General features: G+C 38.4%; 1 pseudogene; it reads right to left on the bottom strand.

Moving 5' to 3' along the window:
- Positions 1 to 30,543: 30,543 nt before the first annotated feature.
- LOC143628108 (small nucleolar RNA R71) lies at positions 30,544 to 30,644 on the bottom strand (annotated as a pseudogene).
- Positions 30,645 to 72,089: the final 41,445 nt, after the last annotated feature.

Below are 72,089 nucleotides of genomic sequence, written 5' to 3'. Positions count from 1 at the left end.
CCCGGAATGGAACAAATTCCGTCTTAAACCTTTTCATTCATCATAACTATGTCACCCGAGTTGATAGGGTTGACGGTTCCCTTTTACAACACTTACTTTAACATTTAAACGAAAATTCGCGCACCGCCGACTCGATTGACGAAGAACTAACCCCGACAGCCCCGAGCACCAAAAAAATTAATTTTTCTACAGCCCTTGGACTCCCTTAGGGCCATGCAAACTGATTCGGTTGGTCATCCAACCGATTAACGCATCAAACTCAACAATTCTAGACAACCGCACATAACAATCAAACTACAACTAGTTGATCAACTTAACGAACACCTAAGAACATGATCTTTGAGTATGATATACGGGACATACCTAGGAAGATTGTGGTGCAAAAAATCACTTCAAAAAGCCCCGACAAGAACACAATTGAACATCCCCCCGTTAAGCCTAAAACAAACTTATCGATCAATAACGAGTAAAATGTGTAGATTTTAGCATGCGAAGATGCATTTAATTACTTAGGATAACCTTTGAAATAAATTATGAAATTTTTACCAGACTTTAATAAATGTCTTAGGTTTATAAAAATATTTTTATTATATTTTTCTATTGGACACAAAAATTATAAAAATTCCTCCAACACAGCAAGGTACGTGCAGCTGTTTCAGTGCGCAACAAAATGGTTTTATTTTTATAAAATTCATTACCAAACCAAATTAAACGATTCCAAATGGGGTTTGGTTCCTAACTCAAAATACTAACTTCCAGAAGTGGAACCAACCAATTTGGACCTGTAGAAAAAAGGTTATGACGTCGGGAATACAGACCAGAATCCGTCATCCGGCATCAGCTTTGACACTCGATTTTATAAATTCATAAAAACCATTCAAATCTCGTCCAAAAATTACGTATTATACTTTTCTGGAAACTAGACTCGAAGTAGAACATCGTGAAATCAAGAATCGATCAAAAACAATGGGTTATCATCGCGTTACAGACCCTATAATAAACGTATACGAATCTGTCAGCAAACTGTTATCATCAAAACTCAACCTTAACGACCAATAAGCGCGTTAATATGATCAATTAAGGTGTAAAAGACATGGGGAATCATAAAACCGACCTTGAATTGAAGTTTACATGGCTTAGAATTGGCTGTCAAAAGGAAAATCGGTGGTCTTGGGGCTGCTCCTACCTGCCGATCGCAGAAAGAGATGGGGGCTAGGGTTAGGTTGTGTTATAACATAATATTTTACACTCTAGCCCCTCCAGATTGAAGTGTAAGGCAAAATGGAAGGAAAAGTTAGGTTCTTTAACGTACCGGGATGACGTAAAGGCTTTTGAGAAACGTCGGTTAAGTCCCGAGAGTTATACATACTCTACAATCCTTAATTCTTGAAACCGGAATTAACGGGCGTTACAACCTGACGAAAACCATGAACCACAAGCCTTGCCTTGTTTCTAACAATAACCCTAGTATCATCCTGCTTGTTGCGAAAATCCCATCTTGTATCCAGCGACTTCTTCCCAGCGGGTAACTCGACCAACCTCAAAACCTTGAGATTTTCAAACTGATTGAGTTCCTAATGCATGGCGTCAACCCAGCTTGGTTCTTGCAGAGCCATGTCAACCGTCTTGGGCTCAATTTGTGAAATGAAGCAAGAATACAAGTAGTTGTTGATTGTTCCAGTCTGACTTCTGGTTGAGACTCTAGCTTCATGGGGACCAATAATACTGTCAATGGGGTGATCCCGTTGAATTCTTGATGGAATAGAGTGATCGGGAACAGAGCAGTTTGCAGACAAATTGGTTGGACCTTTGAGGGCTTTAGTGAGAGGATTCCTCCATCCCGATGCTACTGTACTGTGCGAGTACGAGGTACTGGCAACATACTCATTTGGAATGACATCAGGGAATAGAGTGTTACCGAAAATCTAACGAATGACACTCTCCCCCTCAACTAGTAAAGTCTCTGCTGTGGAGGGCTCTTGTGGGGATACAGTCTCAGTACGGTCTCTTCCAGATTATCTAATGACGGCTGAGATGTGTCCGAGGATTCAGACTGGTCCACACTCAGCATAGGAGACTCTTGAGTGTCAATAGAAATATCTTCTTCATCATCAACAACAGTAGAAATTCCTCCCCCCTGAGTTATCTGAATCGACCACAGGAAACAAATTGAATGGCTTGAATAATTTTTCATAGTCAAATAACTAGTTAGGCCCCACACGAGCATCTGTCTCATTTTATTCCAACCAGCCCATATTATATGATTCGACGATTTGTTTAGATGCCTTGTTGTAGACTTTGTAGGCAGTTCGACCAGCATAACCAAGAAAATAGCAATCATCTGCCTTAGCTTCAAACTTCGGAGTCTGCTCAAGATTTAACAGAGTGCATGGGCAACCGAAAGCTTGAAAATGTGCGACTGTGGGCTTGTGACCATAAACAATTTCATAGGGAGTCTTCATCTGAGATTTGTTGATCAACACCCGATTTTGAACGTGAGAGGCAGTGTTGACCGCTTCAGCCCAGAAAAATAACGGTAACTTTGAATCACATAAAATCGTTCTTGCAACTTCGATAAAAGTACGGTTTCGTCTTTCAGCAACACCATTTTGCTGCGGAGTATGAGCTGAGCTGTATTGACGAAGAATTCCCTTTTCGGCACAAAAATGATTCAGTGTAGTGTTCTTGAACTCCGTGCCATTGTCACAACAAATTCCGCTGAGCTTCAAGTTCAATTTATTTTCCATAAGCACCACAAACTTCTTGATCAATTCAGCCATCTCATCTTTATTTGACAAGAAAAATACCAAGTGAAACAAGAGTACTCATCGGTGAGAACAAGACAATGATTACTATGAGATAGACTCAAGACATGAACTGGACCGAACAGGTCTGGGTGAAGCAACTGAATGCCGCTAGAAATTGTATTAATCAGCTTCGACTTGTATGCTTTTTGATGATGCTTGCCTAACGCACAAGCCACACACTTCTCGATAGTCACAAAATCTTTAATTGGCAGGCCACGAACAATATTGTTTTATTAAAAGACGGTTCAGAGTTTTGATGTTTGCATGACCAAGACGACGATGCTAGAGCATGGCGTTATGTTCTAACACTTTAGAAAACAGGCATGTAATATCGTCAGGAATGTTCTTGTTCAGGTTGATCAGGTAGGCATTATCTTTTCTCTGAGATCTGACCAAAACCCACTCCTCTAGTATGATGATGCCAGGTTTTAGAATTAAACATTCCTTGTTGGTAAAGTGAGCAGAAAAACCCTTATCACAAATCTGTGACACGCAAAACAGACTGTGCTTTAATTCCGGAACATAGTTAACATTTTCGAACTTTAAAACCTCATTACTCACAGTACCCTTTTGAGTAATCTTCCTTTTCTCTCTTCCCGCAAAGGAAACATATCCACCACTAAAGATTTGAATACCACTCAGCTGAGAAATGTCCCCCGTCATGTGCCTGGAACAGCCACTATCAACAAACCAAGGTTTGATAATATTTTTCCTTAGCTGTTCCTGCACGATGTGCGAGATGAGTTACTTTTGGGTACCCAGTCCATTGTAGTTTTGGGTAAGCTTGACTTGGTCAACCGTGTTATGGGATTCCATGACATATCATCATGATTATCAAAAATCGAGTCAGAAGACGTTAAGGACATTTTTGCCAGAGACTTAGGAAATCATTTGTATTTTGGTTTGAAAGCTTTGTGATTTACACAAGTGGTTGAATTAGCCTCCAGTTTGCGGATAGAAAATTCGGTCAGCTTTGACCTTTTTAACGTTTTCGATTTTGAGGCCCTCTTCGGTCTTGGAAATGAAAACTGTTGGACTCGGTATGCCCAAGACACATATTATAATTGATGTGGCTAGTATGTTATGATCCAAGTCGGGTCATACCCAATAACAAGCTAGACAAACACCAATAATATTTGTTTATATATGATATGATCATAACAAATAAATATTAACACTTGAGATATTTGGAAAGAGGTTTCTAAATACAATGTACTTGTGAAATTAATAAATCATATGGATGATTTATGTTTTGAGAGAGTGCATTCCATAATGTTATTTAAGATGGTTAAATAACAATATGTGAATAATGTTACCTATATTGTGTTATACTTATAACAAAATGTAATAAGTTTTATAACACAATACTTTAATGGAAAGTTATAAAAAATAAAATGATAATAACAACAAAGAAGGAAGGGGCCGCCCCCCCCTCTTTCTTTCTCTCTTATTATTTTATTATTATATTTCTCTTAGTGGGTACATGCAAAGAAGGTGATTGGTTCCATGGGTGGTGCCAATTTTTGAAAGACTTATTTTTGTTTCTTTCTTTCTTTTCTCTCATTAACACAAATAACAAAACAATACCTCACAAGTATAACATAAGACACATAGAGGAAAAATCCTCTCCCTCTCTTTTCTCTCTTGGACGGCCAAGAACAAGGACCAAGGAGGAGTTGTCAAGTGTTACTAAATCCTAGCTAGAAGTGGTGTTTGTTGGAAAGCTTGGGGTATGCTAGCTTGAGGAGCTTCATATTCAAGTTCTTGCCTTCCTTATCATCATCTCCTTCCTATTCCTTGGATTTGAATGTTAGCTTTAACAAGCATTGACTTATAGTGACATGCATGTGTTTGATAGTATGCATTTCGTATATGGATCCAAGATTGGGTTTTGCATGTATAAAATTGGTTTTATACACTATAAACTAACATGATTTAAAATATTTCCACTGCGTTTTTCATAAAATTGGGATTTTATGACTTTGATAATCTTGTTAAAACCTGACAATGGCATCAAGAGCCGCTTATACGGATGCATGCATCATTAGACCCAAAAATTTTCGGGTTTATGGTGGGGTTTTACCATATGGCCGAAAATTTTAGGGGTTTTGGTTACCCCATGGTTTTTCAAGGTTATACTTTACATGCATGTGGTAATCTTGAAAAACTAAGTCATTTGGATGATTAACTGTGTTGTTTGGACAAAACCCAGAACTTTCGGTTTTGGTTTGTTTGGCCTAAAGTTTCAAGGGTCAAAGGGGAACCATTTGGGTCTTGTGTTATTGCATATTTGGATATGTAATAGATATTCATAACCTAGCCATGGCCTTGTGTTTGGTTGAATGATTGTGTTGATATGTTCGTTCATTCAAATGGTTGTTTGTTCATTCAATATGGTTGTAATATTTATTTGAGTTTGTAATCTATTTATTTATTCAATTCGTTTGTAATAATAAGTAGATTAGATGCATTTCTTTTACTAGAAAAAATGTATTAGGATATATTTTTGAAAAAGAAGATGCAAGGAAGGAAGCCCAAATAAGATGATGGAGACCAGAACACGGGGGTGAACACTTGGAGCATTTGGATGCGGGATCAAGTGGGAGTTCACCGACACAAGCACATCTCCTTTCGGGTCCCTTAGGAGAGACCTTTTGGCACACTTGTCTTCGGTCAACAAGTGTAGTCAATATTAGGAGGCTATGGTTATAAACTTGTGGTTGTATGTCTTATGCTTGCATGGTTGATTTACTTTTGTGTATGTTATAGCAATGTGATTTGCTAACAACTTAAAATCAACTAGCATAAAATTGGTTCTTAGAAATCGTTAGGTAATAAAATTGGTTTTATTAAAGGCTAATGATTTCATAATAAAATGGGTTTTGTTAATAGGAACTTTGAAAATGGTTTTCAACTAAGTACCATACATTTGATTGCATGCAAATGGAAGGCACATAAAAGGTTTTCCAATCTAGAATTTTGAAACTAAAATCCCTTTTATAAAATAAGTCGAACACCATCCTTTTATACAACACTTGAATCACTTGGGAACTCGATGTGGGATAAAGGTCACCTAACCGCATTCGAGGAAACTTGTGAGTTTGAGGTGGGTTTGCCACATTTGTGGGATAAAGGTCACCTAACCACTTGTATGTGTAAACTCACATGTGTGTATAAGTAGGACGACTTAAATTGGAAACCATGTGAATAGGGTTACCGAAGCATGGTGTACAATGGTGTTAATGGGATTAAACATGCCGACTAAACGTAAGATGTTTAACCGATCCCCTAAAACTAGAAGTTGCAAAGGGTTGCAATCGTCAAACGTTGACTACCTTGTTAATTTAAATAGTAGGATAAAGGTTACCTAACTACTATTTGAATGTAACGTTGGGTTCTAGATTTTAATCATTAATTGTATTGGAGACATAAAGGGTATTAACGATTAAAATTATTGATATTGAAAATACTAAAATTGAGCTTTGTTATATTTGTAGATGGCCGCAATCAACAATCGACCTAACGTTATTATACCACCCGTTAATAACCTATCACTAAGATCTATTCTTGATAAGGATCGTCTAAACTGTACCAACTTTATGGATTGGTATCGAAACTTAAGAATTGTTTTCAGGCAAGAAAAGAAATACTACGTATTAGAGGATCCTATTCCCGATGAACCTAGTGTCAAAGATATCCAAGACCATAACGATTGGGTTAAGAACAATGAGGATTCGGTGCAAGTTTCTTGCCTCATGTTGCGAACTATGATTCCCGAGATTCTAAAGGATTTTGAACTTCATGGGGCATACGACATGATCACCCAACTTAAGGAAATGTTCCTTACACAAGCTAAGGTGGAACGCTTCGAAACAGTTCGAGCGCTTCATGCATGTCGTATGGAAGAAACCCAATCGGTTTCATCTTATGTACTTAAGATGAAAAACCACATTGATCGTCTCGAGCGCCTTAATTGTCCCATCTCAAAGAAGTTAGCCACGGATTTGATCCTAAATGGGCTAACCAAGAAATTTGAGACTTTTGTAATGAATTAGAATATGAATGGATGGGACAAAAGCATTGGTGAGCTTCACGCAATGCTTAAGACGGCCGAGACGGGAATGGGTAAAAAGGTTTTACCCGTTCTCACGATCAATGAGGTAGGCAGTAGGAAGAGGCATCACCCAGAACCCAAGGCAAAGGTTGCCAAAGGTAAGGGACAAATCAAGGGTAAGTTCAAGGGAAAGGCTAAAGTGGAACCACCTAAACCAAAGAAGCTAAAGGTTAGCTCGAAGGATCCATGCTTTGGACGTGGGGAGATTGGACATTGGATGAGGAATTGTCCAACCCATTTTAAAGAGTTGAAAGCTAAGAGGGATGCGGGGCAAACCTCGGGTACAACTTTCATGATTCATGTTGATCTTAATATTATTTCCTCTAACACATGGGTATTGGATACCGGATGTGGAACTCATATTTGCAATTTATTGCAGGGGTTCAAAGGATATGAAGGATTTAAAAAAGGAGATATAAGTCTCTTCATGGGCAACAGAGCAAAGGTTGTTGTTGAAGCCCGAGGGAATTACATTTTGAAGCTTCCAAATGATTTGGAAGTTGTTTTAAATAATGTTTTATATGCTCCTAGTTTGACTAGGAATATTATCTCCGTTTCTCTATTAAGACAATGTGCTTTTGATTTTATGTTTCTAGACAATGGTATTTGTGTTTTCATGAATAATGTCTTTTATTTTAAAACAATGCCATCTAATGGCATTTATGAATCAGTTCATGATAACACATCCTTTGATAACATGTTGTACCAATCAAGCACCAAGAAACTCAAAATGGATTTGAGTAAGACTTATCTTTGGCATTGTCACCTTGGTCACATAAACAAAGATCGCATACATACACTTCAAAAGAATGGTCTTTTGGAATCAAGTGAAGTTGATTCATTTGATAAGTGTGAGTATTGTTTACTTGGAAAGATGACCGAGGACCCCTTTAGGGGAACAAACGAAGGGGAAAAAGACTTATTGGGTATCATACATTTGGATGTATGTCGACCCTTTAAGGCAATGACAAGGAATGGTGAAAGATACTTCATTACCTTTATCAAAAATTATAGTCGTTATGGGTATGTGTACTTGTCAAGACACAAAGATGAAGCCTTTGAAATGTTCAAAATGTTCCAAAATGAAGTACAAAATCAACTCGATAAAACCATCAAAGTACTTCTTTCGGATAGAGGAGGTAAATACCTAAGGGATGCTTTCTAAGATCATCTTAGGAGTTGTGGGATCATCTCACAACTTACTCCAACCGGAACACCACAATACAATGGTGTGTCCGAAAGGAGGAATCGAACTCTATTGAAATATGGTTCGATCTATGATGGCTAGAAGCACATTGCTTGGGGTTTCGCTTTGGTCTCCGCGGCCCGTATTTTAAATATGGCCCCAACCAAGAAAGTGGACAAAACACCTTTTGAAATATGGAATGGAAGAGCTCCATCATTATCATATTTAAAGGTATGGGGTTGTGAGGCTTATGTCAAGAACAACATCCAAAACAAACTTGAAAGTCGATCCACTAAGTGTATCTTTGTTGGATATCCCAAGGATTCTATGGGATATTATTTCTACAACCCAACCGAGCAAAAGGTGTTCGTTGCTCGAAAGGCCAAGTTCATGGAAACTAAGTTCCTTATGGAAGGTACTAGTAGAACGGTGGAACTCGAGGAGGATCGAGAACCACAAGCCTATACATGTTTGGTTGATACTAGCAAATCAACAAGAGGTTGTTGAGAATGATCAAATGGTTGATCAAGACACACAAAATGTTCTCAAATCCGGTAGGATTAGTCATCCACCTGAAAGATATGGATTTTTCATGGATGGATGCTATGTTGTAGATTCGGATGAACCCACCACATATCATGATGCAATGTCACAGTCCGATTGTGACAAATGGCTTGAAGCCATGAACGTTGAGATGCAATTCATGCATGACAACCAAGTATGGGATTTGGTTGTACTACCTCTTAGTTCCAAACCGGTTGGAAGTAAGTGGGTTTTCAAGAAGAAAACCGATATGCATGGATACTAGGATACTTATAAAGCAAGACTTATAGTAAAAGGTTTCACTCAAAGTCAAAGGGGTTGACTATGATGAAACTTTTTCTCCCGTAGCAATGCTAAAGTCTATTAGGATACGGAAAATGGATGTCAAAACCGGTTTTCTAAATGGGCATCTTGAGGAAGATGTCTATATGGTTCAACCCAAAGATTTTTTCGATCCACAACATCCTAACAAAGTATGCAAGTTAAAGAAATCAATCTATGGATTGAAACAAGCATCTAGAAGTTGGAATCACCAATTTGATGAAGAAGTTAAGAAATTTGGATTCATCAAGAATGGTGATGAAGCTTGTGTGTATAAGAAAGCTAGTGGGAGCAAAATTACCTTCTAAGTATTGTATGTTGATGACATACTACTATTTGGGAATGACATTCCAACCATTGAAGGTGTAAAAGCATGGCTTGGAAGTTGTTTTTTATTAAGGAACTTGGTGAAGCCGCCTATATTTTGGGAATAAAGATCTATAGGATTAGATCAAGGTGGTTGATAGGTTTAAACCAAAGTGCATACATTGACAAAATCTTGAAAAGGTTCAAGATGGAGAACTCTAAAAGAGGTTTGGTACCTATTCGAAGAGGAACAATATTGAGTGCATCTCAATGTCCAAGCTCAAAGGATGAGCAAGAGAAAATGAATGGAATCCCATACGCATCGGCTATTGGACCCATCATGTATGCAATGGTATGCACTAGACCGGATGTGTCATGCGCTTTAAGCATGACAAGTAGATTCCAACATAATCCGGGAAGTAGCCATTGGATGGCGGTCAAGAGTATATTGAAATACCATAGAAGGAATAACGACATGTTTCTAATATACGGCTCGAGTGAGGAGGAACTAGTTGTAAAGGGTTACACGGATGCGAGTTTCCAAACCGATCGAGATGATTCTCGATCACAATCGGGATATGTTTTCGTCATGAATGGTGGGGCAGTCTCCTGGAAGAGCTCGAAAAAAGATGTGGTAGCATTGTCCACCATGGAATCGGAATACATTGCCGCCTCATTGGCAGCTCAAGAAGCTGTGTGGATTAAGAAATTCATTACCGACCTAGGGGTGGTCCGTACCATTCAGGACACTCTAGAGATCTTTTGTGACAACGAGGGTGCGATTGCTCAAATCAAGGAACCTCGTGCAGATCAAAAGACGAGGCACATTGAGCGGAGGTTCAACTACATAAGGGATGAAGTTGAAAAGGGAAATATATGTATTCACAAAGTTCACACCGATCAAAAAATTACGGATCCACTCACGAAGCTCCTTGGAAGGCCAAAGCATGAGGGTCAAACTTGTGCCTTAGGACTTCGATATTCTAGTGATTGGATATGATCGAATGTTGTATTTGGATAACAGAACAATTGTTATTTTGACTCATTCATATGATTATGGTTTATGATTATGACATTTTTAGTTATGTTCCATTTTAGCATGTTTAAATCCATGAATAAGTTACTTATTCTAAATGTCCGTAGTCGCTCATATTTGTGGGAGCGAATATGAAGGTAAGACTATTATGAACTTGGATTGGTGGATATTCATAAGGTATGAATATAGAGCAAGGGTTGCTTCCAAGGTTCATAGATATTTATGGGATATAAATATTGGACTGACTCGATCTCAAATGTTACTACATGGAATCCTTGTGATTAATCATAAGTAAATTTGAGTAAAGGCGAATATCATAGTATCCTCCGACCTGAGATACATATTGGGCCTTGATATTCACCAAATATTATACTTTGACTTAGTTCTTCGCTGCTCTGAAACATGACAGTACATAAGTATAAGATAAGGTATAGTACAAGGTGATTGTGAGAGACGTATGTAGTCAAGAGGGGATTTGTCCCTCTTATTCGTTGAGAGTAAGATGTCTAAGGCCTGCTAAGTTAAATCAACAGAGAATGATTACTCTGTGTCTCTGGATTTAACATGACATCTGAGGCAAAAGGATAAATGATAGATTCACCTAAATCATTTCAAGTAAGGGACTTGAAGGGGATAATGTTATTGAATGGCACTTCGTCATGCGTATTAGGGGTAGTAAACTGTAGTTAGGCGGTATTTGCTACTTGCATCAATCATCTAATTATCTTGTGCAAGTGGGAGATTGTTGGACTCGGTATGCCCAAGACACATATTATAATTGATGTGGCTAGTATGTCATGATCCAAGTCGGGTCATACCCAATAACAAGCTAGACAAACACCAATAATATTTGTTTATATATGATATGATCATAACAAATAAATATTAACACTTGAGTTATTTGGAAAGGGGTTTCTAAATACAATGTACTTATGAAATAAATAAATCATATGGATGATTTATGTTTTGAGAGAGTGCATTCCATAATGTTCTTTAAGATGGTTAAATAACAATATGTGAATAACGTTACCTATATTGTGCTATACTTATAACAAAATGTAATAAGTTTTATAACACAACACTTTAATGGAAAGTTATAAAAAATAAAATGATAATAACAACAAAGAAGGAAGCCCCCCCCCCCCCCCCCCCGCTCTTTCTTTCTCTCTTATTATTTGATTATTATATTTCCCTTAGTGGGTACATGCAAAGAAGGTGATTGGGTCAGTGGGTGGTGCCAATTTTTGAATGTTTTATTTTTGTTTGTTTCTTTCTTTTCTCTCATTAACACAAAATAACAACACAATACTTCACAAGTATAACATAAGACACATAGAGGAAAAATCCTCTCCCTCTCTTTTCTCTCTTGGACGGCCAAAATAAGGAACAAGGAGGAGTTGTCAAGTGTTACTAAATCCTAGCTAGAAGTGGTGTTTGTTGGAAAGCTTGGGGTAATCTAGCTTGAGGAGCTTCATATTCAAGTTATTGCCTTCCTTATCATCATCTCCTTCCTTTTCCTTGGATTTGAAAGGTAGCTTTAACATGCATGAACTTATAGTGACATGCATGTGTTTGATAGTATGTATTTCGTATATGGATCCGGGATTGGGTTTTGCATGTATAAACTTGGTTTTGTACACTATAAACTAACAAGATTTAAAATATTTCCGCTGTGTTTTTCATAAAATTGGGATTTTATGACTTTGATAATCTTGCTAAAACCTGACAAAAACGAGTTTTCATTCTGCGTCTGAGTCACAATGGGCTTGGTCTAATGAGACTTGACCTGTCAGCCTTATCTCTTCTCCAATTGCCGTCAGAGAGCCTTGCTTCATAATGCCTTTTAACGTAAAAATCGTTGTGGCCGATTCCCGGTCTTGCTCTTTTGTATGAACCTGTTTTTCCATCTTTGGACTTAGCATTTAAGCTTCCACATTTATCATTACAAAAACCCGTTTCCCTCACAGACTTATGCAGCAAATGTTTATTATTAATTTTAAGTTCACCAGATTTATTAAGAGACAGATCACTGCCTTTAGAAGTTTAGAAAAAGTAGTCAAACAATTGTCATTGCTCTTAAAAGCAGAGCCCACACACACATCAGTAACACTATTGTTTAAAACAGGCAAAATAGGTAAACTGAAAGAAGCAGTAGAATTAATTGTTGAGTCATCATCCTCATCGGAAAGAAGCAGTAGAATTAATTGTTGAGTCATCATCCTCATTGGTCCAATCCTCAACTATTACTTCATCTACACATGAAGTAGACACATTAGAATCGTTCACCCCGGAAGTTGACTCAGATGCCGTGTCTGAACCAACCGTACCCTTGTCAGTTGCAGGTGACTTACCATATTGCAAACACTTTTCCTTTCCTTTTCTTCTTCTTCCTTGGTAATTATTATTATATGGAGGGGGAACCATGTTATATCCAATTCCCACACCCTTGTTTTCTTTCCATTTTAATTGATTTTTTATCATTGACTCAACAACAGCACTAGAGACATCAAATTTTTTAAAATTGAACTCAACATTTTCGAATTTATTTGTTAGTTTGGCTATCTCCAACTTCGATGCATCTAACTCGGCGGTTAGTTCAACAATTTTCATTTTAGCATCTAGATAGTGACAACACTTAGTGCTAAAATCCGATTGAAGTTTAGAAAAATCTTGTTGCTGTGCCTCTATTTTGTCTCTCAAAGCTTTTTCACGTTTCTTAACTGTGGAATTTTCATATTTAACACCCTCCATTTCTCTAATTAGGTTGTTATTGTGAATTTTATACATATCTACTTTATCAATACATGATTGAGAACATAGTTGTGACATTTGAGCCAAAACCAGGTACACCTCAGTACGCAGTTACCGATTTAACGATTAAATGCTTATTACGTAACGAACAAACGCTTAACCAAACGGGTCTGGTTATGACCCAGATATCTCGGCGGGCCATCTATATGTGATATACGTTTAATATAAGCTAGCATGCTAGTATTATGGCCTTAGTTCGATAGCAAACAATTAAACGAAAACATGCTTGTTTAACTACCCGCTATAGATTTAAACGCGAAAGATAATTACAAACCAAGCATTGTATTATCCGTTAAGCCGAAAAAGACTTACCAAACACTTATTTGAAATGTTTTAAGTTATCAGTGAAAATATTTTCGATTTTTACAAACGTATAGTATGTTTTTATTAATTTACACAAAAATAGCCGAAAAACATTCGTTTTCGCGCTGTTTGACGCACCCGATATATTTTTGGCACCAAAAACCGAACTCGAATTAAATTTAAACTTGGGCTTTTGTGTCTGGGCTTGAAAATCCAGATTTGTGGATCAAAATGGGCCAGGGGGCATACCCATTTCCGGACGCAAGTTAGGAAACCCCCCAAAGGGTTTCTTTTTTTTCATATAATATACAAGATGATTGAGATATGCTAATCAATAAATTCTGGACAATTCTATTCTTGTTCTTCAGCGAGACACAAGAAAAGTTGAGTATTTTAATTAGTTTTATCATTTTTAAAATAGTTTTAATTATGTTTAATAACATATAAACATGGTTTAATTGTCAAAAATCATTTCTAACCATGTAAAAATCTTAAAAATGGTCCATAAACATGTTTTGATCATACACATGGTTAGGAATCTGGTTTGATAGTTTGTTTGGCCATAAACACGAATTACAGGGTTTAAACGGCATTTTTACGGTTAAAAAGTTCGGTTTTATACCCTAACCGAAACCCTAAGTTAAGGGGCTGTTTGGTTGATGAAACTCGCTTGTTTTGTGATATAGGACCTGTATCTAGCTTGCATAGAAGCACAAGAACCCGAAAACTTGATTAAAAAGGCGAAAACGAACCGAAACCATGAAGGTAATATCGAAACACTCGATTATGGGCTGTTTAGGATTCGGTTGTGATGTGAATATTGTTACATTATAAATTTTTTCAGGGACATCAGGGACCATATCATTGAGTCCCTGTTCAAATTTGGTAATTTTTTGACTATCCGAGAATATTTGGAGAATTTATTACCGAATTGGGACGTTTATTTGTGAAAAATAGTTAAAATGCTTGAAAACTTATGAAAATTTTTGGAGAACTCAGATTTGGTATATTTTGATCACATATGAAATTTAGAATCATTTGGAAAAGTCTAAGTATATTTTGTACATATGCGTTCATATGAGTTTTTATAGTTGAATTTGGCCCGAAAAAGATATTGAACAAGGTTTTTACATGCTGGAATTGATATAGATGGTTTTGGGATATAATTTGAGCATCCAGGAATTTTTGTGGAATGTTTGGAAATCGTTTGGGATAAACGGACGATTTTCAGGCTATATATAGCTGATAAAATGAATTTTTATAAATTAATAATTCAGTAATTAATTCCATAAATATTTTTATATAAATCTACATATTTTATTTGATAAGTGACTAAATTTTCATAATTTAATGATTAACAGTTAATTAATTATGCTAATTTGAAGATTAAACAAACTCAATTCTGATAAAAACCGGTAAATTCGTGATTAACGAACCTATGGGAATATCGGAACACCAAGAGTGATCAAAAATTATATTTTTGTATTAATTAAGAAAAACAAACCTTTTTATGAGAAACCTGGATAATCTGGATAGATTGTGCGCGTTTCTCCTCAAATCAAATTGAATAAACAGAAACGGGCCCCGTAGCGAATCCGAAACCCCAATGTGTGATCTTTCTTTATAACGCAATTATTTTATCGACCAACACATTTACCCAAGCTTACTTCCCCATAACTGTTTTCTGAAAGCATAAAGGAACAACTTGGCCCAACTGGGAAAACGGGGAAACCAAGCCAAGTTCGGTTTTGAGTATTAGACGTTGAACAACATCACAATCTAACCTTATTGACACTTTCTGGGCATTCCAGGTTGTTGGTCTCGGTCTGCCCAAGACACATATTATTATTGATTTGGCTAGTATGTTATGATCCAAGTCGGGTCATACCCAATAACAAGCTAGACAAACACCAATAATATTTGTTTATATATGATATGATCATAACAAATAAATATTAACACTTGAGATATTTGGAAAGGGGTTTCTAAATACAATGTACTTGTGAAATTAATAAATCATATGGATGATTTATACTTTTAGAGAGAGCATTCTATAGTGTTATTTAAGATTGTTAAGTAACAATATGTGAATAATGTTACCTAGCATGTTGCCCATATTGTGTTATCTTTATAACACAATTTAACTATTTTTATAACACAAAATATATACATATATAGAAGTTATATATGGAAGGTTTGAAAATAATAATAATAATAATAATAATAATAATAATAATAATAATAATAATAATAATAATAATAATAATAATAATAATAATAATAATAATAAAAGAAAGGAAGGGTTAGTTTATTATTATTTCAAAAGATAGTGGCAACATGCAAGGACTCTCATTGGACCTTTGGGTGGTACTTTGAAAGACCACAAGACTCTCCCTTTCACATGACATAATTTCACAAGTATCACCAAATCTTTCTTCTCTCTTTTCTCTCTACAATTTCGGCCAAAATAGGAGCCAAGGGAAGGAAGAAGATTTTGAACAAAATCCTAGCTAAACCAAGGGTGTTTGACAAGAGCTTGGGGTATACAAGCTTGAGGAACTCCTCTTTGAAGTTCTAGCCAACCATTTGATCATCTCTTTCATACTTCCTTGGATTTGAATGGTAGTCTTGACATGCATGGACTTATAGTGACATGCATGTGTTTGATAGTATATATTTCGTATATGGATCCGGGATTGGGTTTTGCATGTATAAAATTGGTTTTATACACTTGATATTAACAAGATTTAAAACATATATCCGCTGCGTTTTGGTAATAGTAAGGTTTTATCACTTTGATAATCTTGTTAAAACCCAACAATGGTATCAGAGCCGCTTATACGGATGCATGCTTCATTAGACCCAAAAATTTTCGGGTTTATGGTGGGGTTTTACCATATGTCCAAAAATTTTAGGGGTTTTGGTTACCCTATGGTTTTTCAAGGTTATACTTTACATGCATGTGGTAATCTTGAAAAACTAAGTCATTTGGATGATTGATTGTGTTGTTTGGATAAAAACCCGAAACTTTCGGTTTGGTTGTTATTTGGGCCGAATGTTTGAGGGAAAGGGGAACCAATTTTTGGTCTTGGATTATTGCATATATGGATGTGTAATAGATGTTCATAACCTAGTCCTGGCCTTGTGTTTGGTTGAATGATTGTGTTGATCTGTTTGTTCATTCAAGTGGTTGTTTGTTCATTCGATATGGTTGTAATATTTATTTGGGTTTGTAATCTATTTTTTCATTCATTTGGTTTGTAATAATAAGTAGATTAGATGCATTTCTTTTACTAGAAAAATGTATTAGGACATATTTTGTAAAAGAAGATGCAAGGATGGAAGCCCAAATAAAGTGGAGACCACAACACGGGGGTGAACACTTGGAGCATTTGGATGTGGGATCAAGTGGGAGTTCACCGACACGAGATTATATCCTTTCGGGTCCCTTAGGAAAGACCTTTTTGACACACTTGTCTTCGGTCAACAAGTTAGTCAATATTAGGAGGCTATGGTTATGAACTTGTGGTTGTATGTTTTACGCTTGCATGGTTGATTTTCTTTTGTTTGTGTTATTGCAATATGGTTTGCTAACTACTTAAAATCAACAATTAGCATAAAATTGGGTCCTTAGAAATTGTTAGGTAATAAAAATTGGTTTTATTAAATTCTAATGATTTCATGATAAAATGGGTTTTCATAATAGGAATTTTGAAAATGAGTTTGTCAACTAAATACCATACATTTGAATGCATGCAAATGGAAGGTACATAAAAGGTTTTCCAATCTAGAATTTAGAAAACTTAAATCCCTTTTATAAAATAAGTCGAACACCATCCTTTTGTACAACACTCGAATCACTTGGGAACTCGGTATGGGATAAAGGTCACCTAACCATGTTGGAGGAAACTTGTGAGTTTGAGGTGGGTTTACAATACTTGTGGGATAAAGGTTACCTAACCACTTGTTTGTGTACTCTCACACGTGTGTATAAGTAGGATGACTTAAATTGGAAACCATGTGAATAGGGTCACCGAAGCATGGTATACAATGGTGTTGATGGGATTAAACATTCCAACTAAACATAAGATGTTTAACCGATCCCATAAAACTAGAAGTTGCAAAGGGTTGCAATTGTCAAACGTTGACTACCTTGTTAATTTAAATAGTAGGATAAAGGTCACCTAACTACTATTTGAATGTAACGTTGGGTTCTAGAATTTAATCCTTAATTGTCTAGGAGACATAAAGGGTATTAACGATTAAAATTAATTATTGATATCGAAAATACTAAAATTGAGCTTTGTTATATTTGTAGATGGCCGCAATCAACAATCCACCTAATGTTATTATTCCACCCATTAACAACCTATCACTAAGATCTATTCTTAATAAGGATCGTCTAAACTATACCAACTTTATGGATTGGTATCGAAACTTGAGAATCGTTCTCAAGCAAGAAAAGAAATATTACGTGATAGACGAGCCTATTCCCAAAGAACCTAGCATTGACGATGCCGATAACTATAACAATTGGGTAAAGCACAATGAGGATTCCGTGCAAGTTTCTTGCCTCAAGTTGGGAACTATGATTCCCGAAATTCAAAAGGATTTTGAAATTCATGGGGCATACGACATGATCACCCCACTTAAGGAAATATTCCTTACACATGCTAGGGTGGAGCGCTTCGAAACGGTTCGAGCGCTTCATGCATGTCGTATGGAAGAAACCCAATCCGTTTCCTCCTATGTGCTTAAGATGAAAAGCCACATTGATCGTCTCGAGCGCCTTAATTTTCGCGTCTCAAACGAGTTAGGCACAGATTTGATCCTAAATAGGCTAACCAAGAAATTTGAGACTTTTGTTATGAATTATAACATGAATGGGTGGTACAAGAGCATTGGTGAGCTTCATGCAATGCTCAAGACGACCGAGACGGGAATGGGTAAAAAGGTTTTACCCATTCTCATGATCAATGAGGGAGGCAATAGGAAGAGGCATCACCCGGAACCTAAGGCAAAGGTTGCCAAAGGTAAGGGACAAGTTATGGCTAAGTTCAAGGGAAAGGCGAAAGTGGGACCACCCAAACCGAAAGAAAAGAATCCAAAGGTTTGAGCATAGGATCCATGCTTTGGATGTGGGGAGATAGGGCATTGGATGTGGAATGGTCCAACCTATCTAAAAGAGTTGAAAGCTAAGAGGGATGCGGGCGAACCTCGGGTACAACTTTCATGATACATGTTGATCTTAATATTATTTCCTCTAACACATGGGTATTGGATACCGGATGTGGAACTCATATTTGCAATTTGTTGCAGGGGTTCAAAGGAAATGAAGGATTCAAGAAGGGAGATATTATTCTCTTCATGGGCAACGGAGCAAAGGTTGTTATCGAGGCCCGAGGGGACTACATTTTGAAGCTTCCAAATGGTTTGGAAGTTATTTTAAATAATGTTTTGTATGCCCCTAGTTTGACTAAGAATATTATCTCCGTTTCACTTCTAAGACAATATGGTTATGATTTTAAGTTTATGGATGATTGTATTTATGTTTTCATGAGTGATGTATTTTATTTTAAAGCAATGCCATCTAATGGCATTTATGACTTGGTTCATAATAACACATCTTATGATAACATGTTATACCAATCAAGCAACAAAAGGCACACAATGGATTTGAGTAAAACTTATCTTTGGCATTGTCGCCTTGGTCATATAAACAAAGATCACATACATACACTTCAAAAGAATGGTCATTTGGAATCAAGTGAAGGTTATTCGTTTGATAAATGCGAGTCTTGTATGTTAGGAAAGATGACCGAGGACCCCTTTAGTGGAACAATCCAAAGGGCAAAAGACTTATTAGGTATCATACATTCGGATGTATGTGGTCCTTTTAAGGCAATGACAAGGAATGGTGAAAGATACTTCATTACCTTTATTGACGACCATAGTCGTTATGGGTATGTGTACTTGTTAAGACACAAAGATGAAGCTTTTGAAATGTTTAAAATCTTCCAAAATGAAGTACTAAATCAACTCGATAAAACCATCAAAGTACTTCGTTCGGATAAAGGAGGTGAATACCTAAGGGATGCTTTCCAAGATCATCTTAGAAGTTGTGGGATCATCTCACAACTTACTCTACCGGGAACACCACAACATAATGGTGTGTCCGAAAGGTGAAATTGAACTGTATTAGATATGGTTCGATCTATGATGGCTAGAAGCACATTGCCTCTATCATTTTGGAGTTTCGCTTTGCTCTCCGCGGCCCGTATTCTAAATATGGCCCTAACCAAGAAAGTGGACAAGACACCTTTTGAAATATGGAATGGAAGGGCTCCATCATTATCATATTTAAAGGTATGGGGTTGTGAGGCTTTTGTCAAGAACAACACCCAAAACAAACTTGAAAGTCGATCCACTAAGTGTATCTTTTGTAGGATATCCCAAAGATTCTATGGCATATTATTTCTACAACCCAACCGAGCAAAAAGTGTTCATTGCTCGAAAGGCCGAGTTCTTGGAAACTAAGTTCCTTATGGAAGGTACTAGTAGAACGGTGGAACTCGAGGAGGATCGAGAACCACAAGCCGATACACGTTTGTTTGACACTAGCAATCAACAAGAGGTTGTTGAAAATGATCAAATGGTTGATCAAAATACACAAAACGTTCGCAAATCCGGTAGAATTAGTCATCCACCCGAAATATATGGATTTTTCATGGATGGATGCTATGTGGTAGATTCGGATGAACCCACCACATACCGTGATGCAATGTCACAATCCGATTGTGACAAATGGCTAGAATCCATGAACGTAGAGATGCTATCCATGCATGACAACCAAGTATGGGATTTGGTTGTACCACCTCTTAATTCCAAACCGGATAGAAGTAAGTGGGTTTTCAAGAAGAAAACCGATATGCATGGAAACTTGGATACTTATAAAGCAAGACTTGTAGCAAAATGTTTCACTCAAACTCAAGGGATTAACTATGATGAAACTTTTTCTCCCGTAGCAATGCTAAAGTCGATTAGGATATTGTTTGCCATAGCCGCATATTATGACTATGATATCTGGAAAATGGATGTCAAAACCGCTTTTCTGAATGGGCATCTTGAGGAAGATGTCTATATGGTTCAACCCGAAGGTTTTGTCGATCCACAACATCCTAATAAAGTATTCAAGTTAAAGAAATCAATCTATGGATTGAAACAAGCATCTAGAAGTTGGAATTACCGTTTTGATGAAGAAGTTAAGAAATTTGGATTCATCAAGAATGGTGATGAAGCTTGTGTGTATAAGAAAGCTAGTGGGAGCATCATCACTTTCTTAGTATTGTATGTTGATGACATACTACTATTTGGAAATGACATTCCAACCATGGAAGGTGAAAAGGCATGGCTTGGAAGTTGTTTTTTCATCAAAGATCTTGGTGAAGCCGCCTTTATTTTGGGAATAAAGATCTATAGGGATAGATCAAGGCGGTTGATAGATTTAAACCAAAGTGCATACTTTGACAAAATCTTGAAAAGGTTCAAGATGGAGAACTCTAAGAGAGGTTTGGTACCTATTCAAAGAGGAACGATATTGAGTGCATCTCAATGTCCAAGCTCAAAGGAAGAGCAAGATAAAATGAATGGGATCCCATACGCATCGGCTATTGGATCCATTATGTATGCAATGGTATGCACTAGACCGGATGTGTCATGCGCTTTAAGCATGACAAGTAGATTCCAACATAATCCGGGAAGTAGCCATTAGATGGCGGTTAAGAGTATATTGAAATACCTTAGAAGGACTAAGGACATGTTTTTAATATACAGTTCGGGTGAGGAGGAAATCATTGTAAAAGGTTACACGGATGCGAGTTTCCAAACCGATCGAGATGATTCTCAATCATAATCGGGATATGTTTTCATTATGAATGGTGGGGCAGTCTTTTGGAAGAGCTCAAAACAAGATGTGGTAGCTTTGTCCGCCACAGAATCGGAATACATCGCCGCCTCATTGGCAGCTCAAAAAGCTGCGAGGATTAGGACATTCATTGCCGACCTATGGGTGGTCCGTACCATTCAGGACACTCTAGAAATCTTGTGATAACGAGGGTGCGATCGCTCAAATCAAGGAACCTCGTGCTCATCAAAAGACAAGGCACATAGAGCGGAGGTTCAACTACATAAGGGATGAATTTGAGAAAGGAAAGATATATATTCGCAAATTTCACACCGATCAAAACATTGCGGATCCACTCACGAAGATCCTTGAAAGGCCAAAGCATGAAGGTCAAACTTGTGCCTTAGGACTTCGATATTCTAGTGATTGGATATGATCTAATTTTGTATTTGGATATCGGAACAATTGTTATTTTCACTCATTCATATGATTATGGTTTATCATTATGACATTTTGAGTTATGTTCCATTTTAGCATGTTTAAATCCGTGAATAAGTTACTTATTCTAAATGTCCATAGTCGCTCATATTTGTGGGAACAAATATGAAGGTAAGACTATTATGAACTTGGATTGGTAGATATTCATAAGGTATGAATATAGAGCAAAAGGTTGCTGCCAAGGTTTATAGATATTTATGGGATATAAATATTGGACCGACCCATTCTCAAATGTTACTACATGGAATCTTTGTGATTGATCATAAGTAAATTTGAGTAAAAGGCAAATATCATATTATCCTCCGACCTGAGATACATATTGGGTCTTGATATTCACCAACTATCATACTTTGACTTAGTTCTTCGCTGCTCTGAAACATGACAGTACATAAGTCTAAGATCAGGTATAGTACAAGGTGATTGTGAGAGACGTATGTAGTCAAGAGGGGATTTGTCCCTTTTATTCGTTGAGAGTAAAATGTCTAAGGCCTACTAAGTTAAATCAACAGAGAATGATCACTATGTGTCTCTGGATTTGACATGACATCCGTGGCAAAAGGATAAATGATAGTTTCACCAAAATCATTTCAAGTAAGGGACTTGAAGGGGTTGATGTTATTGAATGGCACTTTGTCATGTGTATTAGGGGTAGTAAACCGTAGTTAGGCGGTATTTACTGCTTGCATCAATCTTCTATGTATCTTGTGCAAGTGGGAGATTGTTGGTCTCGGTCTGCCCAGGAAACATATTATTATTGATGTGGCTAGTACGTTATGATCCAAGTTAGGTCATACCCAATAACAAGCTAGACAAACACCAATTATACTTGTTTATTTATTATGTGATCATAGTAAATAAATATTGACACTTATTTTATTTGGAAAGGGTTTCTAAATATAATATACTTGTGAAATGAATAAATCATATGGATGATTTATACTTTTAGAGAGAGCATTCCATAGTGTTATTTAAGATGGTTAAGTAACAATATGTGAATAATGTTACCTAGCATGTTTCCCATATTGTGTTATCTTTATAACACAACGTAACTATTTTTATAACACAAAATATATACATATATATAAGTTATATATGGAAGGTTTGAAAATAATAATAATAATAATAATAATAATAATAATAATAATAATAATAATAATAATAATAATAATAATAAAAGAAAGGAAGGGTTAGTTTATTATTATTTCAAAAGATAGTGGCAACATGCAAGGACTCTCATTGGACCTTTGGGTGGTGCTTTGAAAGACCACAAGACTCTCCCTTTCTCATGACATAATTTCACAAGTATCACAAAATCTTTCTCCTCTCTTTTCTCTCTACATTTTCGGCCAAAATAGGAGCCAAGGGAAGGAAGAATATTTTGAACAAAATCCTAGCTAAACCAAGGGTGTTTGACAAGAGCAATCTTTCTCCTCTCTTTTCTCTCTACATTTTCGGCCAAAATAGGAGCCAAGGGAAGGAAGAATATTTTGAACAAAATCCTAGCTAAACCAAGGGTGTTTGACAAGAGCTTGGAGCATACAAGCTTGAGGAACTCCTCTTTGAAGTTCTAGCCAACCATTTCATTATCTCTTTCATACTTCCTTGGATTTGAAAGGTAGTCTTGACATGCATGGACTTATAGTGACATGCATGTGTTTGATAGTATGTATTTCGTATATTGATCCGGGATTGGGATTTGCATGCATAAAATTGGTTTTATACACTTTATATTAACAAGATTTAAAACATATATCCGCTGCGTTTTGGTAATAGTAAGGTTTTATCACTTTGATAATTTTGTTAAAACCCAACACAGGTATACCCAGATTAGTTATACAGCACATTCTAGTATAATGATTATAATAATATTAACATATTAATATTATTATAATATTGATTATAGGGGTTAGTGATACGAGTCAAACGAACTACAAGCTGATGCTGTACTGAATCCCTATTAAACCGTGAGTATCATGACCCCACTTTTAAACTGTTTTTACGAAATTTTGGGGTGAAAAACATGTTGATACATATCTATATACTCTGAATTGTTTGATTATGGGAATTATCTAAGTGATAACACACAAAATTCCCCACGAACACAGTGATTAACTTCCAGTTGGTGGCTTGTGAATAGTACTATTGGTTTGACAAACCCAAACGGAATCGGCCTGGTTGTCGTGTCACATAGAGCCATTTGCACATGACCATACTTATACAGACATGCCAGTGTTAGACATAGCTACTGGGGCATGTTGTGGGCGGAATGGGAGCCACAGTGGTTGATTGGGCGTGGGAAATGGAAGCACGCAACACAGACAGTCAAGGCTTCACTGTAGCTTAGCATAATTACATCATAAACATACAAACAAATGGACTTGTGAACATACATGCATACATACTTTCGTATTTACAAACTGTGATTGTTGTACCCATTAATGATTTCTTGAAACCCGTGAAACTCACCAACTCTTTGTAGTTGACCCTCTTTAAAATGTTTTTCAAGTACTGGATTGGATTAGAAAGTCAATGTGCTACGTGTTTGACTTGCGATTAATGTTGGGTGAACTGATGCAAGTGTGCTAATAGGAAGTAAAGCCACTTAACGGGCTGGGTTTAGTTTGTATCACCTAGTTGTAAATGAAGTTAGATCAATGTAAAATATTGTAAAGTAGTTTTTATTGTTCTTTATAAACAATGTGGTTGATATCAGAGGTGTCTGTTACATTTCCGGGTTACGCTTCCGCAAATCGCTTAACGAGGTGTGACGGAAGTTGGTATCAGAGCCATTGGTTATAAAGAATTAGGTTATCCCTTAGGGTACCTAAAATATAACCGTAGGCTCGATTAACTCTTGAAAAATAAATAATAATTTAATATTATATACTGATGGATGCCGGGATGAACTCGTAGGGCAAGTGAGATATTATAGTCCGGAACATAATAACAGACTTGCTTATACGGGGGAATTCTGGGAGAAGTCACGGAACGTATGAGTAGGTAAAAATGGAAACATATGTGTATAAAAGATAATGTTTAAGTATATATATATGTGTATATATATATGTGTGTGTGTGTATATATATATGTAATAGGCATACGTGCTTATCTGAAACAAGGTGTATGAATACGTGTACGTACTGTACTATCGATAATGGTAAAATCTTATTATAATGAATATTATATTTGATTATAATCAATGTTAACTCTTATTATAGTTAAAACTGTATTTTATTAAAACTAATATTATATTTTATCATAACTAATGTTATATCTGGTCATAACAAACAAAATATTTTATTTTGCCTTAAGTAAAAATATCGTTTTCTCTGATTCATATTATCGAAAAATATTATTATTATAATTTAGCTGTTACACTGAAAGATATCGAGATCTGGTAGCTCTACGTCGGATAAAGAAACTGATGTTGCCTGTAAATGAGAATACGAGAACGTTCTATCGAGACAAATCGAATCTTATTGTATGATCAAACCACATACGGAGCGTAAATTGTACGAATTCGGTAACAAAAAGATAATTATCCACATGACCTGGGCAAAACTTAAAACCTCTATATTGAAGCATTCTTGCCCAAGGAATGAAATTTAGAACTTAGAAACACGAACCCGAGAAATCCAAAACGAAAGGGACGGGTCAACTGTAATGTATAAACCGTTTTAACAATTTGATTCGACTAATGCTATGGTTATTATTCCAGAAGTAGAGATCTTAGTTAATCCAGTTAGTCACTTAACTTTTGAGAACATCTTGATGCTAGCTGGGGTGGTAGCTTTGAATTCGATCAGGAAAGATGTATTGAGAGTACCGGAGAATCATCTAGTACAAAACAAACTAATCACGAAACAGGGTACAAGAGCTACAACAATCTAAACGTGCGCACCCTGCAACTCAAAATAATACGACAATCAAATTTTGTTCAGAATTAAACATATACAATGAACATTTGCCAAAGGGTATGTCGAATAAAGGCATGTCTTAAAAGCGGGAAACTAGATACTATGCCTGTAGCTGTGAAACCATTATGAACACTGTAAACCAACCATTCTAAACTCACCACTTATAGTTATCCCAATCGTAACCAATTCGCTCACAACCTATGACAAACCCTTTTCCTTGCTATCACCCCTCGTGTCTCATCTTAAAGTATTGCGTTTTCGCCAAGAGTGATGGTATTTCTGGAAAATGTAACCAAGACACCTTATCATCTGACACTCTCCAAAATGTAAGAATTATTTGGCCAACTACGAGAATTATTAGGTAAGGATTTCCTAGGACCTAGATATCATCATTGGGGAGCATTGGTCTTGTTAGTAAGGAAAAAGGATGAAAGTATAGGATAAGTGTTGATTACCGGAGAACTAAACAAAAATTACTATAAAAAAATAACACCCCCTCTCATGATTCGACGATTTGATCAATCAACTCCAGGGAGTAAATTACTTCTCCAAAATCGACCTCCGATTCGGCTATCTTCAAGTTAAGATCCAAGAGGAAGATGTTTCTAAATTGGTGTTTCGAGCTCGGTATGGTCACTATGAACCCTTAGTTATGCCTTTCGAACTGACTAATACATCCGCAGTTTTCATGGATCACTCGAACCGAGTTGTAAATTGTACTGCAAAAATTCATCATAACGTTAATAATGATCTCTTGATGTATTCGAAAAAAAATCGCTAAATTTTGGAATTAGTTGAGAATTATCGGCGCTTCATTGTACACTTTCCAATTTAGCCCAACCTTTAACCCTTTCAACCAAAGAAAACTAAATTTATGATTGGGGAAGCGAACAAAAAATGGCTTTTAATCGTTAAAACAGAAACTTTGTCAAACCCCGATGCTAAATCTCCCAGAAGGGACTGATGATCTTATAATCTATTGTGACACATCCCGAGAAGAATTAGAATGTGTACTAATGCAAAGAAACAAGATTATAACATACACTTTCTAACAATCAAAAACACACGAGGAAATTACACTTTCCTTGACTCGGAGTATGGGATGATTGCTTTTGCACCAAAGACATGGGAATACTACTTATATGACATCAAATGCACCGATGACATAAATCACAAAAGCTTATAACCTGTAAGTGATCTGACAAAACTAAAGATGGGGTAAGGAAGACGAGTTGAGTCATGGGACAATTGTAACTAAGAAAAAACGATGCCTTAAGATGAAGGGATAAAGTTAAACATTGGAAAGTACGGGTACTTGAAACGATTGTTTAGACAAACATTATCGGGCATACTCATATCGCCCAAACGAAAAATCTAAGAGTATAATATTTAGAAAACTAAATCCTGTGCGGGGACAAGAAGAACTTTAAAAAGGAAAACAGAAGAAATTCTATACCTAGAACAAACCGAGTTTAGATTCTAAATCTTGGTAACTTACGAGGCTTGGTCATGGACGTAGTACACAAGTCTAGATATTCCAACTATTCAGGAACTCGTAAGGTGTACAAGGAATTAAGGAATGTTAATGGTGACCGGTATGAAGAAAGTTGTAACTACACATATCGATAAACACCTGAATTGTGCGAGAACTAAAATAAAGTATCTAAAACCCTCAATAATGTTATCACAACCGGAAACTCCCAATAGAAGTGGGAATAGATTATAATAAGCCTCATAACACACTTGTTCATTCTGAGAACATTGTATAGTCCAGGTACAAAATTGGCCGGCTAAATTAAATTGCATACTCTCCCCCGATCCATAACAATTCGCAACTGAAAGGCATGCCTACAATTATGTCAACAAAATCATACCTCGACATGGTATGTCAACTTCGATTACTTCGGACTGAAATAGTCATTTCACCTCTTATATTATGATAAATTTAAGAAACCGAATATGGTTTAACCACGACCTGTCGTTCCCAAACAAACGATCGATTTGGACAAACTATTCAGACACTGAAAGAATTACCGAACCTTAGAGAAATTTAGGACCAACGTTATCACTGGTCTAATCCTCGAATACTAATAGTTATCATAATATTATTCGAACAGCACTATAAGCAGTCAATACGAGCAAGAACATGAATTGATACTTTATTAGTTTGAAAATAGGCAACATTTGAATTACAAAATCTTATTTGATTTCGGAAACTACCAAATTAGGCTCGTAAGATTCAAAAACAAACTTAAAGCCGTATAAGACTAATAAAAGAACTATACCGATGTATGTAATAAATTTTTGACCTTTGAAAAGTGTTATTAGAGTTGACGAAACCGATATGTTGACATCAACATACTGACGGGTGGATTGTAGAGCCACCCTTAAATGTAGTAATTCTAAGCAAAACATGAGTGCTTACGTGTTATTTCAAGGATTTAGGTAACTACCGTATATGGTGCGTGTTTGCAGGTACAGGTGCTAGAAATGGCGATTCAGGTGAACAAGTCAAAGAGGAACAAAGATTTTGGGAGCTGAGGCTACTGTAGCTTACGGTAGCCACCGTAAGCTACGGTGGAATTCTGGCACGGAAGGCTAGCGTAAACAGACTTAAGCTGGCGTAAAATTTCTGAAGCCACCGTAAGCTACGGTGGCCACCGTAGCTTACGGTGGACCCTGACGCAGAATGTGTAACTGCCATTTAAGTTCGTTTCAGAATGACTTTTGGGTATCTTTTTCATAGTTTTCGATTGGAGACAGTTTGGGGAGGAGATTTTAAGGAACTATAACTCAATTTTGGGTTTTTTAAGCATTAGAGACTTGTTTTTGATTCATATACACATTATAATCGAAGGGATGATGAACCAAATCATGCTTGGCTAATATCCTTTATGTTTTCCCTCGGATTGTAAGGTTTCATATTGTTTGTTGATTGAATGTTTATGCAATTGCTGAGATGGTAATTTAATATTATTGATTTCATAATTATGATGTCTATGTATTGATTGACAAGTTGTTAGTTTGTTTAATTCGTGTTCTAAACCGGCAGTTCTCGGTGCTATAGGTAATCGGGATTAATCGGGTGGAATTCGGGGTTGGATAATCTAATTAGTTTTTGAGTGATTGCTTTGCGTTTGTTAATCCAAGTACTTAGTCCTCAATTACCACAATAGTTTGCATATTCATAAGTTATGTTTTTATTGTTCGTCTCAGATTAAACGTTTACATTAACATTCATTGAAACCTGAAACCAAAGGAGAGTATATCCTTTCATCTTTGATTGAACAAACCGTGTTAAGTGTTTTAGTTAATTTTCGTTAATCAAACAAAACAACCAAGACTTTGAGATTTTTTTTTCTTCATTTAGTTTAAATTTAGTTAATCTATAAAACTACTTGGTAACACATATCCCACAAACTCTTCGTGTTCGACACCCATTTACCACTATCTAATTAGTTGTAATTGTTTTTTTTTGTGCGAGTCTTCGATCTCACGTCAAATTTTGGCGCCGTTGCCGGGGAGTAGTGCGCAACGTGTGTTATTTTTGTAGGTTTTATTTAAATTGTTATTGTCAGTTTTACGCGGGTTGTGTTAGTGTGCGGGTACTTACAGGTATATGCATACAAGACGCTCTCGGTCTTCATCACCGTTAGCGTTTGATCCTGAAATCGGGAGAACCTTTCGTCAGAACCAGATTCTGCAAAGGGAAAACAAGGTTATTGGGTCGCCAATCACAAAAAGTCGAACAGCTGACACCACAATCATGGCTTCGGAACAAACCGTACCACCAATGCCACCACCCATTAATTTACCAAACCCACCATCTACTGTACACATTACCACCACCAATTCCACAAGTGAACCTACTTCAGCTGCGTTTAGCTTTCAGCCACCAGTTAACCTCCCACCCTTGACAAATTTCATGCCTATTCAAGGACAATCATCAAACTCACCACAACAATCATCCTTCCAATCTCAACAAAATCTACGTTATCAACAACCATATACATTTACCCAAGACCCACCTACAATTCATACTTCACCGGGTCAAAGATCGGGCCCGCATTTGTTTGGTGGGCCACGGTATGGTGATGGCAATAAAGGATATGAAGATTTCGAAGAAGGATATGCAAGTGGGGTTGATGGGAATCAGTTGAGGATTCAAGGGTTGTTTGGATATGGATCCGAAAGTCAACCGCAACAACAAGTGCAACAATGGGGTGGACCTCCAATTATTCAAGAACAACTGCAGGAACCACAACCATTGCAACAATTTCCACAACAACCGCAATATCAATAACCTCAATTTCAACAACCAATTCTCCAACCGCAAATTCAATAAAATGTGCAACAAAGGCCCGTTTATTGGCAAATGGGCCAATCGAGAGTACCATTGGGTGTACCAAGACGTCATGCAAGAGAAATGGTTAGAGGAATTCAAGCTCACTTTAGACCGGTCATCACCAATAACCCATCTCCGGTGGTTATTCCTCAAAACCAAAATGGAAGAACGTTTGAGGTGAGAACTAATGCACTCCAAAGTTTACCAAAGTACAAGGGTCTCGCAACGGAAGAACCTTATTTTCATTTGGAGGCGTATGATTTGATTTGCAACACGATCGGAGGTCAAGGTTTTACACCGGATGAAGTTAAGTTGGTTATATTTCAATTTTCGTTGGATGATAAGGCGAAGAGATGGTTCTACACATTGCCATCCGCATCGAGTTACACTTGGACCGAGATGCAAAAAAGGTTTTTGGAAGAATTTTATACGGCCCAAAAGACTAATGATGCGAGACGAAGTTTGAGGTCTTTCCAACAACAACCTGGAGAAATGTTTCATGAAGCATTTGAGAGGTTCAACATGATGATCAAGAATTGTCTTCATCATGGTATTGCCTTGTGGGAGTTGTTAAATGCTTTTCATGAGGGGTTGAATTCTGAAGATGAACTGGATTTGATGTCAATTACAAATGGTACTTTTGGTACCAATTATGAACAAGATGATTGGGCATTTTTGGAGCAAATGTCAGTCAGTTCAAAGAGAAAAGCTCAAACTGCAAGAAGAGCAAGACTGGCAATTGGAAGACCGCAAGTTCATGCCGTGGAGGATGTGGGGGTACAAACTACTAATCAAAGAATTGATGTTTGTACCAATTGTAATGAGTTGTGTCATGGGGCTGATGTGTGTACGGTAGGTCAAGCACAAGTTGAAGAGGTAAATGCACTTCAAGGTCAAGGGGGTGGTAATCGGAATTTCAACATGAACTCAAACATTTACCACCCCGGGTTGAGAAATCATCCAAATTTCCGTTATGGAAATCAAGCAACTCAACTCAATCCGAATTTCCAAGGGACTTCTCAAACCACATTTATCCCTCGTCAACAATACTTCAACCAAGGCAGTCAAGGTCAATTTCAAGGAACGGGTGATAATCAAAGTGGATCTTCGGGTCAACGTTCGTCAAGTGGGAACGAAGTAATGGACATGTTAAAGTTGATGCAACAAGACATGCAGAAAAGAAATCAACTTGATGAAGCCCGAATGCAAAAGGATGAAGTCCGTGACAAGGCCATTCAATCGTTGTCCACACAAATGGGTCAAATTGCAACTGAAGTGGCAGAATTGAAGAAAAACAAAGGTCAGTTGCCAAGCAACACCAAGGTAAACCCTTCTAATAACTCATCTCGTAATGTTCCGATTAATCATGTTAGTGTTTTGAGAAGTGGTAAAGAGTATAAAGCTAATTTACCACCCGGTTTAGTTGAAAGTGAAGTGGAGGATATCACGGGTAAGGAAAGTGAGGATGAAGAAATTTAAACTAATAAACCTACTAAACATGTCACTTTTGAGAAACCGTTGCAAACATCGGGTCAAGCCCCAAATTTAAATGATAAAAACAAGGAAGTGGAATCAAATGTAGTTCCATTTCCTTCGACTTTGCTTGACCCGGGCAAGAAAAATGTGATTTTAAAACGGGGTCCTCAAAAGGAGGAAATGTGGGAAGTGTTTAAACAGGTTAAAGTGAATTTACCTTTACTTGAAGCAATAAAACAAGTATCCGCTTATGCAAAATTTTTAAAAGAATTACGCACTCACAAGAGGCAACAAAAAGTGCCTAAGCGGGTAGACTTAACCTAGCGGGTAAGTGCGGTTTTAAAAGGAGACCTCCCTCCTAAGCTTCAAGATCCAGGAACACCCTTAATTAACATTCAAGTGGGTGATTTTCAAATGTCTAGGGCGTTTTGGATCTTGGGGCCGGAGTGAGTATTCTCCCGGGGGGTTTATATGACCAATACGAATTTGGTCCTTTGAAACGTGTGGAGACCACGGTTGTATTGGCTAATTTATCTCATAAACTTCCCCGTGGAATCGTACGGGATGTAATTATAAAGGTAGAGGATTTTTATTATCCTGTGGATTTCTTGGTGTTGGATTATTCATCAGGTGACTCAAGTCAACAACAAAATGTTATCTTGGGTCAACCATTTTTGAACACGGCCCATGCAATCATTGATTGTAGATATGGTACCTTTGACATGGATTTTGGCAACCGGAAAATGTGTTTAAATGTTTTTACTAATGTTATTAATTATTTGAGTGGTGAAGAATGTTTTTTGGCAGATGTGGTGGATCATTTCAATCCTCATGAATATGACAAGGATTGTGTAGAGGCTCGTCTTTGAGATGATTCTGAACAGGTACATGTTTGTGCTTTGCGGATGGAGGAACAAAAACAGAATGCGCTAGCTCTACAAGAGGGAAGACCACCATGGACACAACAATGGGAGAGTTTGCCAAAGGAAATCAATTCGGATACCAAACCATCTTTGGATTGTCCACCAAAGGTGGAGTTGAAGGAGCTTCCGAGTCACTTGAAGTATGTGTTTTAGGAGAGAATGAAACCCTCCCGGCTATCATTTCTTCGAATTTGGAGCAAGAGCAAGAGCGGGCATTAGTAAAGGTGTTGGAAGCACATAAAGCAGCTATTGGATGGACGCTTGTAGATTTAAAAGGTATTAGTCCTTCTATTGTTATGCATAAAATAATTATAGATAAGGAGGCTAAACCAACAAGGGATACTCAAAGGAGATTGAACCCGAATTTGCGGGAAGTGGTGAAAAAAGAGGTAATCAAGTGGTTGGATGCAGGGATTATTTATCCCATTTCAGACAGCTCATGGGTGAGCCCGACATAGGTAGTGCCTAAGAAAGCCGGTATCCAGGTTATAAAAGATGATATTGGTGAACAAATCGCCACTCCACCGGTAACCGGGTGGCGAGTGTGCATTGATTATAGAAAATTAAATACCGCCACCTCAAAAGATCATTTTCCATTACCATTCGTTGATCAAATAATTGAAAAACTTCCGGGTCAAAAATATTATTGTTTTTTGGATGGGTATTCGGGTTATAATCAAATTGCAATTCATCCCGATGACCAATACAAAACCACTTTTACTTGTCCATATGGCACGTTTGCTTTTAGACGGATGCCATTTGGATTGTGTAACGCCCCGGCTACTTTTCAAAGATGCATGATGAGCATATTTTTAGACATGATCGGGGATTCACTTGAGGTTTTTATGGATGACTTTTCTATTTTAGGTTCAACTTTTGAGTCTTGTCTCAATGATTTTGAAAAAGTTTTAAAACGTTGTGTTGAGACAAACTTGGTGTTAATTTGGGAGAAAAGTCATTTCATGGTACAAGAAGGTATTGTGTTGGGTCATGTGGTTTCAAGTAGGGGGATGGAAGTTGATCAAGCAAAAATTAGAGTAATTTCATCTTTGCCACCCCCGAAAATTGTCAAAGGGGTGAGATCATTTATGGGACATGTCGGTTTCTATAGGATATTTATTAAAGGTTTTAGTGCAATTTCAAAACCTTTATGTAATCTTCTATTGAAGGATGTCCCCTTTAAGTTTACTAATGAGTGTTTGCAAGCATTTGACAGTTTGAAGGAGAAGTTAGTGCAAGCACCAATCCTATAATCACCGGATTGGTCAAAGCCGTTTTAGATTATGTGTGATGCTCGAGATAGCACGGTGGGAGCGGTTTTGGGTCAAAGAGTGGACAAAAAGCCGGTGGTGATCTATTATGCGAGGAAACCTTTATCCAAGGCACAATTGAACTACACCACCACCGAAAAGGAGTTGCTTGCGGTGGTGTATGCCTTAGATAAGTTTCGCTCATATATTTTGGAAAGTAAAGTTGTAGTGTACTCGGATCATAGTGCGGTGCGTTATTTGATGGAAAAGAAAGATGCAATGCCTCGTTTGTTTTGTTGGGTATTGTTGCTACAAGAATTTGATCTTGAAATCCGTGACAAGAAGGGTTTTGAGAATGTAGTTGCAGATCATTTGTCGCGAATTACCCTTGAGGGTGTTGATGATCCGAAGGAGATAAACGAGAAATTTCCGGATGAACAGTTGCTTGTTGTTTCAACCGTACTGTGGTATGCTCATTATGTCAATTATTTGGCCACGGGTGCGATTCCGAAATATTGGTCCAAGAAGAGAAGGCAACAATTTGTGGCCCAAGTTAAACAATACATTTGGGATGAACCGGATCTTTTCAAGATCGGAGCAGACCAAGTAATGAGAAGATGTGTACCCGAGAATGAAGTACAAGAGATTTTGAAACATGCCCATTCATTGGCATGTGGTGGCAATTTTAGTGGTTCTAAGACAGGGTACAAGGTACTTATCTGTGGGTTTTACTGGCCAACAATTTTTAAAGATGCCTATGAATATGCTAGGCATTCCTTAAATTGTCAAAGAATGGGGGGTATATCGAAGAGAAATGAAATGCCTCTACAACCTATCTTGGTTGTTGATATTTTTGATGTATGGGGCATAGATTTCATAGGCCCATTTCCCCACTCATGTGGGTACCTCTATATTCTTGTTGCGGTTGATTATGTGTCAAAGTGGGTAGAAGCGGTTGCAACAAGAACTATCATTCCGTGGTGTGCAAGTTTGTTCAATCCAACATCTTCTCAAGGTTTGGGATTCCCTGAGTTATCATAAGTGATGGTGGATCGCATTTCAAGAACTTTGCATTTGGCAAATTGTTGAAACGTTATGGTGTGAATCACCGAATTGCAACGCCTTACCATCCTTAAACAAGTGGCCAAGTTGAAGTTTCGAATCGACAAATCAAAGAAATTTTAATGAAGACGGTGCGGGTTGATAGAAAAGATTGGTCGATTAAGTTAGATGATGCATTATGGGCCTATCGCACGGCCTACAAGACACCGATTGGTACCACTCCTTATTGGTTAGTGTATGGGAAGGGTTGTCATTTGCCAATGGAGTTGGCTCACCTAGCATTGTGGGCAATCAAGAATGTTAATTTGGATTACAAGGAAGCTGGTGAGTTAAGGAAGCTGAAGTTGAACGAGTTGGAGGAAATTCGGGATGAGCCATATGAATGTGCTTCGAATTACAAAGAGAAATTTAAGAGGGTGCATGATGCCAAGATAAGAAAACGAACATTTGTGGTTGGGCAAAAAGTGTGGCTTTATAATTCAAGACTCAAAATGTTCCCCGGGAAGCTTAAAAGCAAATGAATGGGCCTGTATGTGATCACAAGAGTCGGGAGGGTTGGTGATGTGGAGATTGAAGACAAGCAAAGTCAAGTTAAGCAAGTTGTGAACGGACATCGCTTCAAACCTTATTTGGAAGGAAGGATTTGAACATGATTGACAAAGACAAGGTGAGTTTCCTTCTAAGCTCACCGGATGGCTCTATTTCGTAAAGGAAAGGCTCAGGTATGTTGTATAGTGTAAATAGTTTTTGTTAAATATTTATTTTAAAAATTACCTTTCTCGTGCGAGCGTGTTTGAACCAAGTGTGGGGAAGTTCTTAGGAATTTCTTCACCGTGTTGAGGACAACTCAGGTTTTTCATGTGGGGTAGGGTAATTTTTAGTTTTTATTTTGTAAATAATTTTTCATGATTTTGGCTTTATTTAAAAAAAAAAATTTACATCAGGGTCCACCGTAGTCTACGGTGTCCTCTGTAAGCTACAATGGACCCTGAGTCTCTACGCCAGCAGCTGTCTGTTTACGGTGAAGGGTTACGCCAAGGTTGCTACCTTAGCATACGGTAGCCACCGTAAGCTACGGTGGACTGTGAATGGACGACGCTGGATTTTGGCAGTATATAAAAAAATTATATTTTAATAAAATCCGAAAAATCCCTATCCACATCCTTTACTTACCTTCTTCTTCTTCCATTTATTCTCCATCTTCATCCTAACTTTCTTCTCTACAAACCCTAATCCCCAAATTCATAACTTCTTCAAATCTTAACCAAAATCAACGATTTTCGGGTTTAAATTGACTAGATTTTCGCAAGGAATCACATTCTTTGCTTGGTTTTCATCAATCTTAACTTTTTGGGGTTCGATTTTGGACGTTTTTGGTTCGAAAATTTTGAACAACAAGTGGGTTTTGCAAGTGACTAGTGAGTAGTGTGATTAGAGGGTTTAATTTGGCTTAAAGGTATGTTTCTCTTCACTCGTTTGCTACAAAATTCATTGGTTAAGATTACATGTTTGTACATTGCTTACACTTGCTTGTTGAATATGAGAAAGTTTGATGTTAGTTTGAAATTCTGCTATGATTGTGAATATGGTATGGAAAAGTATAGTTTGACAAAAGTTAAAAATGGAATATGTTCTATATTTAAACAAAATGCTGCCAAAATTTTGTGAAAAATGGTTTATGACTTTCATATATTCACAACCATAGAAACAAGCAAGTGTGGGAATGTATATAGAGAGGAATACTAACTTGGTTAATGTTTGTCATTGTTTAGATGGGACGTTCTGCTAAGGATAAAAGAAAAGGGATTGCGGGTTCATCTAGCAACTCTGCCGCCGAACAAGCAAAAAAGCGGAGGCTAGAACAACAACAAGAACGGGAAGAAGATGTGCAGTATGTTAAACCGGATTGGACTCATGGGCCACTAACAAATCATGATTTGAGATGGAAACTAGAGTTGTTTCACGAGAAAATGAATACATTGACAAAGAAGTACGTTGCATTTCTCTGTGAGAAAGTGGTCCCGGAACGTGAGTTTGGTCCGTTCGATGTTTTTGATCGATTCAAGGCATTGGGTTGGGAAGCAGCCCTCAAGTGTTATGATCAAAACGAGAAGTATGTTTTCATCGATGAAATTGAAGAGTGGGTGGCAAATTTGAGGTGTCCTCCGATTAATAAACCCTCGGGGATGAAGCTTATTGGAACCGTTAACAACGTTGAAGTAACCATGTCATTTGAAACATTGAGGCAGATTGCACGATTTGATAGTAAGCCTCAACACAGTTATGTATATCCAGCTCTGAATGATTTGCATTACCAACCAGACAGGCATCCAACTTGGAGAATGATGTTGGATGCTTTGTTTTTACTCGGCACTTATGATGGGAAGTTATTGAGAAAGAATTTGAAGATCGAGCCAAAAATGTTGCTCATCATTTGTTTACACAATGTCATGCCAAGAAGAGGGGATATGACAGAGGTTAGATATCCCGATGTTCCGATCCTATACTCGTTAATGCATGGAGGACCACTTGTTTCATTCAGGTATCTAGTACTTAACAATATTTGGATAAGCTGGAATAATGTGAGCAGAAAAATTATCCCACATTGTCGATTGATTACCGCACTGTTAATGCGGTTTGGTGTGATTGGGGATAATGATATTGGAGTTGGGAAGAGACACACGCCGTTTGATGTGACGAAGCTAGGGGTTGGTTGGGAATACCAAGCGAGTGATAGGTATCATCTGTTGAAAAGTGAGGGACAGAGATGGAGGGCATTGAAAGTGGATGCTAGACCCTTGGAACTGGGGGAAGAAGATGAAAGTGAGAGTGATGATGAAGAGGGAGAGAGTGGAGAGGATGATTATGATGATGAACCGGGTGACCGGGTTGCGATGGAAAGTGATGGAGTATGTGGTAGTTCAAGTGCGCAAGGACGGGGACGGGGAAGTGCCCTACCATTTGACTATTCGAGGCAAACATTTGACTCAAATTGGGCGCACCAAGGCAGCATGCGGGATGTGATACTCAACACCAGGCTAGAACACTTCTATAATTGGGTCGAGACAACCCAGACATTGTTTGATCACTAAACATTCATGGGCGCAAGCATGGAGCGCGCTCAAAAGCAAATGTATGATCGCCAAGAAGTGTGGAACCGGACCCACGCTTATGCTAAAAAAAGATAAATCAACCACCGGTATGAGGATGACCGTCAGAGACAAATGCACGCCGCATGGCATTCGGGGCAACCTGTGGTGGCTGACCCACCGATCATTGACTACACCAAATTGCCACCATACGACGGTACGGTGAATTATCCCATGCCACCATTGCATCATTCCGAATGGTTGGATCCTCGACAAACTCAATGTTTAGGACAAGCTCAAGGAGAAGGTCAAGCTGGTGGAGAAGATCAGGGGGCGTTTGGTTTTGGCGAATTCACGGACGTGATGACGTCCATTTTTGGACCACCGCAACCACCGTCCCCTTGTACATTTTTGTATCTTATTTTCCTATTTATGTTTGGGTTTTGGGAGGTTTGGTGGAGTAATGACAAGTTGGAGTTTAAAGGTCGTGCTCGTGGTGGTGTTTTTGTTATCCTAAATACCCTACATTGAGGACAATGTATCTCAAGTGTGGGAATGAGTGATGAAAATAAAATAAAATAATATATATATATATAAAATAAAAAAAATAAAAAAACTTTGAAAGAAAAACACCGGAAAAGTGGTAAGATAGTCGGGGCAAAGTTTTGGTCCCCTTTCATGGTCATAATTCCCCCAAAAATCAAGTTTTCTTAGCTATGTTAAAAGTGTGGTCGAGTAGTATTCTAGGAAAGGTTAGCATGCTTTCGGTTTATCTAATCACATAACATACCCACAATCACTTAGGTATTTGGAAAATGAAGAGAGGTGACAGAATGGTTATTCTCCGTTAGAACTTATGCCATCAATGCAATTCAAGATCTTAGCTTGGTATAAATGCAAAAGTTATTGAGGCACTTAGGTTAAAGCCTTGTCTCGGATGAGTGTGAATGCGGGTTTTGGGGGTTGGGCCTCATAAATTACATATATGAGCGTGGATAATGAGAGGGGTAGGGGGTTGGTTCCTTTAGAAAACTTTATTGGACCTATTCTTTTTATTTGATCAAACCCCAGTGTAATTGTGAGACGATCCGGCTTAGTAGGTTGTTCTTTGTAATTGTAGTTGTTTTGTTAGTAAAAAATAGAGAGTAGTAGTTAATTTTTTATGTAAGTTATAAAAAAAATAAAAAAAAAATGAAAAAAAAATGAAAAGACAAGGAAAAGTCGAGGCAATGTTCAAAGCCTTGTGGTTCGAGTTCGTGATGAAAGCTATTATGTATATAGTAGTGTGTTTTATTGTTTAATTTAGTTTTGATGTAACAAGCCGGGTCAGATCATTTGAACCACTTTCAATATCCCCATTCCATACCTTTACCCCTAGCCTCATTACAACCTGTTTATGACCTCTTGATTTGCATTTATGTTAAAGTACGATTAGGTGGAGATTTGACCGTGGTACAAGCGTATGCGAGGAGAATCAAGTCTGATTGTGATATTTGGAATGGTCACCGATAAGTGAGTTAATGAGTGACGGTGTGTTATGTGCAAGTAAAGACCGAAAGCATGTTAAGGTTGACTAGAATTCTATGTTTGAATTGAATAATTTAATGTCTTTTGGATTACATCGAAACAGAAGGCAAGCGGGCAACAAGCTGCGCCGCTACCCCCCTTTTGAATCGCAAAACCCAATCTTTTGAAAACTATATTTGCTGATCTTGGAGTCATAACATTACTATGCATGACCCGCTGAACACGGGTAAGTAGCTCCACAGCTTCAGGCGCGAGGAAACCAAAAGTGTCAAAAGCAAAAGGAATAAATACATGTTGGTTGTCAATACATGCCTTTTCATGTTTTGCCAAGTAAGCTAGTGCGAACCTCTAATTATGTGGGAATAGGGTATGATTCGGGACCTTTACCGAACCAGGCTTGTGGTTTGTGTGGAGGTGGTGTTCTAAAAACAGTTGGTTTGAAGAGTTGCTTGGGGGCAAGCAACGGGCAAGTGTGGGAATGTGATGGGTGGATTGTAGAGCCACCCTTAAATGTAGTAATTCTAAGCAAAACATGAGCGTTTACGTGTTATTTCAAGGATTTAGGTCACTACCGTATATGGTGCGTGTTTGCAGGTACAGGTGCTAGAAATTGCGATTCAAGTGAACAAGTCAAAGAGGAACAAAGATTTTGGGAGCTGAGGCTACTTGCTTACGGTAGCCACCGTAAGCTACGGTGGAATTCTGGCATGGAAGGCTAGCGTAAACAGACTTAAGCTGGTGTAAAATTTCTGAAGCCACCGTAAGCTACGATGGCCACCGTAGCTTATGGTGGACCCTGACGTAGAATGTTTAACTGCCATTTAAGTCCGTTTCAGGATGACTTTTGGGTATGTTTTTCATAGTTTTCGATTGGAGACACTTTGGGGAGGCGATTTTAAGGAACTATAACTCAATTTTGGGTTTTTTAAGCATTAGAGACTTGTTTTTGATTCATATGCACATTATAATCGAAGGGACGATGAACCGAATCATGCTTGGCTAATCTCCTTTGTGTTTTCCCTCAGATTGTAAGGTTTCATATTGTTTGTTGATTGAATGTTTATGCAATTGCTAAGGTGGTAATTTAATGTTATTGATTTCATAATTATGATGTCTATGTATTGATTGATAAGTTGTTAGTTTGTTTAATTCGTGTTCTAAACCGTTAGTTCTCGGTGCTATAGGCAATCGGGATTAATCGGGTGGAATTCGGGGTTGGATAATCTAATTGGTTTTTGAGTGATTGCCTTGCGTTTGTTAATCCAAGTACTTAGTCCTCAATTACCACAATCGTTTGCATATTCATAAGTTATGTTTTTATAGTTCGTCTCAGATTAAACGTTTACATTAACATTCATTGAAACCTGAAACCGAAGGAGAGTATATCCTCTCATCTTTGATTGAGCAAACCGTGTTAAGTGTTTTAGTTAATTTTCGTTAATTAAACAAAACTACCAAGACTTTGAGATTTTATTTTCTTCATTTAGTTTAAATTTAGTCAATCTATAAAACTACTTGGTAACACATATTTCACAAACTCTTCGTGTTCGACACCCATTTACCACTATCTAATTAGTTGTAATTGGTTTATTTTTGCGCGAGTCTTCGATCTCACCTCACATACATAGAACTGTACAAGGTTGTCTCAAAAATTAAACCCATAACATAATGAATAAACTATCTTAAGAATCGAGTCCACACTAGATTTTAATTCTATGGATAAATTTCTTATATGCAGAAACAACTAAGTGCCTTATTAACGAGGCGAAGATAGTACCACTTGGAAACTCACACATAACTAAATTTTGTGAAGAACCCATAAAAATAACAGGCGGGAAAGTCAAACAGTTACGACTCAACAGAATTTCAATGGTTAAAGTTCGGTTAAATGCCTTAACGGGAAATTATATATATTTGAAAATGAAAACAAATACTCCTGGTTGTCCCTAAGGAGTGTAAACTAGGCATAATCGAATTTTGGGGACGAAATTTTCTAAGGGGGGGAGAATGTGACATTTGAGCCGAAACCAGGTACACCTTAGTACGTAGTTACCAATATAACGATTAAACGCTTATTACGTAATGAACGAACGCTTAACCGAACGGGTCTGGTTATGACCCAGAGATCACGGGGGGGCCATCTATACGTGATATACGTTTAATATAAGCTAGCATGCTAGTATTGTTGGTACATGTGTGTCAGTAGTTCATAGTCTAACGTTTGTAATCGAGTCTGTAATGTAATTATGTTTTTGATTATGTCTATGTTTTTGTAACAAGCGAAGTTGTCAACAAGTTCGCTCAGGCGAACTTGTTGAACAAGCGAAGTTAAAGACAACTTCGCCTGAGGCAAAGTTGTCGTGTCTATTTAAACTGTTCGCTGTAACAGTTTAGGGAATTGGTTTTAGGTTTTCGTTTCAGTTGTTCAGTGAACGTGTTACGTGTTTACAAGTCAGTCTGTAATAGTGACCTAGTGTCACGTGTTCGAGTTATCAATATAACGTGTTCGTTCATTGCTCGTGTGTTTGATTTATAAGTATTCTGCACTCGTATCTAACTACGCAGGGATTCCGCACCTGCGCAGATAGCGACATCCCGTGTACGATCCGTCCAGGAGCCTACAATTGGTATCAGAGCCATCGGCTCGATTGTGAGGTTCGGGATTTCACGCGGGTGTAGAAAACGTCTCGTTTGACCTATTCGCGGGACGTGTTTTTATTGGGATTGTGTTATATTCGTGTTTGACAGTCATTTTCAAGCCATTACATCGATCGGAAACTGCTAGATTGACGAAATCAGATCTGAACAGTTTCCTTGTTCATCGGGCGAAGTTACAGTTCTTCAGGCGAAGTTGCCGTCACCGGAAGTAGGGTTTCGGCGAAGATATAAGGATTAAGCGAAGTTAACCACAACTTCGCCTACCCTCATAAGTTCGCCTCAGCGAAGTTATCCTCAACTTCGCTTACCTCCCAAGTTCGCTTACCTCCTAAGTTCGCTCATTCTAAACGAAGTTATTTTTAACTTCGCCCAGTCAAGCGAATTTAAGATCCAGCGAAGTTAACTTTTAGCGAAGTTATTCTTAACTTCGCCTACTGTGCTGTTTGGAAGATTTTTTTTTAAAATTTTCGGATTTTCGTGTTTTCGCAAAGATGTCGTCAATTAACATCTCCGATTTGGTCAAGATGGAAGTAGAAGCGGGGTCAGCCACTAAGGCCCCGAGGTTGATGAAAGGAACTGACTTCGTGGCATGGAAGGACAGATTCATCCAATACATTAAATACCAGGATGCAAAAATGTGGGTGTGCATCCAGGATGGATATATCCCTCCAACTATGCAATACGAAGGTCGTGATGTGGTTAAGAAGTATAGCAAAATGGAGGACGAAGAAAAGAAAATGTATGAGGCCGAGAGCAAGGCCCATGCTGCTATAACAATGGCACTTCCTCAAGAGGTTCTCCATACGTTCCGAAAGTACACTTCTGCAAGAGAGCTTTGGGATGCTCTTGAAAATAGATTCGAGGGGAACGTGGGTATCCGTGCATCAAAGATTAAACTTTTGAAGACTCAGTTCTCCGTCTTCAAATTTTTGAAGAACGAATCACTGGATGATATTTTCACCAGATACTATCATCTAATGACAGAGCTTAGCAATTATTCGATTGCTTACCGAGAAGAAGAGATCGTTGAAAAGCTTCTCGATGCTCTCCCACCGAAGTGGGAAATGTACACCGTTCTTATGAGGGAATACAGAGACTTTCCTAATTATGATCTGGAAACGGCAGTAAACAAGCTCAGAACTTATGAGCATAATATGGTTCGAAAAGAAACACCAACAGATCAGATACAAGACCCTAGTATGTATGGTGCAAAGTTTAACTCAGGCTCAAGTTCGAGGCCTGAATCAGCTGCTTATTACTCAAAAGGGGAGTCAGGTTCTGACTCTTCTCATGAAGGAAACGTTTCTGTAAACTCGAACGGTGATGTATGTTTCGTTGCTGGAGGATCAAGTACTTCAAAGCCTCAAGCATCCACAAGTGGTTTCTCTGCAAATGCCTCAAGCAATAATTATTCCAAGATGCCTATGAGTGTAAAATCTGCTGAAGAGCAGTTTGCAGTCTATGCATCATTTATTGCTTCCTACGAAAACTACATCCAGGGGAAGATTGTGGACCCTGCTGCTCTAGATGAGGATTACGACCAGATCGATGCTGATGATCTGGAGGAGATGGATTTGCAATGGCAAATGGCAATGATTGTGAGGCGAGTTAAACGGTTTATGAATAAAACTGGGAGAAAGTTTGTTGGTGGTAGGCCTGGATTCGACAAATCTAAGGTAAGGTGCTATAATTGTCAGCAATACGGGCACTTTGCTAAAGAATGCAGAAATGAAAGAGTTGAACGTGGACAAGGTCGGCCTACACAACACTCTGGATTTAACAGAGAGATTAATGCCATGTTGACCAGAGAAGCAGGTGAGTACAACTGGAACCTGCATTCAAATGAATCTGGTGAGCAAGCGAACATGGCTGAGGCTGAAGTTAAAGAATGTGAGAAGGTTGATGGAAATGAGAAAGCTACTGAAGAAGAAACCGCTTTCATGGCAGATGACAAGGATAATCGCTCCGAGGTACGTAATAAGAATATTTGTACTAATTGTGAGAATTTTTCTGAGCAACTAACAACAATAACGGATCAATACGTTCGTTTAGATGCTGAATTTAAAAATCTTAAAGAAGATCATCATTTTACTAAGGCAAGAGAAAACAGTTTTAAAGTTAGAATAAAAGCATGTGAAAAAGATGTCAAAAGCTTAAAAACTAAACTTGCTGAGAAAATTGAAATAATTGATCTTAGTTATGAAGTTTTAGAAGAAAAAACTAAATTGATTGCTGATCGGGATAAACAGATTGCTGACCACCAGGTGAAGGTGGTGGAACTGAACCGCAAACTTGAGCAGTTCAGGAATTCCTCGGCCATCCTTGATCACCTCGTGAGTGATCAAGGTACCTCTGCAAAGAGGGGAGGAATCGGTTATCACGAAGTTCCACCACCCTTTAACCACAACTATACTTATAATCCGAGTGTTCAGAAATCTGTTGATTTCGAGGTTACTCAGACAACTCCCATCAAGGTTACAAATATAGAACCAAGTGTTAGCTGTGGCGAAACGAGTTCGCCTGTTTCAAATGTGAAAGTTTCTGTCTCGAGTCCAGTCTCATCGGAATCGGATAAGTTGTCTGAATCTGGTCAGACAAAGGAGAAGGTAGGGTTACCCACCGGTGGAGATAAAAATGAAATTTCTAAAAAGAGTTCTCCACTCAATCCGTACGTCCCACCTTATGTGAGACGAACGGATGGTAACACTGCCTCTACATCCAAACCAACATTTGACAAGAAAAAGGAGAGTCGGTGTTGCTTTAGATGTAACAAATTAGGACATCTAGTTGCAGATTGCCCTCTGAAGCCGAGATTCAGAGGTGTGAGGCCAAATAAAACTGAGGATAAGCGTCATTTTGTTACTGCTAAAAATGAAAACTTTTCAAAGGGCCAAAATGTAACTAATTCAAGTTTTCATAAAAACAAACCTCAGTTTTTCAACCAAACCACAAGATATAACACTTTCAATTCATATAGGTTTGGGAGGCATTACACTCAATCTGCAAGGAGATTTCCTAACAGGACTTACAGAAATTATCCTGATGCTAACTTGAGAAAGCCAGGGTACGGGACGTATCGATCCAAGACCAATTGGTCTTGGGTCCCAAGATTCTAACTCTTTGTTTTATTGTGCAGGAACAGTTGAACAGGTCTGCCAACAATCTTTGGATTGTAGATAGCGGCTGTTCCCGGCACATGACGGGCAACAAACACTTGTTGCACGACTTAAAACCTATTCAGGGAGCGAGAGTTAGTTTTGCTGGTGAGAGCGGATGAAGGATTACTGGTAGAGGAACAGTGTCAAATGGGAGAATGACTCTGGAGAATGTGAATTTTGTGGAGGAATTAAAGCACAATCTGCTGAGTGTGTCGCAGATTTGTGATAAAGATTACACTGTCCATTTCACGAAGAATGAAGCGATAGTATTGAAGCCTGGTTTTCAGATACCAGACGAATGGATAGTAATGAAAGCTCCACGTGAAACGAATACATATGTGATGGACATGAGGTCTACTGAAATGGCCACCGGAGAATCTTGTTTAATGACAAAAGCAAGCGAATCAGAATCAGAATTGTGGCACAGGAGAATGGGACATATTCATCTTCGGAAGATGAACTTCATTGTCAAGAATGGGCTTGTGATGGGCGTTCCCTTAAAAAGTTTTAACTTTGAAGACAAATGTATAGCATGCAAGAAGGGAAAGCAACACAAGAAATCCCATCTCACCAAGAAGATTAACTCAATTGCCGGTACTCTAGAACTACTTCATATGGATCTCTTCGGTCCCGTGAATGTACAAAGTCTAGGAGGTACCTCTTACTGCTTGGTGATCACTGATGACTACTCGCGATATTCGTGGGTATATTTTCTGAAAACGAAAGATGAGACGGCTCAGATGGTGAAGAATCTAATTACAAAAGTTGAGAACGTAATGAGCAAATCAGTTAAGTACATCAGAAGTGACAATGGGACAGAGTTCAAGAACTTTGAAATGGAAATCTTCTGTCTTCAGAAGGGAATTGAACATCAATACAGCGCTCCGTATACTCCGCAACAGAATGGAGTGGCTGAAAGGAAGAACCGAACGTTAATTGAAGGAGCCAGAACTATGCTGGCAGACTCGAAGCTTCCTGTGATGTTCTGGGCTGAAGCAGTTGCTACAGCCTGCTATGTTCTGAATAGGGTGTTAACCGTTAAGAGACTTGGAAAAACTTGTTACGAGCTTATGCATGGAAGGAAGCCCAACTTGTGTGGTCTTGAACCATTTGGGTCTCCTTGTTCGATTTTGAAGACTAATTCGAAATTTGGTGAAGTAGCCGATGAAGGAATCTTAGTCGGTTATGTAGTTGGGACTCCCAACAGACGGGTCTTCAATACTTCGACTTGCAAGTTGGAGGTGGTTTGTAACACCGACATTACTAGTTACCAATCGCCAAAACCAAGCAATGGACCTGCTGAGCTTTTCGACTATGTTAAGCTTTTTAAGTCGTTTAACGTACCTGATTTGGAAATTTCTGAAGAAGACGAAAGAGCTGTGACGAAGATGATACTTGATGAGGAAGAGAATCTATTGCAACGACAGCTGATTGAGAAAAGTCAACCTTCCACATCAAACACTTTTGATACCCCTGCTGCCTTACCTGAAGATGAGTTTATCAATCCATTTCACTCTCAGCCAGAAACAACCATTGATGAGATCTCTTCAAATTTGGAAGATAATTTGCATGTCGGTGCTGTTCCGACCACGAGAATTCACAAAGATCACCTATTGGAGAATATTATAGGTGATGTGTCCTCCAGTGTTCAAACCAGAAGTAGCTTGAATGAGCACACCTGTGTTTATACAAGCATAAAAGAAACGGGTATAATGAACGAATGTTTGTACTCCTTCTTTATTAGCCAGATTGAACCGAAAAATTATCAAATGGCTCTTAAGGACAGCTCGTGGGTCGAGGCCATGCAAGAAGAGTTGGCTCAATTCGAGAAGATGGAAGTCTGGACTTTGGTTGAAAAACCAAGGAATGTGCATGCTATATGCACAAAATGGGTGTTTAAGTGCAAGAGGGATGAAAAGGGAATTATCATTAGAAACAAGGCAAGGCTGGTTGTTAAAGGGTTTAATCAGCAAGAGGGTATTGATTACAATGAGGTGTTTGCTCCTGTCGCCCGTTTGGAAGCGATAAGATTGTTTTTGGCGTTTGCTGCATTTAAAAAGATGAAGGTATTTCAGTTGGATGTGAAGAGCGCGTTCCTAAATGGGAAAGTTGATGAGGTTGTGTATGTTGAGCAACCTCCGGGTTTTCCTGACCCAGACTTTCCTGATCACGTATACAAGTTGAGCAAGGCGCTATATGGATTACATCAGGCACCTCGTGCCTGGTATTCAACGTTATCAGACTACTTGCTGGAAAATGGTTTTGAAAGGGGATTGATCGACAGTACGTTGTTTGTGAAGAGAGAAGGATGTGACTTCCTGCTGGTTCAAGTCTACGTGGATGATATCATTTTTGCTGCATCAAGAGCATCCATGTGTCAGGATTTTGAGGTTGTTATGAAGAAACGATTCGAGATGAGTGCTATGGGTGAACTAACTTTCTTTCTAGGATTGCAGGTTGATCAGAAGAAGGACGGGATGTTCATTCATCAGACAAAGTACGTTCATGATGTGCTGAAAAGATTCAAGATGGAGGACAGTTCTCCATATGACACTCCAATCTGCGTCAATCACAAATTGGGCGCTGAATCAGATGGTGACGCAGATGTGGACCCAACTCTGTATCGGGCGATAATAGGTTCATTAATGTATTTAACTGCTTCTAGGCCTGATATAATGTTTGCTGTTTGTCTTTGTGCACGTTTTCAGGCAAATCCGAAAGAATCTCATTTGAAAGGTGCAAAGAGGATACTACGGTATCTCAAGGGCAAGCCGAAGCTGGGGTTGTGGTACCCGAAGGGAGGAGACGTTGAACTGGTGGCATATACAGATTCTGATTATGGAGGGTGCAATCAGAGTCGGAAGTCAACCACAGGAGGCTGTCAGTTTCTTGGAGGAAGATTAGTTTCCTGGCAGTGCAAGAAACAGACATCAGTTGCAATTTCAACATGCGAAGCTGAATACATGGCAGCATCCAACTGCTGCTCTCAGGTTTTGTGGATTCAGCAACAATTGCGCGACTATGGTCTGAATTTCTTACTCACTCCTATTTTAATTGATAACACTGCCGCCATCTCAGTAATTAACAATCCCGTGAAGCACAGTAAAACTAAGCATATTGACATTCGTCATCACTTCATACGGGATTGTGCTGAGAAGAAACTGATCAAGATCGAAAAGGTTGATACACTGGAAAATTTTGCTGACTTATTTACAAAAGCGTTTGATAAATCCAGATTTCAAAACATAATTGAGTTGAACGGGATGATCAATCCCGAGTAACCATGTCTTTGTGTTTATTTAAAAAAAAAAAAAAAAGTCATTATTGCTTAAAATTAGTCGGTTACCTCAGTTTGATGGACATATCCTCGGATATGTTTTGGTCCTCGTCTCTACTTAGAGAATGAGGATCGCCATTAACCAGAAGACTGAAAGTGACTGGGGCAGTTATGATGTGTTTTCTTTCTGTCGCTGAAAATTAGTCGGTCATACATAGTTAGAAGGACACATACTTGTATGTGGTCGGTCCAGTTGATCCATTGGATCTTCAGGATTGCCGTTTACCTGAAGACTTTGACTTGATCGGGGTGACTGAAGTCAAAAGTTTTGTTACAGGGAAATGAAATTACTTTTCAAGTCTATTACTTCGTATGAAGTAAATGTGCTATGTTTAACAGAAAATTGATCTAACCTTGGAAAATGATATATATACTGATTGTGTGTGCTTAACTGGTGAAGTTATTAGGCTTAAAAGGCTTTAGGACAATCATTGTATGTCATGGTAACTTTTTATGGTGCGTAAAAATAGATGTGATACAAACTAATTTTACGTGGAAACTCCTTAAGAGTTTTGTGTGTCTTCATATATATCTTTTCGAATGATAGGCAGAAAAGCGATTACCCAGTCATACACGAGCCCATATGTGTTCTGATTCCCGTGAAGAAAGCGTTTCAAGACACTGCAGTGATCCAGATTCGGGACTTGCAGTATAATTCTTCTTTGAAGTATATGTTCAAAAAAATAAAAAATAAAAAAAAATAAAAAAAAAAAAAAAAAACTTTTTTTGAGTTATTGTAACATATTAGTGATCATAAATTCAAGAATTCTCTATCTTAGAGCAAGATGAAGAACGGGAAACAGAAGAAGAATACATACAAGATAATCAGACACTATGGGTCGAAGTCAATTCGGGGTGACTTGGGGAAAGCCAAATACGCTTTGAGGATAGATAGGAGGCATCAATATTTCTGAGTTGTTGCCCACTTAAATTTTAAGGATTAATTGAACCTAACTCGTATCACAGAAACGATGAAAACCATCTTAAGTATATTACCTGCTTACAACCTGTCTCTATATGTCATAATACAGCTAAACACGGATCTATGTGACAGTCACGTAGTTAGTATGATTCCTGTTAGGATCTTTTCTAAAAACGTAGTGGTCCCTGACTAGACTGAAATTTGATCCCTTATTTCGTTAAATTTTTTATAAGTTTTTCTATTTTTGTAGTTGTATTATTTTATAACTGGTTACTTGGACATGATCATTTTTGTTTAACTCATTTTGGAAGCTTCTAATGTTAAGTGCAAGATTCTTCAAACTTAAAGGGTTGATTTTGAAATTACGGGCGAAGTTGTTGAATTCGGCGAAGTTGTGCATAACTTCGCCTAGGCGAAGTTAAGCGTAACTTCGCCTGAACCAACTCTGCCCTATATAAGGACTTTTAAACAGTAACAGTACCATTATTCTCAACCTATCTCCGGCGAACTTACAAAATTCCGGCGAACTAGAGATATTTCCGTTTACGATCTTTGATTCCAGTTTCTATTATTCATTGACGGTATGTGGTGTGGATATCTTTCACAAACATACTCGTTCTTTATAGTTTTTACCCGGTTCGAGACCTCGGGTCGTCGGACCTTCAAAACCTAGTTTTTAAACCTTGAGATACGTGTTCATGGACGAACTTTACGTCTCAAAACCATTAATATGTGTTGTTCTTCACTCATGGATCGTCAAATCGTTGTGAAAACATCGGATCTGGACCCTTTGAATCTGAACAGTCGCCGTTTCAGATTCAGGCGAAGTTAGGGTTTAGGCGAAGTTATCCACAACTTCGCCTGAAGCTTAATTTCGCCTGTGGCGAAGTTATCCGTAACTTCGCCTTGCACTTAAGTTCGCCTGAAGCGATGTTGTGATAAGGCGAAGTTATCATCAACTTCGCCTATACCAATTCACTTAACAGGTTTTAGACGAACTTACAGATGACGCGAAGTTGTTCCCAACTTCGCCTCACCTTTAAGTTCGTCTATACAGGTTTAATCACAACTTCGCTCGTGGTACAAAGCGAACTTGTGAGTTGCTTAACCGTTCTCTAACTTGTTTTGTTTTGTGCAGATATGGCTGCTGTTGGCGGTGCTGGTGGTGATGACGGTGATGATCAAAGACAGTTCTTTCCGGCCCATAACCAGTACATCACGTTAGATCCAGACGCAAGATTTGTGGAAGACTACAGGGAGATAATCATGTTTCTCCAGCGCTCAAGGATCTTTCATGCGATCACAAATACCCTGCCCATTTCACTGCCTAACATAGAAGACTTTTGGCAGACGGTATATTATGATTGCAGGCCTGAGCCCCCAGTGATGCGAGCAACCGTAAATGGTCATGCTATAAAGTTTTCTTCTGAAGATATACGGTTGGCTTTGCAGTTTGGGGAAGAGACAAGGGATGACCCAACGGAGTTCGTAGCTCCTTTTCGTGATGGAGCGTATCTGAGGATGGGTTATTCGGGTCCTTTGGGGGACACACAGAGGAGGAAAGGTTTTTTACTAGATCAGTGGCGCTTCCTAATGCATGTATTGATTGTATGCATGTCTGGGAGGAAGGCAGGAACGGATGGGATGGGCGCGACAATGCAGTCAGCCATGATTGCCCTGACTTACAACCGACGATATTCATTTAGTCAACTGATTTTTTACGAGATTGATCGTCAGAGGAGGGCTGTGGCGCGCGAGCGATTTATCATGTATCCTCGGTTCTTACAGATGATCCTCAATCATGTCGCTCCGTCGCTACCGCAGAGACGCCCTATAAGATACGTCGAATGTGTGACGAAACGTATCTTCGCTCAGTGTCGGACTTCGAGAACACGTAGCAAGCCTGAGCTGCGTCCCAGGCATACTCCACTGTTCGGGTAACTTATCAACCCGGGGTATGTTCCTGCAGGAGGGGACGAGTTCAGGGACTCACAGCCACATCAGGCAGCAGCACCCCATGCTGTACCAGCTGCGCCTGTTGTATCTACTGTTGTTTCTGCTGCTGTGCCAGCTGCTGCATCTACTGCTATGCATACTAATGAAGATGTCGATCTTGATGCTGCTTTTAGCGGCCATGGATTGTTTGATATGGATGTCTCAGGTTCTCAGGTCATGGAGGTTACTAGAGCAGTTACTTCGGTAGCTGACTCCGATCTTGACGAAACATTTGCTGAAGCGAGACGACTGATGGTGTCTCGGGAGAGAACTACTGGAAAGAGGCCGAGAACTGTTGACGAGGATGATGAGGAAGTTGATGAAGAAGAAGCAGTTCAGCTTGTGCTCAGACGTTCAAGAAGAGAACGGACAGGTATGGGTTCGGGAGCTGGAGAATCTTCGAGGCTAGTACGTTTTGCTCCACCCGCCTTGTCTGGTATGTCTCTTATTCCTACTACAGCACAGGTTACTGCTGTCGAGACGTCGGCCCCAGCAGTTGTGTCTCTACCACCCCAATCGCTTACTCCACCGGTGGTAGTTGCACGATTTGTTGAGTCGACCGTCACTACTACTGCAGGGTTACCAAGTGTACCACCTGCGGTCACTTCTGCTGCTGATGTCCCGCCAACTCCAACGCCTACTTCTGACTCCGAAAGGATTGCATCGCTAGAGCAGATTGTTGCTGAACAGACAAAGACCATTCAAAGCCTAGTGGAATCCAATCGACTGCAAGCCTCCCTCTTGGTTGAACACGGGAAAGTAATTGATGCCTTCAAGGCATTCTTGGAATCTCAGGGGGAGAAGACTTGTAGGGGAGATGAGTTGAGGACAAAACGGAGAGAAGATCAAGACGATGATCCCAATGCACCGGAAGGTGCAGGTGGTGAGCTGCCAAGAACCTCTCAGGCTCTTGGGGCTTCCACAGCTGAGGGGGAGTCTGCAAGCGCAGCCGGTGACGACGTGGTAGATGTTGATGATGATGCTGATGTTGAAGATGTTATAGACGCGTTGAAAGAGCTGGATGAGGATGATGATGAGTTTATGTTTGAAGAAGATGTGCTGCCGGTTGATGAGATCGAGAGGATCGGAGAGCAAATTACTGTTGAAAACGTGATAGAGGAAGGGGAGATTGTAGATGACTCCGTGGAACACGAGATTCCGGAGGTTGAGAGACCAGAGTTGGGTGATGAGAGCGTGGTGGAAGATACTGAATGGGAGGAACAACCGAATTGGAAGGAGGGTTGTGCTCACTGGTTCATAAAGACGAAGAAGCCGGCGGTCCCTAAAATGTTCAAAACAAGTTACAATATTAAGGGATACGCAGAAGCAAAGAAAGGTATTATCTGCTGGATATATGACGAGCAGCTGCGGCTCTTCGTGATCAAAAGATACGATGGAATTCATTACTTCAGGAGAACGTTGAGATCTTTAAACACGCTGCCTGAATGTGAGGTAAAAGATTTAGCCAGACTGGGATTGATAAACCGAAGTGAAGACAACATGGCTAGAATCATCGGGAAGATCGTGTGGAAGGAGTGTATCAAGGAGAAGAAGTTTGAGCTGATGAGACCACAAAAGGGGAAACTTGTCGAAGACAAGGATAGGGGTCTGAGAGTTGATGGAAAACCTTGGATGGTTATGAAATATAAACCGATCCGGTGCCTTAAGAAGTGCCGATGAAGCTCATGCCCAAGGACGTGCTCAAAGACCTAAAATGGTGGTTTGTGGACTGTGAGACAGCGGAGGCGGTAATGGAAGATGAGGATGAACAAGAAGTGCTTAGGGTTTACGACCCGATGCATCTTGTTAATCTATCGCAGGCTGATCTGAAGGTGCTCAACGAGAAGAAGATCTTCTACATTCCTGCTTGGAAGGATCAAGCTAGGAAATATCAACGGGTGGTGTCGGTATGTGTTAGAGAGGGAGCGCACGCGTAGAGATGCAAGATTACAAGACTCAAGATTTGAAGATCAAGATATGAAGCTACTGCCAAGGGGGAGTCTGTTGGTACATGTGTGTCAGTAGTTCATAGTCTAACGTTTGTAATCGAGTCTGTAATGTAATTATGTTTTTGATTATGTCTATGTTTTTGTAACAAGCGAAGTTGTCAACAAGTTCGCTCAGGCGAACTTGTTGAACAAGCGAAGTTAAAGACAACTTCGCCTGAGGCGAAGTTGTCGTGTCTATTTAAACTGTTCGCTGTAACAGTTTAGGGAATTGGTTTTAGGTTTTCGTTTCAGTTGTTCAGTGAACGTGTTACGTGTTTACAAGTCAGTCTGTAATAGTGACCTAGTGTCACGTGTTCGAGTTATCAATATAACGTGTTCGTTCATTGCTCGTGTGTTTGATTTATAAGTATTCTGCACTCGTATCTAACTACGCAGGGATTCCGCACCTGCGCAGATAGCGACATCCCGTGTACGATCCGTCCAGGAGCCTACAAGTATTATGGCCTTAGTTAGTGTAGGTTGTGGAGTGGGTTGACTTTGTGGTGACCTGAACATGGAGAAGGTCTGCTAAGATTGCTGCGATTGAGCTGGCTGACTCTGAGACGACTTGAACAATGAGAAATTATCTTGTGAAAATAGAGCATTGTTGGATGCGACGCTATAACCAACAGTATTGTAGGTATTCTCATGATTGATTGCACGTTGCTTGTCGTCCATATCACAAGCCTTGATAATCGCCATCATCTCAGAGAGTGTCAGTCTAGCCAGATCCTTGGTCTTTTTAATAACAGCCACATTTAGATCCCAGCTCTATGGCAGTGAGTTGACTAGCTTGTTGTTAATCGCAGAAGACGTAAGGCTTATGTTAGCTGATCTCATCTCAGTAACCAACGAGATAAACCGGTGTAGCTGTTTCTCAAGAGATTCTCCCAAAACATAGTTAAACATGTTGAATTACTGCCTTAGGTGATTCTGCCTACTTCTCCTCATGTCTTGATTTCCCTCAAACACTTCAATAAGAGTCTCCAAAGAGCTTTAGCTAAATCCAACTCTCTAAACCCCAGGGCAATATCAGGCGACAGTGCCATGGTCAGAGTAGTCAGAGCTTTCTCATCCTGCTCAACCTTATTAAAATCAGCATCCGTATACAGCTTAATTGGTTTCGTCTCCACTTCATCAGAACCCTCTCTTTGGTACGTGATAACCTGAGGACTTCGAACCATGCTCCTCCACATTTTTACATCCTTTGCCTTCACATACTTTTCAAACCTGAACTTCCACTCAGCAAACCCTTCAGACGACAGTAATCGGGGCACACGAGTGGTAGTCCCCATGATGGAGTCGAGCTCTTGATGTAGAGTAGCATCGGAAGACATGTTAACAGCAGATTGATCCATAATAGCCTTGACCGAAAACTGTGAAGAGAAACCAAAAACAGCAGAAAGTTGACCGAGAACGTCGAAATCAACCCGAGAACATAAAATTCTGCCGAGAACCTTGAAATATTCCTAAAAGCCTCAAAATCTTCCTGAAAATCCTGAAGTTTACCAGAAAATCTTGAGATGTTCCCAAAAGCCTTGAAATCAACCCGAAAACCGAAGCAGATTTACCGAGAACTAAGAGTAATTCAAGATATGATAATCTTAGAAAGTTTAACTAAATCCCGAGAAAGATGGGATTCAAATCAAACACAAGATTAACTAAAATATGTTCTAAGCAAGATTCCTGACCAACCGAAGAACACAAAGAACAGTTCTTCAATCTCCATAAATCTTCAACCGAGCCTAGAATAGGTCTATAGTCTCTGATACCAATTGTAAGTCCCAAGAAAGGATCTTTCAATGTGATATCAAGTAACTCAATGATTAGGCAGAAACTAATCACCAAACCAATTCTATGTAACAAACACAAACACAAACACAAACAAACACGATGAATAAGCTTCAAAACACACGTATATTAATACGTCGGGTGCTTAAGCCCTTAACAACTTACACAGATGAAAGATAAACTTGAACGAACAACCATAAAATAGTAAACACATATCATATATGTAGACTACCAACTAAGCCCAAAACAAACTAAAGCCCACCGAGATCAAATGATCTTGGTTTACATATAAAAGCCCAACTAAGCCCAAATACACAAAGCATAAACCATAAACTATGTCCCAACAATATGATTCCAAGATCTCGGGTTGTCTGGATGTGGTGGTATATGAATTTTGGTAACGACCATGAAAACGGTCCGATAATTTGTTTATTTTGAACTGGTGTTGGCTTGTATTTTCTGTAGTATGAAGTGGTAGATATGACCTAATCTATCCTAACTCTGAGCTCTACTAATTATGCTAATGCTTTCTGAGTATTTTTTATGGGTAGGCCGAATTAGTATGTGTGACTAGAAACACCTTTTTTTCCAAAATTCAAATTATTTTTGCTCACATATTTTTATGTTAAATCATTATTAAATTTAACGCCATAGTATAAAATTGTTTACTATTGTTTTGGTTAACCGTGCATGTTGAAGTCGGTTAGGTAAGACGGTAACCATACCTGAGTAATTTAGGTTAATTGTTCAATGTGTTTAAAAAAGTAAATAAAAGTTTCGGTTGTTCCAGTTGGAAATGGTTATGTTATGGTGTTTGAAACACGATTATGAAGTTTAGAAGCTGAAATATGTTGGTTCCAAGCTTGGTAACTATGTTATAAGCAATTTCAGCATGAACTAGCTTTTAACCAGATTATAATATTATAATATCTCATTTATTTATGAAACCCTTTCATCATCAAACCCTAAGTATATTATTAAATTTTTTATAATAAATAAAATTAAAATTCAAAAAATATATAAAGATTAGGAATGAATAATATAAAACGAACCCCTTAATACCGGGGGGGGGGGGGGGGGATAAAATCTAGTGTGTGTGTGTGTATATATATCTAACTATCAATATAATTACTTACCATAAAATCTTACGTGTCGCTCTCACGTCTTCCCCCATCCTTCTAGAGACACCAAATTGTTTAATTTCTAAATGGAGAACTCTCACTAATTTAGCCCAGTTTGACCCGTTAATACCTTACACGGGTCATAACATCTCAAATCAAGGGGTTACAAACCTACAAACCATGTGCGCCTTTTCCTCCTTCCTTCAATCCTGAAAACCTAACCACTCTAATGCGTCGTCTACCATATACATGGATATTCATCCTCAACAATTTCTAGGGTTTGCGTAACCCTCTTCTTTCATTCTCCTTATCTCTCCGCATCACTACCACTCCACCACCAACCTCTGCCGTCATTTGGTCCTTGCCAAATCATGTGACTTAGCCTCTTTAGACCTTAAACGTCGTCACCACTTTCTTCTCCAATCAACTCACGTCTACGATCAAAAACTAGAGCCATTCGACTCCAGCCAGATCTGTTTATGGTGGTGATTTTTCTATGTAGTGATTTGATGGATGCGGAAGGATTCGGAGTCAGGGGTCTCGCTGTTGCCACTAGCGATTGCAGGTAATTAGGTTTTTGTTTACAAAGATTCGAAATTGAATAGGATATGGTCGATTTAGGTATACATATGCGACTATTTTGTTGATTTATCTTCTTGGTTCACGTTCAACATCTTGCAGGTTCTAAAGTTTGCGTGTCGTCTGTTTCACCATTAAATGGCAGGTTAGCAACTTTGCACCACGTTCAAAAATCAAAATTTGGTTGAAAAGAGAAAGGGGTTGCATTATGTGGTAAGTTTTGTATAGCGTATGTTTAGTTTGTGTGTAATGATTGGATTAATAATAATTTTAAAAGTTATAGTTGTTTTTAACCAATTCTGGAAATGGAGCTTGCACTGCCATTAGGAAAAGTTGACAAATGAGAAGCTTTATAACCTCCATGAGGTGCACATAAGCTCTGAGTACACAAGTATTTTAAATTTAGCCGAAGCAAAACTAGAATCATGTTTTTGATATGAATATTGGAATGAAAATAGATAGTCAATGTGAATAATGATGTGCAATTAGCTGATTCTGTGGAGAGTTAGTTTCTTAGTGAACAGGTGAATATCAAATTTTACATTTAAATTAATCATTAGGCTTATAATGATTATGATAATATATATTTATATTTTGTAAGGTTTCATAAACGTCAAATTTGTTTTAGTCTTGATATTTTGTATCAAATTTGTATATTTATGTTACTTGTAACAAACACTCTTGATGTTAGCTAATATTTTTTAATATTTATCTTCTAGATTAAACTTTAGTTGGTTGAACTATAGTGGTTTTTATAGCCATTTTAGACAACGGTGATGAAATGAATTTTGTTTCATCTATTAGGTAGCCCGTTTTCTGAGCATGAGAATACTCGACACTATTTATTATTGAAACTTTTTATTTTTGTATTTGATAATATTCTTAGAATAGAGGGGACTCAACTAGCACAGATGCGATTCATTGGGACCCATCATTTATATAGACACCAAGGCATGTGTCATCGCCTATTAAATGCCATTGAATTAGTAGGGAGATTGTGTGTGTGGGTGGGTATTGTATTGGTTATTGTGTATTATTTGTATCATACTTACAATTTTAGAGTAATTTTGGCAAAGAGTATGACATTATATTATTTGGTAACGGGTCAAAATGGGTTTTTGGGTTTAGACATGAAATTTTAACAAGCTAAATTTGAGTTGACCCACAAACAATTTTCTAATAATTTTTTATTAGTTAAACGCAGTAAGATGATACAAGAACAATATTATTATAAATCAGAATTTAAATCTTTATACAAAATTAGGGGTATTCACGGTGCGGTTTTGGGGAACCGCAAACCGAATCGTCCAGTTAACCGATTTCACGGTTTGGTTATGATACTTGAATCGATTTCTGTTTTTTATTTTAAAAAATCAATAGTTTGTATGCAAAATCATAAAATTAGCTTATGATTATAATACGTATACATGAATTCTGTAAGTGCACGGATTTGGTGTCCGCAGCTGTTCGAATAGACTAGGGGTAGTTTAGTCTTTATATTAATGTATAAAGGCACACTCGCTAAGGATGTTTAGCGAATGGGCCTCATTTGTTAAAGACTAGGGCTATTCGTTAATGTATGAGCCCATTCGTTACTACAGTTTAACGAATGTAGGCTTATCCGTTAAGGTATACCCATTCGCTAAGGGTGTTTAGCGAATAGGGGGGCCATTCGTTATAGGGAAGTCTCATTCTTTAGTGATGTTAACGAATGAGCTCTAACGAATGTGTCTAGCCTATAAATAGGTTAAATTAGTTATTTTGCATAGAGATCTGTGCCATATTTATTCCTTGTAACGTTATGCTGCCGGATTCTCTCTTACCTAATGTATTCATCATCCATCATAATGTATTGATTTGTTAACGTATTGAACACAAGTTAACATATCGATTTGCGACTAGGTCTTGGCTCGTAATAATTTTTTTACAACTGGTATCAGAGCACTTGTAAGAGCCTGTAAGGATCTAGAGCTTATGATGACATCGATTCATTCGTTGATTATGTATACGATTAGGCAAGGATACTTTAACTGTGTGTACTGTGTCTATTGAGAGCACAATTGGGCAGAGTAACGACACTTGAGAAAGATAATAATGAACTGTTTCATTAAATGAATATCTTACAGGCTATATATAGGGGATGACCTCATTCGTTAAGATAACCTTAACGAATGAGTCATTCGTTACTTTAAATCATACAAATGAACATCTTCATTCGTTACTACATTAAGTCATAGCGAATAGCCCTCATTCGTCATCTCATTCGTTAAACATGGTTAACGAATGAGCTTACAATTAATACGAATGTGTTACATTCGTTACGGAATAACGAATTCAACTTACAATAGAGCGAATGGCATATATTTACATTAAAGCCCCTATATTATAAAATAATTACATTAATAAACTAATAAAGACCGAGACGTATAAAACATGTTTCAACAAACTCCCCCTCGTCTCGAGCTCTTTATCTTTTATTTTTGGAACATCTTCGTCTTCCAATCCACGCAGCTATGAATCTTGTATGCATAACAGACACAAACAACCTTCTGAAATTGCATAGCAAGCTCATATTCGTTTAAGTTAGCGAATCCGATCTGACTAGGAAATAAAGCATTGTTGAAGACTCAGATAAGTTAAAAAGCCACATCGGGTCAATCACACGTATGACACTTGTGTTTGATCTGGTGCCCAAAACAATAACCGCTTCACTCGTTTGATTATCATAATACCATTAGTTGAACGATGTGAACAGACTCTGAGGGAATGTCTTCATCGGTGCCCTCTTCATCGTCTTCGGCGGTTTTACCTGTAAGATCATCTTCTTCTAGCCAGTGCGTTGATCAATCTCATCTATATACTTGTGAGTCGGCACTTGCGGCTTGAAGAACTTGAAACCATAACGGGTTTCGTGTAATAAATAAGCATAGAACCACTCAGCCCAAACATCCTTTCCTTGATTAACGAACGGTCTGTTGGCTAGTGTTTTAACATCCCACCTTGGCATAGATAAAATATCATGTGGGCGCTTAAAATAATAAATACCATACTTCCACTTCACGATATATACCTTAAGCTCATAATCAAACTGCCACTCGACCAAAACACCTCTCACATCTTTCGCCGGCTTGTACTTTTTCATCTGGTATGCAGATGCTCGAGTCTTTGCCAATTTGACTTCCTCCTGTTCGTGATAACAAAAGGTCTTGATCATCTTGTTCATTCTCTTCACATCATGCTCGAACATACCATCCAAAGCACTTTTGCACTTCTTTTCTTTTGCTGATAAATGACTTGTCTCTGCAGCTTTATTCCACCTTTTCCTTTCTTCTCGCAACCGACGTTCTGCTGATTCAAAATGCTCTGTCGTGAAAAATGGAATACCTGATGTAAGGCCTCGAACCCCATACAAAACACTTATAAAATATTTAAACTAAAAAAAATCAATCGTTCCATTAAGCAACCAATTTCAGAGTAAAATTCAGCGGAAAATGTAAATAATAAAATAAGTTCCCAAAACCCGGGAATTTTGCCCAAAACCAACATAATTATCTTAAATAAAAAAAAAATTTTAAAAGAAATGTTTAATAATAAAGTCTCCAAATCCCGTATGCCCTTCACCGTCCAAGTAGCTTTGTGTACGTCCAAGCGATAAGGCATCCTCTTCCTAACCTGAAACTCACACTAACATGCACACCAAGTCAGCTTAAGCTGAGTGAGTTCAAGTTTTAAATAAGTAACAAATGTCTTAATAATCATTCCAACGGTTTTAAAACTGTAAACGGAAATACATCAGTTAGGTCATCACATTTAATAAATAATCATCCTTACGTATGAACATCTCTATACGTGCATTCCTATATATATAAATATATATATATATATATATATATATATATATATATATATATATATATATATAACATTCAATAATATCATTCAGGGCCGAGAAAACGTACAACCCCAACACGTAACATTCCATTCAACGCATGCAAACACGAAGTAGGCATACGTAACATTCCGTAGTCGATAATGGCTACAACATTCGCCAAATATTGGCCATACAATAATATATATACATACACACATTCTATAACATTCCAAGGCCTACCAATACTAGCAAGCCTATGCAAAATAATTTAAAACATTTCATCAAGCAAAATCGCTTAGGTGTGCATGCTAGCCCAAAACTTAAAAAGAGTTAAACAGGACATCAAGAACTCACCTGAGGTCAACCAAACACCAGCAATGAGCTAAGGACTCCCTAAGTACTCACTCACAAGCAAGGGCCTGTAAATTGCATGCAACGCGTCACTAAACTGGACCGTAAGAACACACTTGCCTAATGGGCCGTTCAAGCCCAACACTTTGACCCGAGGCCCAACCCATACCCAATTACTTTACCTCAGCCCCTAAAACCTTTCAATTAACCAAACCCACCCTACGATTATGATCGGGGCTAACCATGATGCACAACTCACCCGCCGGTAATCAAATCGAGTCGAATACGTGCACAATAAATCTTAAAACCAATTGTCAAACAAATCAGCCCCAAATGGAGCAAATTCCCATCTTAACCTTTTCATACATCATAACTATATCACCCGAGTTGATAGGGTTGACGGTTCCTTTTTACAACTCTCAATTTATAATTTAAACGAAAATTCGCGCACCGCCGACTCGATTGACCAATCAACAACCAAAACAGCCCCAAGTATCAAAAAATTAATTTTCCCACAACACTTAGACTCCCCTAGGGCCATGCAAACTGATTCGGTTGGTCATTCAATCGATTAACGCATCAAACTCAACAATTGACAATTCTACACCCGATAAACCCTAGTTTTCGAACTAAAATCGATTGACCGACCTAAACACCTCCAATGGCCACAAAATTTTAATATGATGTAAATGCCATACCTAGGAATCTTTCTACACCCAAAACTCTAATTTTTATCCACGGGAAGTAGGTCAATTGCACTTTGGCCCAAATCTGTCCAATGAAAAGTATCGGCAAAATTGAGCATCAAAACGATTAGGGGTGAACGAAAAGAGTGTTGGGGATTGTAGTACATACCTTGAACTACTTCTAGGAGCTTGGAATTGATCAAAAATCGAAGCAAAGAAGGGGGGAGGGGCTGTTCTTCGGCCAATCGCAGCTGGGGGGGGGGCGGGTAGGGTTACGTTAATTGTTTTTTGATATAAATAAAATAGTTACATCCAAATCCCTCCAAATTGAAGTGTAAGGCAAAATGGAAGGAAAAGTTAGGTTCTTTAACGTACCGGGATGACGTAAAGGCTTTCGAGAAACGTTGGATAAATCCCGAAAGTTATACATACTCTACAAGCTTTAATTCTTGAAACCGGAATTAACGGGCGTTACACCTAAGTCGTTGTTATTAGTGTAAAACTCGGGGTACTCCTCAGAAGTAACATCCTCTACCTCCACTTCATCATAATCAGGTACATTCCCGCGTGGAATGCCAGTATTCATACTTTCCTCAAATTCTACATCCACATCCACACTCCTTCCCAATTCCTCAACCTCCTGTTCAATCAGATCCAGAAGCAAGGCTATTTGCTCTTTAGTCAACGAATGATCTACAAACTCGCTTTCTTCGATCTCATCCGCGTTTACAATACTCCTCACATTCCCATTCATACCAACAAAAATAATTTTATTCTCAGGAATCACATCGATCGGTTTAGCCTGAGAATAGTCCTTGTAAGGCACAATCTATAACTTATTAACCTCGGATCCACCACCACTACCAATCTCAGCCTGATTACCTTCCGATGGTGGAGAACTACCGCTCGGTTGCTAATCTACACCTCTTTCACCATCTTTATCATCCTCATCATTCTTCAATTTCTTTAACTCATCATCTTTACACGTGAGTTGAAGTATAATCTCGTCTTGCTTATCTATCCTCTCCCCCTGAGCAGCATAAAGGGCCTTAAGTTCCTTGTTTTCACGTTGAATAAACTAAATATGCCTAAACATATTTCGCTGCTCCACCCGCATCTGTTCTTGAAACGAACGATCTGCTTGAATCTGAGTTTGTTGCATATGGACAAGATTCAACAGATTAAACCACTGGGCATTAGGAGATAACTCATAAAAGTGTGGATGAAGCAGTTGCATAGGACCCTGAGGACGATTAAAAGTCATGAATGAATGCTCAGGTCGTTGCAACGGTGTAGGAATAACTGGTGTAGCAGGAGTAGTTGGTTGCGGAGGATTCATGCGAGCTAACACCGTCTGCAACACATCTCCAAAATAAGGATCAGCTACAGAAGTTGTCGTCAATGTCATAGATGGAGGTATTGGAGAAATATGCATCTGAACTGGAGTAGGAGATCGAGTAACAACAGGAGTTGGAGATCTCAGAATATTCTGTGGGACAAGAAGTAGGAACAACAGCTGAAATAGATACAGATACCAGTACAGATGCAGGTGGTGTAGATCGCTCAAACGGTTGACTTGGTATCTCAATACCCAAGCCCCGTCTGACTCGTTGCTTCTTTGGTTTCTCCCCCTTATCTACCATCGGTTCTTTTCCTTTACGCTTACGTTTCTGTTCATAAGTTAACTCAACTTGTGGTCCCAGACCACCATCACCGTCATTTCCACCATTACCACCTTCACGCTCAGAGTCTGAATCATCATGAGCCCAATGATCATTAGGTGGTGCAACATAATCAATGTTTGCAAGGTGACCAATCAATCGCTTATACCTCGGTCGTTCTTCAAGACTTTGACCTTGGTAAGATCGTAAACGCCTCATCGTTTCTGCATTCATCCTGTCAAGCTTCAATACATCATCTTGATCTTTAATCAAGTCAGGCTGTAAATCGTTGATCATCATCTGCAGAAATCTCAGGTACATAAGAATTTGTGACGACTCGTGAGATTTTCCTTCAAGTGATAATAAACCAATTCAGAGAAATTGAATGATTTATTCAACACTAAGGCAACAAACACAGATTGAAGCATCACTCGGCACTCATCGAAACCACCTTTACGTCCACCGAGACAATGTATCAACACGTGAAGCAAATACTTGTATTGTTCACACAAGTGTGCTTTGTTGTACATAGACTTTCCCAGATCACCATTATACCTTACCTGCTCAAACAACCAATGAATCAAACTCCGATCAAACTCGCATCGATCATCCACAGTATCACGAAAACCCAATGAATCTCGAATAACCCCAACATCGATCACTATTGGTTTATCCTGAATTATAGCTTCTATCTGATTCTCAGTCTCGTTAACTTAGTTGTATCCCAAAAAGCTCGTATAATACTCCGATAAACAAGTGCATGAGTAGAGATGGCCTTGTATATCCTGGAACGTAATAAGAAAAGAATCATGCCTCCAAAGATCGGTAAGTCTTCAAAGTTTCGGATCTAGAAAAGCATAGATGTTATGGCTTTTATTCCATGATAATAACACTGGAGCTTGTTCCTCAGGTTGATCTTAAGCTTGAGGCTGTTGTTCAGGATTAGCCTCGGGATGTTGCTCAGGAACAGGGTTTTGAAGATTCTCGTCTGCCGTTAATGTTAAAGAAAATGAATATAAGTATAATATTCAAGAATATACTACTGATTAACGAATGTATATCTCATTCGTTATTCTACGAATGTGACATTCGTTAAACACTTTATGAAGTACATTCGTTACAAATAACGAATCATACTTAAACGCTAGACCATTCGTTATAATAACGAATTACAAATTATTAATTTAACGAATCAACCCTTATTCGGTACACTTATTCGTTATCGATTTGACCGTCCATTTGCTACCTTAGCGAATCAGATAGTCATTCGCTTAACGTTTAATGAATCTGGTATGATCATTCGTTAGACAACTCAAGAATCTGATCTATCATTCGTTATATGAATAATGAATCTGAGTCAATAAACCATTTGACCATCAGGAGTCAAAGATCAAATCGATTTTGACTAATTACAGCAGTCAAAGACGATGAATATCATCGATTAACCTATTGAATCCATACTCATATAAAAATCAAATGCCATCAAATGAATCGGAAACAAGCTTAATACTATTGAACGATGATTATCAATTACAACATTCGTCCAGATATGTATTTTATGTTGTTAATTGTTTTTAATACTCGGGTATCAAACCAAACAATTAACCCAAGAAATCCCAATGAAATCTCATAAAACTTGTATCTCCAATCTCGTCATTACCTGTAGAAAACAAAGATGTTAACGAAATGGTCTAATATGCAGGCTAAAGATTCTGGAAAAATTTTGCAATAGTTTTCTTAGGATGGCAATGAAATAGGAACAGGCGAATGAAGGGTCATTCGTCTTCCTTTGGGATTATAAACCCCAATAATTTCACGAAATCCGAGGTTATTCGTTCAAATTTGAACTAACGAATGGCCTCATTCGTTAACTTAAACCTCTGATTAGTTCATGATTGTTAAACGAATAAGATTCACATTCGTTAGACTTTTAACAAATAACACATTAACTCTTCCATTCGTTAACTATATAACGGATATTAGAGTCATTCGTTAAAAATTTAATGAATGAAACATTAAGATCATTCCATTTGTTAACTGCTTAAGCGAATGTCTTCCATTCGTTATGCACAACGGAAGCGAATGTCTTTATAACGAATAAGAAACTCATTCGTTATGTTTAAATAACGAATGGATTTACATTCATTAAACCAGTTAACGAATCACCAAAAATCCTTAGCGAATGAGACAAAAATCTCATTTAAGGATTTAAATACTATTAAAAACCAATTATGGTTTTTAATGAATTAAATAATCAATTAAGCCCATTAACGATCCAATTAAGCCCATTAATGTTTCAATTGAAATTACATTAACATATCCGATCAATCAAAGATCGGCAATGTTTAACTTAAAATGGATTTTTACGTTAAAACACCAACTGATACCAGTTGTGAATTACCTTAAGCACGATTAACTTAAAGTTTCGGGGTAACAAGTCTTTTCTTTTTGTTTTTGAATTTATTCGCAAGCTCGGTAAATCGAAAATAAAGCAGAAATAAAATCTTTTTAAGTTTTGAAATAATTTTCAAATAATAAACAAAAATAAAGCAGCAAAACTAAACTATTAAAGCAGTATATATTTTTGTGAGTTTGAGCAGGGAATCATATTGTCCAAAATTTATGTCCGTCACAGTTTTATTTTCAGCTTTTATTATGACAGGTGTTAAGTCGATTATTATTATTGTTGTCCACTTAAATCCTCTAACAAATTTTTCAGAATTTTCGGTGATATTTCTTAATTTGTTCAATTAGGCACAAATATCAAAAAGAATTAGTTCAAATCTTGATTCATGCGTAATTTGATTTTTTCCAAATCACCCCAACTTGACTAAAACCTTAGAACCAATTTGATGTAAAAATGATTATATTTAAGCAATCATAGTCCGTAATCCCCACTACAAGATATACCCCTGTTATCAAGCAATACCCTAAGGTCCGTTTCCATGGATGAGTATGCACGATTTCATCTGTCGGTTTACAGACATTGTGTCCCTTGTGGTTCGTTTCTTAATGGTAATAAGACGCGAGCAAGGGGACAATGTATGACTCACAGCGTGGTTTGATCAAGACTGTATTTTATTTTGTACACGAAGTACTTTTTGTTATCAAGTTTAGAGACTTAAGCAGTTACACAGCGGGTTCGCTTTTACAAGCATTTTTAATATTCATCGAAATGTGTTGGTACATGATGTCAGTAGTTCAGTGTCAAGTGTCTGTAATCGAGTTTGTAATGTTTAGTATTTGATGTAAGCGAAGTTAGCTAACAAGTTCGCTGATATGGGCGAACTTGTTAGACAAGCGAAGTTAGGGACAACTTCGCCTGAACATGCCAGGCGAAGTTGTCGCCTATATAATCTGCTAGGTTTCGGCAGAAACTAGTTTTTGATAGTTTTGAGTATTCAGTGTTATTCGAGTTTACGAGTCAGAGAGTCTGTAATCAGTGATTGATATCACGTGTTTCAGGTTGCAATATAACGAGTCTTTGTTTATTGTAACGTGTGTTTAATCGAATCGTCTTCTACACTCGTAACGTCTTACGTAGGGATTCCGCACCTACGTAGAACGAGATATCTCGTGTAGATCCGGCTGGGAACCTACAATTGGTATCAGAGCTTTTGCTCGTGATTGTGTGGTTCGGGATTATCATGCGGGTGTAGAAATCGTTCCGTTCGACTTTTCGCGGGACGAGTTTATCGAGTTTTTGTGTCCTACTTACCTCCCACCATCATAAACAACCCATTACACCGTCACAAAACTCGCAAAATCCAGAAATCAAACCTGCAGAAACTTCGTGTTCATCAGGCGAAGTTGTCGTCACTGTTCGTAGGGTTTCAGCGAAGATATAAGGTTAACCGAAGTTATCCACAACTTCGCCTACCTCACAAGTTCGCCTAAGCGAAGTTACCCACAAATTCGCCTACCTCACAAGTTCGCTTACCTCAAGCGAAGTTATTCACAACTTCGCCAAATCAGGCGAATTTAAGACAGAGAGCGAAGTTCAGAATCAGCGAAGTTAAGACTTAAGCGAAGTTAACCACAACTTCGCCTACAGTACTGTTAAGAATAAAAATTTTTGTTTTTCGGATTTCTTTGTGTTTCGTGAAAGATGTCTTCAATTAACATTACGGAACTGGTAAAGATGGAAGTTGAAGTGGGTTCAGCTACTAAGGCACCAAAGATGCTGAAAGGAACCGATTTTGTAGCTTGGAAGGATCGGTTTGAACAATATGTCAAGTACCAAGATGCTAAAATGTGGGTGTGCATACAAGATGGATACATTCCACCAACTGCTGAGTATGAGGGTCGTGATCAGATTAAGAAATACAACAAGATGGAAGAAGAAGAGAAGAAAATGTATGAGGCCGAAAGCAAAGCTCATGCTGCGATTACTATGGCTCTTCCACAAGAAATTCTTCACACCTTCAGAAAGTATAAAACTGCTAGAGAGCTTTGGGAAGCACTTGAAAAACGGTTTGAGGGTAATGTGGGAATCCGTGCATCAAAGATTAAACTTCTCAAAACCCAGTTCTTGGTCTTCAAGTATCTGAAGAATGAATCACTTGATGATATCATCACGAGATATTATCATCTGATGACCGAACTCAGCAATTATTCAATTGCTTACAAAGAAGATGAAATTGTTGAAAAGCTTCTTGATGATCTCCCACCGAAATGGGAGATGTACACTGTGTTGATGAGAGAAGACAAAGACTTTGCCGACTATGACTTGGAAACGGCAGTTAACAAGCTACGAACTTTTGAACTGAACATGGTTCGAAAAGAGACACCTACTGATCAGGTTCAAGATCCAGGAATGTATGGTGCAAAGGGTAACACAAGTTCAAGTTCGAAGTCTGATTCGTCTGCTTACTACTCAAAGGGAGAGTCGGGCGCTAACTCAACACATGAAGGTCATGTATCTCTCAACATGAATGGTGATGTGTGCTTTGTATCAGGAGGATCAAATGCTTCTAAACCTCAAGCAACCAAGAGTAGTTTCTCTTCAAGTGTTCCTAACAGCAACTACTCTAAGATGCCTATGAGTGTTAAATCTGCTGAACAGCAGTTTGCTCTCTATGCATCTTTCATTACCTCGTATGAAAATTACATTCAGGGTAAGATTGTTGATCCAGCAACGTTGGATGAAGATTATGATCAGATCGATGCTGATGATCTGGAAGAGATGGATCTGCAGTGGCAGATGGCGATGATTGTGAGAAGGGTTAAACGGTTTATGAAGAAGACCGGTAGGAAGTTTGTTGGTGAAAAACCAGGGTTCGATAAGTCGAAGGTTTGGTGTTACAACTGTCAACAGAATGGTCATTTTGCGAAGGAGTGCACAAATGAACGTGTAGAACGCAGTCAAAACAGGTCTACACAACAGAGTGGGGGTGGTAATGAGAATAGAGCCATGATTTCCAGACAGAATGGGGAGTACAACTGGAATCTGCATGTTGAAGAGGTGTTCGAACAAGCCAATTTAGCGAACATCGTAACTGAAGAAAGTGAGAAAAAGACTGGCGAAAATGAAGCTTACATGGCAGAAGCTCAAAATGAAGCTTACATGGCAGATGTGAAAGACCAGCTCACCGAGGTAAGTACTAAACTCCCTTGTACTAAGTGTGAAAATCTGTCTGAACAATTGACAACTATAACTGATCAGTTTGTTAGTTTGGATGCTCAATTTAAAACCTTCAAAGAAGATCATCATTTCACTAAAGCTAGAGAAAACAGTTATAAGGTAAAAATAAAAGCAAGTGAGAAAGATATTAGAAGTCTTAAAGCAAATCTAGCTGAAAAAATTCAAGTAATTGATCTTAGCTATGAAGTGTTAGAAGAGAAAACCAAACTAATAGCTGAAAGGGATAAACAAATAGCTGATCACCAGGTGAAAGTGGTGGAACTGAACAGGAAACTTGAGCAATTTAGAAATTCCTCCGCTATACTTGATCACCTCGTTAGTGATCAAGATTCCCCAGTTAAAAGGGAAGGAATTGGCTATCATGAAGTTCCACCACCTTACAATCATAATTACACGTATGATCCTAGTAATCAGAAATCTGTTGATGTTGATTTTGGTCAGACAGTTCCGGTTAAGGTAACTATTAAAGATCCAAAAGTTAGTAAAGGCGAAACGAGTAAGCCCGTCTCTAATGTGAAGATTTCTGTTCCTAGTCCGGTCTCATCAAACTCGGACAAGTCATCCGAGTCGAGTGAGACAAAACAAGAGGAGGTGTTACCAAAAGGTGGAGAGAAAATTAAAACAACTGAAAAGACTTCTCCACTAAACCCGTATGTCCCACCATATGTGAGACAAACGTTCAGTAATGCAGCCTCAACATCTAAAACAACTATTGAAAAGAAAGTTGAACATAGGAGTTGTTTCAGATGTAATCAATTAGGACACCTAATTGCTGATTGCCCTCTGAAGCAGAGATTCAGAGGTGTGAGGCCTTCAAAATCTGAGAAAAGAACTAACAGTAATCAATATAATGGTAAAAATGAAAACCAATCAAAATTCAGAAATCGGAATAATCCAGGTTTTCAAAGAAATCGATCTCAGTTTTTCACTGCTAACAACCAAACCATAAGTAATAATTCATTTAATTCACGACGGTTTGGATGGCCTCATAGTCAATCAACAAGAAGGTATCCGTTCAGGACTTACAGAAATTATTCTGATACTAACTTTGGACAGCCAAGGTACGGGATGTATCAACCCAAGACCAATAGGTCTTAGGTCCCCAGATTTTAATCCTCTGCTTTAATCGTGCAGGAACAGTTGAACAGGGCTGCAAACAATCAATGGGTTGTGGATAGCGGCTGTTCCCGGCACATGACTGGTAACAAGAATTTGTTACACGATTGGAAACCTGTTCAAGGAGGAAGAGTGAGCTTTACTGGAGAGAGTGGTGGAAGGATTACAGGAATTGGGACGGTGACAAATGGAAAGATGACTTTAGAGAAAGTGAATTTTGTTGAAGAATTGAAACATAATCTGCTGAGTGTTTCGCTGATCTGTGACAAAGAGTACACCGTGCATTTTACCAAGAATGAGGCGATCGTGCTGTTTCCTGGTTTCAAGATACCAGAGGATTGGATTGTTATGAAGGCTCCAAGAGAAAAGAATACGTATATTATGGACATGAGGTCGACTGAAATGGCCACAGAAGAATCGTGTCTTCTGTCAAAAGCAACTGAATCGGAGTCCGAGTTATGGCATAGGAGAATGGGGCATATTCATCTTCGGAAGATGAACTACATTGTCAAGAATGGGTTGGTGCTGGGTGTTCCCTTGAAGAGTTTTAACTTTGAAGACCAATGCTTATCATGCAAAAAGGGAAAGCAACACAAGAAATCCCATCACACCAAGAAGGTTAATTCTATTGTCAGTACCCTAGACCTACTTCACATGGATCTCTTCGGTCCAGTGAATGTAAAAAGCCTAGGAGGAACATCTTACTGCTTGGTGATCGCTGATGATTTCTCTCGATACTCTTGGGTATATTTCCTGAAGTCAAAGGATTAAACGGTTCAGATGGTAAAGAATTTGATTACCAAGGTTGAGAATATCATTGGGAAAAGAGTTAAATACATCAGGAGTGACAATGGGACTGAGTTCAAGAACTATGAGATGGAGATCTTCTGCTTACAGAAAGGGATTGAACACCAGTACAGCGCACCGTATACTCCGCAACAAAATGGGGTGGCTGAGAGGAAGAACAGAACGTTAATTGAAGGAGCCAGAACCATGCTGGCTGATTCGAAGCATCCTGTGGTGTTCTGGGCTGAAGCTGTTGCAACAGCCTGTTATATCCTTAATAGAGTGTTAACTGTTAAAAGACTGAATAAAACATGTTATGAACTTATGCATGGGAGAAAGCCCAACTTGAGTGGTGTTGAACCATTCGGGTCCTCGTGTTCGATATTAAAGACAAATTCTAAATTTGGTGAAATAGCTGACGAAGGAATTTTAGTCGGATATGTTGTTGGGACTCCCAACAGACATGTCTTTAATACATCGACCAGCAAGGTTGAGGTGGTGTGTAACACTGATATCACAAGTTACAAATCACCAAAACCAAGCACGGGACCCGCTGGGGTTTTCGACTATGATAGACTTTTCAAATCTTTTAACATACCTTACTTGGATTGTGCAGAAGTAGATGAAGAATTGCTTCGAAGATGATTTACGATGAGGAAGACACTATGGTGCAACGACCACAGTATGATGAATGTCAGCCTTCCTCGTCAAATACTGTCAACACCCCTGCTGCCTCTACAGAAGAGGAATTCTTCAATCCGTTTCACTCTCAACAACAATCACCCACTGATGAGCTATCTTCAAATCTGGAAGATAATCTGAATGTCAGTACGGTTCCGACTACGAGAGTTCACAAGAATCACCCTTTGGAGAACGTGATAGGTGATCTGTCCGATGGTGTACAAATAAGACAAGGCTTGAATGAGCACACCTGTGTTTACACAAGCATTAATGAATCAGGCATAATTAACGAATGCTTGTACACCTGCTTCATCAGCCAGATTGAAC

The sequence above is a fragment of the Bidens hawaiensis genome, unplaced genomic scaffold (genome assembly GCF_021521415.1).
Source record: "Bidens hawaiensis isolate Kalapana, Puna unplaced genomic scaffold, B.hawaiensis_p1.1 tig00004795_1, whole genome shotgun sequence".
In the NCBI taxonomy this organism is placed as follows: domain Eukaryota; kingdom Viridiplantae; phylum Streptophyta; class Magnoliopsida; order Asterales; family Asteraceae; genus Bidens; species Bidens hawaiensis.
This window is presented reverse-complemented; position numbering and strand designations above follow the sequence as displayed.